Source organism: Protomyctophum parallelum, assembly GCF_964188405.1.
Source record: "Protomyctophum parallelum genome assembly, chromosome: 7".
Classification (NCBI taxonomy): Eukaryota; Metazoa; Chordata; class Actinopteri; order Myctophiformes; family Myctophidae; genus Protomyctophum; species Protomyctophum parallelum.
In genome coordinates, this window is record NC_139705.1 from 1,876,613 (window position 1) to 1,948,701 (window position 72,089).

General features: G+C 42.7%; 1 protein-coding gene across 1 annotated transcript; it reads left to right on the forward strand.

The window, feature by feature from the left end:
• Positions 1–10,401: 10,401 nt before the first annotated feature.
• On the forward strand, positions 10,402–40,509 carry LOC310862407 (NACHT, LRR and PYD domains-containing protein 3-like; the record flags this gene model as incomplete). Its single annotated transcript, XM_083770305.1, has 18 exons — positions 10,402–10,504; positions 14,058–14,137; positions 14,426–16,268; positions 17,255–17,431; positions 18,208–18,331; positions 20,625–20,729; positions 22,528–22,590; positions 23,034–23,062; positions 23,471–23,635; positions 24,117–24,362; positions 26,690–26,801; positions 27,638–27,645; positions 27,916–28,072; positions 29,428–29,487; positions 30,885–30,989; positions 32,901–33,013; positions 35,273–35,401; positions 40,272–40,509. Exons 3-18 carry the CDS (start codon positions 14,488–14,490, stop codon positions 40,507–40,509), a joined length of 3,612 nt encoding a protein of 1,203 aa, XP_083626431.1. The 5' UTR covers positions 10,402–10,504; positions 14,058–14,137; positions 14,426–14,487.
• Positions 40,510–72,089: the final 31,580 nt, after the last annotated feature.

The following is a 72,089-nucleotide window of genomic DNA, read 5'->3' on the forward strand; positions in this document are numbered from 1 at the left end:
AGCGACAAACTCCCGGACGTCAGTCCTCATGGACGGCCACCAAAATCTCCGGCTCAGGAAGGAGAGGGTGCGCTGATACCCGGGGTGGCAAGCAAACTGGCTGGAATGGCCCCACTGCAGCACTCGAGAACGCACCGAATCAGGCACGAAGAGCCGGTGACGAGGACCATCGTCTGGGCCCGGCTCAGCTTGTTGGGCCTGTTTGACCTCAGCCTCAATGTTCATGGTGACCGCTCCCACGATACAAGCAGCCGGAACAATGGGTTCAGGCTCGGCTGAGGATTTCTCCGGGGCATGTTGTCGGGACAAGGAATCAGCCTTGGTGTTACTGGAGCCAGGTCTGTAGGTGATGGTGTAGCTGAACCTATCCAGGAACTGTGCCCACCGTGCCTGGCGAGAATTGAGACGCTTGGCCTCCCGGATGAAGGTCAGGTTCTTATGGTCGGACCAGACCACCGTGGGCTCTTCAGCACCCTCCAGCCAGTGGCGCCACTCCTCAAAGGCTGCCACCACAGCTAGCAGCTCCCTATTCCCAATATCGTAGTTCTCCTCGGCTGGGTCAAAACGACGGGAGAGAAAGGCACAGGGGTGTAGCTTCTGGTCCCTTACAGACCGCTGGGATAAGACAGCCCCTAGACCGATGTCAGAAGCATCTACCTCCACTATGAATGGCCTGGAGGGGTCTGGATGGAGAAGGACAGGGGCTGTGGTGAAGTGCTCCTTGAGCGCAGCAAAAGCGGCACCGGCAGCAGGCGTCCAGACGTAAGGACGCAGAGTGGAGGTGAGTCGAGTAAGAGGGGCAGCTATGCGGCTGTAGTTCCGAATGAAACGGCGGTAGAAATTAGCAAACCCTAGGAAACCTTGGAGCTTTCTGCGGGTTGTGGGTTGCGGCCAGTCGACGACGGCTTGGACCTTGTGGGGGTCGGGACGGATACAGCCATCCTCCACAATGAGTCCAAGGAACTCCACAGAAGGCGAGTGAAAGACACATTTCTCAGCCTTAATGTACAGCCGATTCTCCAAGAGACGCTGGATGACCATACGGACATGCTGGATATGCTCCTCAATGCCCCGGGAGAATACCAGGATGTCATCAAGGTAAAGGACCACGAATACCTCTAGCATGTCCCGGAGCATGTCGTTCATGAGAGCCTGAAAGACTGAGGGGGCATTTGTGAGACCGAAGGGCATGACCAGGTATTCGTAGTGTCCACGGGGTGTCTTGAAAGCGGTCTTCCATTCATCCCCGTTACGGATACGCACAAGGTGGTATGCGTTCCTGAGATCCAACTTGGTGAAGATGGTAGCACCGACAAGGGGTTCAAAGTTGGAGCTCATGAGGGGGAGAGGATATTTGTTCTTGATGGTGATGTTGTTGAGCTGCCTGTAGTCTATGCACGGCCTCAGATCCCCACCCTTCTTCTTGACGAAGAAAAAGCCTGCTGCCACCGGGGATGTGGATGGACGTATAAGACCCTCAGCCAGACAGCCATTAATGTAACTGTCCATAGCTGCCTTCTCAGGTAGTGAGAGGTTGTAGAGGCGACTGGCTGGAAGCGGAGCGTCAGGACGGAGCTCGATGGCACAGTCGTAGGGTCGGTGAGGAGGAAGAGTGCATGCTCGCTCCTTACTGAATGCCTCACCCAGGTCGTGGTACTCAGGAGGGACCTTGGAAAGATCAGGAGGGGCAAGGCTGGGTCGTTAAGGCAGGGAAGGCGTCTGGGCAGACCGAAGGCAGCGGGCGTGGCAGGGAATGCTCCAGCTGAGAATGCGGCCCGAACTCCAACAGACGTGAGGATTGTGGAGCTCCAGCCAAGGTCTGCCTAGGATGAAAGGTGTGTCAGGAGAGTCGATGACGTAGGGGCGGATGCTCTCTACGTGATTTCCTGAGACAGTGAGGGTGAAAGCCTCGCATTGGTGTGAGACAGGACCCATGGGGTGGCCATCCAAAGCGAAAGCAGAGAGGGACTTCTCCAGAGGCACAATGGGGAGTCCTACCTCCTGGGCGTAACGTTGGTCCACAAAGCTCTCATCAGCACCAGAGTCTATCAGGGCAGGAACGGTGAGTGTGTGCCCTGACCAGGCAAGAGTGACAATGAACCTGGACTTGCTGGAGCGGGACAGGGGGTCGGACAAGCGGCTCACTCGGAACCCCCGAGCGGGTGAGCCCTGTCTTTTGGCAGTCGGCCTGAGGAGGCTCTGGAATGCAGGATGGGGCAAGAGTCCACAGAGTGTGCTGAACCTGCACAATACATGCAGAGTCCCCGTAATCTTCGGTGGTCACGTTCAGCAGAGGTTAAGCGGGCTCGGCCCAACTGCATAGGCTCCTCACCGGCAGATGTAGCGAGATCAGGAAGGAGAGCAGGCCGGCTAAGGCTGGCTGAAGGCGAGGAAGACGGCCCAGCAGCAGGGCGAGACTGGTGAGCCTTCTCACGTTTGCGTTCCCGGTGACGCTCATCAAGGGAAATAGAGAGGGAGATGAGTTGGTTCAACGTGCAGGGCTTCTCTCTCCCAGACAAGGCATCCTTCACGGGCTCTGCCAAGCCCCGCCGGAAAGCACTGAACAAAGCAGGCTCGTTCCACTGGCAACGAGCTGCAAGGATACGAAACTCTGTGGCATACTGCGCCACAGAGCTAGAACCCTGCTGGAGGGTGGAAAGGACTGAGTCTGCATCCTGGCCATGGACATCATGATCGAACACAGTTCTGAACTCATCAGAAAATGCAGCATAGTCATGCATGTAATGTGCCGAGCCCTCACGACTAGCCATAACCCACCGGCGAGCCTGACCGGTGGTGAGATTTGCTATGTAGGCTATGCGGGCGGCGGCAGTGGAATACATGCTCGGTTGAAGTGCAAAGACATACTCACACTGCATGAGGAATTCACGGCAGTGGGCGAAAGACCCGTCATAGATAGCCGGTGCCACCAGATGGGGCTCTCGAGTGGCTGGCACGAGGGCCGGGTCTGGAGCAGGCCCAGACTGGGCAGAAGCAGGCACGGGGGAGCCGTGGGTGGAAGGAGTCGAGCACTGAGTGCAGCAACCTGGTCAGCGAGATTCTGGACCACGGCAGAGAGCTGGTCCACCTGGGCTTGCTGTTGGTTGGCCTGGGACTGTTGACGAGCAGTAACCCCTTGGAGATCCTCTTTAATACTTATGACAGCATTGGAAGCCTCCTTTAATAGGCGAGAGTGTTCATTCAAAACTTGTCCCTGGGCCTGAAATGTTTTCTCCATGCTGGCTGGGTCCCGATGGCCAGAGCTTACTGTTATATTTAGTAAGTGTGACCCAAGTGCACAGCAAGAGAGGAGGCGTTGTTCAGGTTTAGTTCAGGTTTATTCACAAAGGTTTGTATGGAAGGGAGTGGGGTAGTAGTGGATCAGTGGCTCTCCAGGTTGGCCTAGCTCAGCATGGGATTCCAAACACTGAGGAGGAGAAGGAGAGGAGGCGTCAGTCTTCAAATAAATAACAAAAGCAGGAGCTGCAACCGTGTAAAGCTGCACGGCTGGGCAATAGCTATGTAAGGCTAAAACAATAGCTAGCACTATAACTCAGTTTAACAACACATAAAGGCTTGAGCTGTACTTTACCATACATGTAGACATGTGAAGCTCTGGCGTGGAATGAAGGGTAGACTGGGTTCTTGTAGAGGCAGTGCTTGATTGCAGGATGGAAGACAGGTGCAGAGGATTGGTGCAGGAGAGCAGGTGTGCTGAGTTGAGCCAAGGAGTAGTCAGTGAGGGGGGAGTGGCTAAGCCGTGCTTGCATGTGAAGGTGAGGAGGAGTGAGCCGTAACAGTTATGCTAATTACTGTCTGTTTTTTACTTAGTATTATTTCTAGTAGTATTATTCACTGTCTCTGTTGTTTATGTATTGTTATTTCTGTCTGTATGATTCCAGATGTGTCCACCACAGAGCAGAGTCTCCAACTCCCAGCCTTCTGTCTGTGAAGAGTGACTGGTCTAAACCAGGAAATCCTCCTAACTTCAGTAACGAACCTGGACCTCCTGATTCACAGTATGTCAACCCTCCTATAAATATATACAACACTATAACACTGTAACACTATACAATATACACTATAACACTATACAATATACACTATAACATATTTTATACTGACGGTGAGATGGCGGGCAGCTGTGTTCTGCACTAGCTGTAAACGCCTGAGTGATGCCTGGTCGATGCCATATACAAAGAGTTGCAATAATCTATTCTTGATGAAATCAAAGCATGGATAACCATCTCCAGCTGTTTTTAGGGGAGGTAGGATTTGACCGTGGCAATGATTGGAATTTGGAAGAAGAGAGTTTTAACGACGGAGCTGATTGTTTATTAAGTTTAAAATCTTTATCAAAAATAAAACCAAGAGGGGGGACAGTGGCACAGTCGATAGTGTTGTCGCCTCACAGCTAGAAGATCCTGGGTTCGATTCCCACTGTGGGCGCTGGGGGCGTGTTCTCTCCTCTGCGTCATCAATGCCCATACCCGAGGCGGGGTTGGCGAAAGGGCCTTTCTGTGTGGAGTTTGTATGTTCTCCCCGTTTCCCCTAGGGTATAGTACCCTCACATGTTCTCCCCGTGTCCCCTAGGGTAGGTACCCTCACATGTTCTCCCAGTGTCCCCTAGGGTAGGTACCCTCACATGTTCTCCCCGTGTCCCCTAGGGCAGGTACCCTCACATGTTCTCCCCGTTTCCCCTAGGGTAGGTACCCTCACATGTTCTCCCCGTGTCCCCTAGGGTAGGTACCCTCACATGTTCTCCCCGTGACCCCTAGGGTAGGTAGCCTCACAAAAACATGCAGTAATCCTGGTCGGAATGTGTTAAAGAGATAACTGTTACAATTGCTCAATTCAACAGACCCATTCAGGATTCTAAAAACGCCTTCTCAATCCTGACCTAAGTTTTAAGTGTTATAAATTTGTTGTCTTTATCTCCTTGGGCAAATCATTCCATTGCACCGTTTGTACTACATGGAATACAAGCTACTGTTATGCTAATTACTGTCTGTTATTTACTTAGTATTATTTCTAGTAGTATTATTCACTGTCTCTATTGTTTATGTATTGTTATTTCTGTCTGTATGATTCCAGAAGTGTCCACCACAGAGCAGAGTCTCCAACTCCCAGCCTTCTGTCTGTGAAGAGTGACTGGTCTAAACCAGGAAATCCTCCTAACTTCAGTAACGAACCTGGACCTCCTGATTCACAGTATGTCAACCCTCCTATAAATATATACAACACTATAACACTGTAATACTATACAATATACACTATAACACTATACAATATACACTATAACATATTTTATACTGACTGTGAGATGGCGGGCAGCTGTGTTCTGCACTAGCTGTAAACGCCTGAGTGATGCCTGGTCGATGCCAATAAACAAAGAGTTGCAATAATCTATTCTTGATAAAATCAAAGCATGGATAACCATCTCCAGCTGTTTTTAGGGGATGTAGGATTTCACCGTGGCAATGATTGTAATTTGGAAGAAGAGAGTTTTAACGACGGAGCTGATTTGTTTATTAAGTTTAAAATCTTTATCAAAAATAAAACCAAGAGGGGGGACAGTGGCACAGTCGGTAGTGTTCTCGCGGTGTCCCTAGGGTAGGTACCCTCACATGTTCTCCCCGTGTCCCCTAGGGTAGGTACCCTCACATGTTCTCCCCGTGTCCCCTAGGGTAGGTACCCTCACATGTTCTCCCCGTGTCCCCTAGGGTAGGTACCCTCACATGTTCTCCCGGTGTCCCTATAGGGTAGGTACCCTCACATGTTCTCCCCGTGTCCCCTAGGGCAGGTACCCTCACATGTTCTCCCCGTTTCCCCTAGGGTAGGTACCCTCACATGTTCTCCCCGTGCCCCCTAGGGTAGGTACCCTAACATGTTCTCCCCGTGACCCATAGGGTAGGTAGCCTCACAAAAACATGCAGTAATCCTGGTCGGAATGTGTTAAAGAGATAACTGTTACAATTGCTCAATTCAACAGACCCATTCAGGATTCTAAAAACGCCTTCTCAATCCTGACCTAAGTTTTAAGTGTTTTAAGTGTGTTGTCTTTATCTCCTTGGGCAAATCATTCCATTGCACCTTTTGTACTACATGGAATACAAGCTACTCTTATGCTAATTACTGTCTGTTATTTACTTAGTATTATTTCTAGTAGTATTATTCACTGTCTCTGTTGTTTATGTATTGTTATTTCTGTCTGTATGATTCCAGAAGTGTCCACCACAGAGCAGAGTCTCCAACTCCCAGCCTTCTGTCTATGAAGAGTGACTGGTCTAAACCAGGAAATCCTCCTAACTTCAGTAACGAACCTGGACCTCCTGATTCACAGTATGTCAACCCTCCTATAAATATATACAACATTATAACACTGTAACACTATACAATATACACTATAACACTATACAATATACACTATAACATATTTTATACTGACTGTGAGATGGCGGGCAGCTGTGTTCTGCACTAGCTGTAAACGCCTGAGTGATGCCTGGTCGATGCCAATATACAAAGAGTTGCAATAATCTATTCTTGATGAAATCAAAGCATGGATAACCATCTCCAGCTGTTTTTAGGGGAGGTAGGATTTGACCGTGGCGATGATTGGAATTTGGAAGAAGAGAGTTTTAACGACGGAGCTGATTTGTTTATTAACCCATTGACTGCTGCCATTTATTGAGAAATTAGGACCTAATTCATGCCAGCATTTTTTTAATTTGAGCTCTTATTTTGAAAAGCCACATTTTGCCTCAACCGGAAGTGAGCTTATCCCTGCCAGCTTTACGTTGCCAAGACAACCTTTGTTTACATGATCGAATCAATGCCGGTACATTTTAGCACTCCACAACGTCGGCTCGTGCCGTCAAAGAAACGCTGTTTTGACCAAAAATGCCATCTGGGACAAGGAATAGGAGATACAGGCGATTGAAAGAAACGGATAGAATGGATTCTTATGGCGACGGTGAATTAATATGAACGATCCAGTGCAGTGCTAACAACACTGCTAGCTAACCGGCTAACGTGAGTAGCATTATGGCTTGATCAATCATATGCACTATAAAAGCGCAATTGCCGAAGGGCTTCGGCAATGGCAGCAAGCGTTAATATCAAATTAATGCTTCAATTGCCGAAGGGCTTCGGCAATGGCAGGAAGACGGTTAAGTTTAAAATCTTTATCAAAAATAAAACCAAGAGGGGGGACAGTGGCACAGTCGGTAGTGTTGTCGCCTCACAGCTAGAAGATCCTGGGTTCGATTCCCGCTGTGGGCGCTGGGGGCGTGTTCTCTCCTCTGCGTCATCAATGCCCATACCCGAGGCAGGGTTGGCGAAAGGGCCTTTCTGTGTGGAGTTTGTATGTTCTCCCCGTTTCCCCTAGGGTATAGTACCCTCACATGTTCTCCCTGTGTCCCCTAGGGTAGGTACCCTCACATGTTCTCCCCGTGTCCCCTAGGGTAGGTACCCTCACATGTTCTCCCCGTGACCCCTAGGGTAGGTAGCCTCACAAAAACATGCAGTAATCCTGGTCGGAATGTGTTAAAGAGATAACTGTTACAATTGCTCAATTCAACAGACCCATTCAGGATTCTAAAAACGCCTTCTCAATCCTGACCTAAGTTTTAAGTGTTATAAATTTGTTGTCTTTATCTCCTTGGGCAAATCATTCCATTGCACCGTTTGTACTACATGGAATACAAGCTACTGTTATGCTAATTACTGTCTGTTATTTACTTAGTATTATTTCTAGTAGTATTATTCACTGTCTCTATTGTTTATGTATTGTTATTTCTGTCTGTATGATTCCAGAAGTGTCCACCACAGAGCAGAGTCTCCAACTCCCAGCCTTCTGTCTGTGAAGAGTGACTGGTCTAAACCAGGAAATCCTCCTAACTTCAGTAACGAACCTGGACCTCCTGATTCACAGTATGTCAACCCTCCTATAAATATATACAACACTATAACACTGTAATACTATACAATATACACTATAACACTATACAATATACACTATAACATATTTTATACTGACTGTGAGATGGCGGGCAGCTGTGTTCTGCACTAGCTGTAAACGCCTGAGTGATGCCTGGTCGATGCCAATAAACAAAGAGTTGCAATAATCTATTCTTGATTAAATCAAAGCATGGATAACCATCTCCAGCTGTTTTTAGGGGATGTAGGATTTCACCGTGGCGATGATTGGAATTTGGAAGAAGAGAGTTTTAACGACGGAGCTGATTTGTTTATTAAGTTTAAAATCTTTATCAAAAATAAAACCAAGAGGGGGGACAGTGGCACAGTCGGTAGTGTTCTCGCGGTGTCCCTAGGGTAGGTACCCTCACATGTTCTCCCCGTGTCCCCTAGGGTAGGTACCCTCACATGTTCTCCCCGTGTCCCCTAGGGTAGGTACCCTCACATGTTCTCCCCGTGTCCCCTAGGGTAGGTACCCTAACATGTTCTCCCCGTGACCCATAGGGTAGGTAGCCTCACAAAAACATGCAGTAATCCTGGTCGGAATGTGTTAAAGAGATAACTGTTACAATTGCTCAATTCAACAGACCCATTCAGGATTCTAAAAACGCCTTCTCAATCCTGACCTAAGTTTTAAGTGTTTTAAGTGTGTTGTCTTTATCTCCTTGGGCAAATCATTCCATTGCACCTTTTGTACTACATGGAATACAAGCTACTGTTATGCTAATTACTGTCTGTTATTTACTTAGTATTATTTCTAGTAGTATTATTCACTGTCTCTGTTGTTTATGTATTGTTATTTCTGTCTGTATGATTCCAGAAGTGTCCACCACAGAGCAGAGTCTCCAACTCCCAGCCTTCTGTCTATGAAGAGTGACTGGTCTAAACCAGGAAATCCTCCTAACTTCAGTAACGAACCTGGACCTCCTGATTCACAGTATGTCAACCCTCCTATAAATATATACAACATTATAACACTGTAACACTATACAATATACACTATAACACTATACAATATACACTATAACATATTTTATACTGACTGTGAGATGGCGGGCAGCTGTGTTCTGCACTAGCTGTAAACGCCTGAGTGATGCCTGGTCGATGCCAATATACAAAGAGTTGCAATAATCTATTCTTGATGAAATCAAAGCATGGATAACCATCTCCAGCTGTTTTTAGGGGAGGTAGGATTTGACCGTGGCGATGATTGGAATTTGGAAGAAGAGAGTTTTAACGACGGAGCTGATTTGTTTATTAACCCATTGACTGCTGCCATTTATTGAGAAATTAGGACCTAATTCATGCCAGCATTTTTTTAATTTGAGCTCTTATTTTGAAAAGCCACATTTTGCCTCAACCGGAAGTGAGCTTATCCCTGCCAGCTTTACGTTGCCAAGACAACCTTTGTTTACATGATCGAATCAATGCCGGTACATTTTAGCACTCCACAACGTCGGCTCGTGCCGTCAAAGAAACGCTGTTTTGACCAAAAATGCCATCTGGGACAAGGAATAGGAGATACAGGCGATTGAAAGAAACGGATAGAATGGATTCTTATGGCGACGGTGAATTAATATGAACGATCCAGTGCAGTGCTAACAACACTGCTAGCTAACCGGCTAACGTGAGTAGCATTATGGCTTGATCAATCATATGCACTATAAAAGCGCAATTGCCGAAGGGCTTCGGCAATGGCAGCAAGCGTTAATATCAAATTAATGCTTCAATTGCCGAAGGGCTTCGGCAATGGCAGGAAGACGGTTAAGTTTAAAATCTTTATCAAAAATAAAACCAAGAGGGGGGACAGTGGCACAGTCGGTAGTGTTGTCGCCTCACAGCTAGAAGATCCTGGGTTCGATTCCCGCTGTGGGCGCTGGGGGCGTGTTCTCTCCTCTGCGTCATCAATGCCCATACCCGAGGCAGGGTTGGCGAAAGGGCCTTTCTGTGTGGAGTTTGTATGTTCTCCCCGTTTCCCCTAGGGTATAGTACCCTCACATGTTCTCCCTGTGTCCCCTAGGGTAGGTACCCTCACATGTTCTCCCCGTGTCCCCTAGGGTAGGTACCCTCACATGTTCTCCCCGTGACCCCTAGGGTAGGTAGCCTCACAAAAACATGCAGTAATCCTGGTCGGAATGTGTTAAAGAGATAACTGTTACAATTGCTCAATTCAACAGACCCATTCAGGATTCTAAAAACGCCTTCTCAATCCTGACCTAAGTTTTAAGTGTTATAAATTTGTTGTCTTTATCTCCTTGGGCAAATCATTCCATTGCACCGTTTGTACTACATGGAATACAAGCTACTGTTATGCTAATTACTGTCTGTTATTTACTTAGTATTATTTCTAGTAGTATTATTCACTGTCTCTATTGTTTATGTATTGTTATTTCTGTCTGTATGATTCCAGAAGTGTCCACCACAGAGCAGAGTCTCCAACTCCCAGCCTTCTGTCTGTGAAGAGTGACTGGTCTAAACCAGGAAATCCTCCTAACTTCAGTAACGAACCTGGACCTCCTGATTCACAGTATGTCAACCCTCCTATAAATATATACAACACTATAACACTGTAATACTATACAATATACACTATAACACTATACAATATACACTATAACATATTTTATACTGACTGTGAGATGGCGGGCAGCTGTGTTCTGCACTAGCTGTAAACGCCTGAGTGATGCCTGGTCGATGCCAATAAACAAAGAGTTGCAATAATCTATTCTTGATTAAATCAAAGCATGGATAACCATCTCCAGCTGTTTTTAGGGGATGTAGGATTTCACCGTGGCGATGATTGGAATTTGGAAGAAGAGAGTTTTAACGACGGAGCTGATTTGTTTATTAAGTTTAAAATCTTTATCAAAAATAAAACCAAGAGGGGGGACAGTGGCACAGTCGGTAGTGTTCTCGCGGTGTCCCTAGGGTAGGTACCCTCACATGTTCTCCCCGTGTCCCCTAGGGTAGGTACCCTCACATGTTCTCCCCGTGTCCCCTAGGGTAGGTACCCTCACATGTTCTCCCCGTGTCCCCTAGGGTAGGTACCCTCACATGTTCTCCCGGTGTCCCTATAGGGTAGGTACCCTCACATGTTCTCCCCGTGTCCCCTAGGGTAGGTACCCTCACATGTTCTCCCCGTGTCCCCTAGCGTAGGTACTGTGGAATGTCTGCGACCAAGGTCCAGGCGGGACAGGGAATTGCAGCAGTTTCAACAGCTTTTTATTTCATCAACAAGGAAATTATATTACAGGCAGAAGGAGAAACCCCACGTAGGTTTCTGGGCAAATTATATTCCACACAAATGTCTGTTCCACAGACGTTTTCCTCAGCCTGGAGGAGGAGGATGAGAACAGAGCATTAGATTTCAATTCAGTATATACAGTCTCTGATAGCACGCTCCTCACTGGAAGGCTCTGTTTAACACGATGAGACGGGGCGGGGTTCCCTTGCTTCGGGTGATGTCATCGGTCTTTATCTTTAACTGTAGCGGGTCTTCTCTCCCAGTAGCGGTGGTTCAGCTCCGATAGAGCATAAATCTTCAGGCCGTTCTCGGCGAATCAAATGAGCGACTGCATGCCAGACAGTGCTCAATATAATATTAATAATAACAGGTATCTTTCCGACCTTATTATAGAGGTTTCCGCGTCACCGTCGCTGTGGCGAGATGTGTGGAAATGGAACTCCTGTTCCTTTATTGTTTTAATCGTACAGTCCGATACTCTCCGTCGCTCTGACGTTTCCTGGACCGTTCCTAAGAGCCTGTGGTGAGAGGAGAGTGACAGTCAACACATGCAGGAATATGCACATACATGAATGTGAGGTGGTGGAAGTGTGTGTGTCTTCTTACCCCCGACGGTATTTGCTGTGCGTGCCTCCGTGAGCGTGTGTGTGAACCAGCCGCTGTAAGACTCAGAACTGAATCTTCCTTTTATACTGCGGGTGTGGCCGATTGCTGATTTGGGTGTGGTCGTTCCATCGTCTCAAACAGGCGGAGGAGGATGTTTGGCACGTAGACATTCCCTACTACGAGGCCGAGGGCGGGCCTAGCTGCCCGAGGCGTCTTCTGTCTGACAGCGTGTCTGGTTGCCCTGGCAACGCACTTACCATCGCTGGGTGTCGCTAGCGAGAGCCCACAGTACCCTCACATGTTCTCCCCGTGTCCCCTAGGGTAGGTACCCTCGCATGTTCTCCCCGTGTCCCCTAGGGTAGGTACCCTCACATGTTCTCCCCGTGTCCCCTAGGGTAGGTACCCTCACATGTTTTTCCCATGTCCTCTAGGGTAGGTACCCTCACATGTTCTCCCCGTGTCCTCTAGGGTAGGTACCCTCACATGTTCTCCTCGTGTCCCCTAGGGTAGGTACCCTCACATGTTCTCCCCGTGTCCCCTAGGGTATAGGTACCCTCACATGGTCTCCCCGTGTCCTCTAGGGTAGGTACCCTCACATGTTCTCCCCGTGTCCCCTAGGGTAGGTACCCTCACATGTTCTCCCCGTGTCCCCTAGGGTAGGTACCCTCACATGTTCTCCCCGTGTCCCCTAGGGTAGGTACCCTCACATGTTCTCCCCGTGTCCTCTAGGGTAGGTACCCTCACATGTTCTCCCCGTGTCCCCTAGGGTAGGTACCCTCACATGTTCTCCCCGTGTCCCCTAGGGTAGGTACCCTCACATGGTCTCCCTGTGTCCCCTAGGTAGGTACCCTCACAAAAACATGCAGTAATCCTGGTCGGAATGCGTTAAAGGTCCAATGACACGCCCCAAAATTAATATGGGTGGTACAGTACATCACGTGGTCTGACTGAAAACAGTTTGAAAGCGTTCGCGATGGGCTACGGTGCTAGCAACAAGTGGCTACTACGTCAGGCTAGCGTTTTTGACGGTACATTTAGCGTCATATTGGCTATAAATGTAATTGAAAAAATACTTTTTAGTTAGAATGCAATTGAGGTTGGTGTGGTGTTTTTTAGGGGAACTGCAGCACAAGCGCAAATTCCGGACTCGAGTCCCACGTTCCCTCGGCCACCAACAACCCTGTCTGCCCACTCTGAGTAGAGCCCTGAGCCCCGCAGCGCGACTACTCTTCTCTTCCCTTTCTTTCTTCCCCTCGGGAAGTGTGCGTGTGCGTGCAAACCATTGTTTGATAGCCGTTCTTATCTCCCGAGGGGCGTGACATTGGGCCTTTAAGGAGATAACTGTTACAATCAGGGCTCCAGACTAACTTTTTCACAGGTAGCACTGGTGCCACCTACGTTTTCAGTTGGTAGTGCCACCACAAATTAGGTAGCACCAACTTTTTCTTCGTATGACCTTATCACCAAGGCTAGCAAAGGTTTTCTTTGCTGAAGCATAAATGCCTTAAATTAAGCACATATATTTCTCACTCACACACATTCTAGGAAATTATTATAATTAATTAACCTATAGTGCATTTTTCCATATCGTTATTATCATTTGGCTATATGAAACAGAAATGATGAGACACACCCCTTACCTTCTGCATGGGCATGTTCAACCTAATGGCCACTAAGGATATTTAACACGGAGGTGCCCCTGTGCCCACTCTTCTGCATGGGCAATGGGCATGTTCAACCTAATGGCCAATAAGGATATTTAACACTGAGGTGCCCACGTGCCCACTCTTCTGCATGGGCAATGGGGATGTTCAACCTAATGGCCAATAAGGATATTTAACACTGAGGTACCCATGTGCCCACTCTTCCTGCACCCTTTTGCAATGTGAAATGCCACCGAATTCATAATCCTTGCCCACTTTGCTCGTCTTTTCTTTATATGGAATGAACATGTGAAAGCTGATGTGCTTTTATTGTGAAGGGGAAAGTTTCTAAACGGCATATTTCCATGTGCTGAAACTAGCTGCTCACAACGTGTGGTGGACGTGACACGTTGTGAGCTTGTAAATATGCTATTTTCAGCATGCAACACCACGTAGTACGACGAAGAATATACCAGGTCTCACGTGGAAGATGTTGACATATGTGTGTGTGTGTGTGTGTGTGTGTGTGTGTGTGTGTGTCGTGTGTGTGTGTGTGCGTGCGTGCGTGCGTGTCTCTGACACTGCAGTCAAACCACACCTGGACTCACCACACCCAGTCAAACAACACCTGGACTGAAGACACCCAGTCAAAACACAGGTGGACAAAGTAAGAATGTGCACTCATTGAAAATTCATGCTAATAAATTGAAATCATAGACTAAATGTTCAAATAATTATTGTCTGTATCAATTATATCCAAGTGCATATAATGAAGCTGAACAACTATCAACTCAACAGCTGGACAAAAACAACCGATCTTGTGTTGTTACTTTTGCCTGTTTTTCTGAACAAATTGCATAGTTTCTGGAGGTATTTCATATTAATGTGTGCTGTATACATGTAAAGTTATAAATTAACCTCAATGTTTAAAACATAAATGTTCTTCTCATTTCAGATGTCAGTATTTTGAACGATTATAAGGACAGTCTGAACAGTTTTGATGAAGCGAAAGACGATATGACGGAAGATTCTGGAACCTCAGTCACCGGCACCTACTCAGAGCTCTACATCTCAGTGGGAGAGAGTGAAGGGGTTAATCGCCAACATGAGGTGATACAGCTTGAAACAGCTTCCAACATGAAGACCTTCCATGAACCAATCAACTGCTGTAAAATCTTTAAGATCCTCCTCCCTGGCAGAAAGACACCCAGCACAAGTGTTCTGACCGAAGGCATCGCTGGCATTGGAAAAACATTCTCTGTGCGCAAGTTTCTTCTGGACTGGGCAAGAGGTTTAGAGAATCAAGATATAGATCTCGTGGTTCCCTTTTCATTCCGGGAGCTGAACTTGGTCAGAGATAAGCAGTACAGCCTTCTCAACCTGATCCATGATTTCCACCCAACATTAAAGAAGGTCACAGCAGAGCAGCTCGCTGCCTGGAAAGTTTGCTTCATCTTCGATGGCCTCGATGAAAGCAGGTCTCCGTTGCACTTCGACAAAAATGAAATCATCTCTGATGTCACAGTGACATCATCGGTGGATGCTCTGTTGACAAACCTCATCAAGAGGAATCTGCTCCCCTCGGCCCTCCTCTGGATAACCTCCAGACCTGCAGCAGCCAATCGGATCCCTCCTGCATGTGTTGACATGGTGACAGAAGTGCGAGGGTTCACAGACCCCCAGAAGGAGAAGTACTTCAGGAAGAGATTCAGTGAAGAGAAGCTGGCCGACAGAGTTCTCTCACACTTGAAGACATCGAGGAGCCTCTACATCATGTGTTACATCCCACTCTTCTGTTGGATCATTGCTACCGTTCTGCTGGACATGTTGAGGACACACACCACCATTGGACAGCTGCCCAAGACCCTGACTGAGATGTGCTGCCACTTCCTGTTGGTTCTGACAAACAGGAAGAAGCAGAAGTATGATGAGACTCATGATGTCAAAAAGAAAGCAAAAAAAAAGGGGACTCAACAGCAGCTCACTAAGACTGACAGGAAAGTTCTTCTGGACCTGGGCATGCTGGCGTTTCAACACCTGGATAAAAGTAGCATCATGTTCTACCAAGAAGACCTGGAAGAGTGCGGTCTTGATGTGAAAGACGCCTCGCTGTACTCAGGAGTGTGCACGCAGATCTTCAAGAGAGAGGATGTGCTGTTTCAGAAAACGGTCTACAGCTTTGTTCATCTGAGCATCCAGGAGTTTATGGCTGCAGTCTACCTGTACCACTGTTTCACACAGAAGAACATGAAGGTACTGAAGACATTCCTGGAAGATGAAAAATACAGGGGTAAGAGCTCCCTCTCCGACTTCCTGAAAGCTGCTATGGAAAAATCCCTGAAGAGTAAAAATGGCCACCTGGACCTACTTGTTCGGTTCCTTCATGGCCTCTCACTGGAGTCCAACCAAAGTGTGTTAGGAGGTCTGCTGGGTCAGACAAAGAAAAGTCTGTTAGGAGGTCTGCTGGGAAAAAAGGAGGAGATCCAGAAGGAGATCCAGAAATCCATCCAGAACCTGAAGGAGATGTTAACTCGTGATGATGTCTCTCCTGACAGATGTATCAACATCTTCCACTGTCTGCTGGAGATGAACGACCAATCATTACATCAGCAGATCCAACAGTTCCTGAAGTCAGAGAACAGAACAGAGAAACTTTCTGAGTCCCAGTGTTCAGCTCTAGCCATCATGCTGCAGATGTCAGAGGAGGTTCTGGAAGAGTTGGACCTGGACAAATACAACACATCAGAGGAGGGGCGAAGGAGACTGATCCCAGCTGTGAGGAACTGCAGAAAGGCTCGGTTAGTAGTCAAGTGAATAGGGAAAGGCCATGGAGTCACTTAATCCTCCATTATCCAGGGACCGTGTGTGTGATATGATCTGTAGGGTCCATCCTCCAGGGACCATGTGTGTGATATGATCTGTAGGGTCCATCCTCCAGGGACCATGTGTGTGATATGATCTGTAGGGTCCATCCTCCAGGGACCATGTGTGTGTCATCATCTGTCTAGCATGAAGGTGCATAACACACATCCTGGCAATAATTTAAGGATAATGTTGTCCTAAGTGTATTAGCTGGCGATTGCAATTATCAATGCTGTATAATGGCTGAATATCCATGGACAACTTAAGTTATAAGCAACATAGTTTGTCTAAGCTCCAGATTCAATAATGATATTTGAACTCCCACGGTTCTTTTAATTACTCCGTTAAAGGAGCATAAGTTAACAGTTGTTGCTTGTGAAAAGGATCAATATTAATAATATAAGACACTTCTTATATCTGTGCATATGTTTGATGCAACGTTTGGAGCTGCTCATTTCCTTTTCTTGGGTTAGCAAAAAAGAAAAGAAAAAAGTACCACATTGGATAATTCTTTCATAATTCTTATACAAGCTCACAATGCTGCGATTGGCTATTTTCAGCAAAAATCTGTCATTATGACGGCATCAAGGCCCGCCACAATACATTTTAGTCAAATAAATCAACTGTAGATTTAGTCGACTAAAACTTATGACATTTAGTCGACTAAAACTAGACTAAACACTAAAACATTCCAGGTGACTAAAATGTGACTAAAACTAAATGAAAGCTATTCAAGAGACTATGACTTAAACTAAAATCAAAATGTGCTGCCAGAAACAACACTGGACTTATAACATTGTGTATGTTATGAAATGTTATAATATTGTAGGTTATGAAATGTTATAATATTGTATGTTAGTTCAATGACAGTGAACTAGGTATCATTTGTTTTTATAATCTCTTATTTAATCTGCATTCACAGACTTGTTGGCTGTGAACTCAGAAAGACAGACGTTGAAGTTGTGTCTTCAGCTCTCAGCTCTAATCCTTCCCATTTGAGAGAATTGGACCTCAGTGAAAACGACCTGCAGGACTCAGGACTAGTGGAGCTGCTCTGTGCTTCACTGAAGAGCCCACACTGTAGACTGGAAGTTCTAAAGTAAGATACATTTAAAACATTAATTTTAATCACTTCTGTTTATTAAGCACTGTATTATGTGAATATAATATGATTGCTGTGGTGAGAATATGAATAAGCTTGATATCATGCAGGTAACCCAAGCTTATGGGCCACTTTCAAAATATGTTTGAAAGTGTAGTCCTTTAAGGCAAATGTATAAGCTTCTGAGCTACTTCGTCATACAACTGGATTACACACCATAAACAGCTGATGTACAAACTCACAAGTTGAACGCGTCAAGGACGCAGCGTAGATTGTCTATTTTATACATGCGACCCGTTGTAGCTACGCCACAGTTATCAAGCTTTATCGAGGTACGCAACAGAACAACACATAATCAATATCCTGCATCTACCTACTGTGCCAATCAAATATCATTATATTAGTCTAGGCCTGTGGTTCCCAAACTGAGGGTCTGGACCCCCAAGGGGGTCCCCAGATGATTAGCTTAATGTCCAACTAGTGTGGTTTCTCACTCAACAGTAAACACACCAACATACAGTTTAAGTGTATACAGACTAGTATCTGCACATTTCTAAAGGTACAATTTAATGACTTTTAAAACATTTTTAAAACCAATTTGGTAAATTGGCAAATATTACGGAAGACGCAAACACAACATGTATCTGTGCAGCCGAGTCAAACTAAATTAAATGCCTACAATTCTTGCTTGTCAGGGTATTGGGTCTTCAGTTCAAATAATTGTTATTATTAAAGATTATTAAGATAATCTCTTATTTAATCTGCATTCACAGACTTGCTGGCTGTAAACTCAGAAAGACAGACGTTGAAGCTGTGTCTTCAGCTCTCAGCTCTAATCCTTCCCATTTGAGAGAATTGGACCTCAGTGAAAACGACCTGCAAGACTCAGGACTCTGTGCTTCACTGAAGAGCCCACACTGTAGAGTGGAAGTTCTAAAGTAAGATACATTTACCACATTTATTTTGATCACTTCTGTTTTATTATGTACTGTATTATGTGAATATAATATGAATGCTGTGGTGAGAATGTATTAATAAGATTGATATTGATCGTGTAATATCCCTTTAAGGCAAATGTATAGGCTACTTTGACATACAACGTGGTTGCGCACCGAAAATAGCTGATCTACAAGCTCACTGTCTCCAAATGTCTTAATGCTCAGGGTGGGATCTATGTTGGTTCTCTGCTCTACATGTAAAATGTCTTGAGACAACTTGTTGTGAGTCGACACTTTAATAAAATTGAACTGAATTGAATCACAGCGCGGCGAGGACACAACACTTGTGAGCTTGCAGATCGGCTATTTTCGACGTTCAACCCCTTGTAGCTACGCCAAGGTTATCGAGCTTTACAGTGGTACGCATTAATACATAATCAATAGTCTGCATCTACCTACTGTACTAATAAATTATCATTCTATTCGTCTAGGTCTGTGGTTCCCAAATGTATGTGAATATAATATGAATGCTGTGGTGAGAATGTATTAATAAGCTTGATATTGAACGCGCAATATCCGTTTAAGGCAAATGTATAGGCTACTTCGATATACAACGTGGTTGCGCACCGAAAATAGCTGATCTACAAGCTCACTGTCTCCAAATGTCTTAATGATCAGGGTGGGATCTATGTTGGTTCTCTGCTCTACATGTAAAATGTCTTGAGACAACTTGTTGTGAGTCGACACTTTAATAAAATTGAACTGAATTGAATCACAGCGCGTCGAGAACACAACACTTGTGAGCTTGCAGATCGGCTATTTTCGACGTTCAACCCCTTGTAGCTACGCCACAGTTATCGAGCTTTACCGTGGTACGCATTAATACATAATCAATAGTCTGCATCTACCTACTGCACTAATCAATTATCATTCTATTCGTCTAGGTCTGTGGTTCCCAAATGTATGTGAATATAATATGAATGCTGTGGTGAGAATGTATTAACCCATTCTGACCTGAGATCAGATTCTAAAAATGTCTTCTACATCCTGACAGTTTTCTGAAAAAGCTATGTTTCAGTCAGTCGTTCTTCGATTTTTCAAAAATAGCAGGCCTACAAGCTCATAGCACGCCACTCGGTGACGCGCTATGAGCTTGTAGATCTGCTATTTTTCAATAGCTAAAGCATAGCATAATTCTAACACCAAAAGGGGTCCCCGCCCAAAATGGGTTAATAAGCTTGATATTGAACGCGTAATATCCGTCTAAGGCAAATGTATAGGCTACTTCGACATACAACGTGGTTGCGCACCGAAAATAGCTGATCTACAAGCTCACTGTCTCCAAATGTCTTAATGCTCAGGGTGGGATCTATGTTGGTTCTCTGCTCTACATGTAAAATGTCTTGAGACAACTTGTTGTGAGTCGACACTTTAATAAAATTGAACTGAATTGAATCACAGCGCGTCGAGAACACAACACTTGTGAGCTTGCAGATCGGCTATTTTCGACGTTCAACCCCTTGTAGCTACGCCACAGTTATCGAGCTTTACCGTGGTACGCATTAATACGTAATCAATAGTCTGCATCTACCTACTGTACTAATCAATTATCATTCTATTAGTCTAGGTCTGTGGTTCCCAAACTGAGGGTCTGGACCCCAAGGGGGTCCCCAGAGGATTATCTTAATGTGCAGCATTGTTTTCTCACTGAACAGTAGACAAACCAACAGTATAAGTGTACAGTATACAGAGTATCTGTACATTTCTAAAGCCCAAACCACACCAAAGGGTTGGGTCGGGACAAAGTGTTTTTTTAAGATAAACCACACCAATGAAACTCATTGAGTTGCATTGGTGTGGTTGATGTAAAAACAAAAAGAAATAAAAGGTTTTGTCCCGACCCGACCCTTTGGTGTGGTTTAGGATTTAAGGTACAATTAAATTACTTTTAAAACATTTTTAAAACCAAATTGTCAAATATTACGGAAGAAAGTCGCAAACATTGTGAAAATAGCTGATCTACAAGCTCACTGTGAGGCATTGTGAGCTTGTAGTTTGGCTATTTTCATAATATGTATCAGTGAAACTGAAAGTAATGCCTATAATTCCAAGTACTTGTCAGGTAGGGGTCTCCCAAGTTCAGATATGATTATTTAGGTATAATTTGTTTTGATTTCTCTTATTTAATCTGCATTCACAGACTTGCTGGCTGTAAACTCAGAAAGACAGACGTTGAAGATGTGTCTTCAGCTCTCAGCTCTAATCCTTCCCATTTGAGAGAATTGGACCTCAGTGAAAACGACCTGCAGGACTCAGGACTCTGTGCTTCACTGAAGAGCCCACACTGTAGACTGGAAGTTCTAAAGTAAGATACATTTACCACATTTATTTTGATCACTTCTGTTTTATTATGTACTGTATTATGTGAATATAATATGAATGCTGTGGTGAGAATGTATTAATAAGATTGATATTGATCGTGTAATATCCCTTTAAGGCAAATGTATAGGCTACTTCGACATACAACGTGGTTGCGCACCGAAAATAGCTGATCTACAAGCTCACTGTCTATGTCTTAATGCTCAGGGTGGGATCTATGTTGGTTCTCTGCTCTACATGTAAAATGTCTTGAGACAACTTGTTGTGAGTCGACACTTTAATAAAATTGAACTGAATTGAATCACAGCGCGGCGAGGACACAACACTTGTGAGCTTGCAGATCGGCTATTTTCGACGTTCAACCCCTTGTAGCTATGCCACAGTTATCGAGCTTTACCGTGGTACGCATTAATACATAATCAATAGTCTGCATCTACCTACTGTACTAATCAATTATCATTCTATTCGTCTAGGTCTGTGGTTCCCAAATGTATGTGAATATAATATGAATGCTGTGGTGAGAATGTATTAACCCATTCTGACCTGAGATCAGATTCTAAAAATGTCTTCTACATCCTGACAGTTTTCTGAAAAAGCTATGTTTCAGTCAGTCGTTCTTCGATTTTTCAAAAATAGCAGACCTACAAGCTCATAGCACGCCACTCGGTGACGCGCTATGAGCTTGTAGATCTGCTATTTTTCAATAGCTAAAGCATAGCATAATTCTAACACCAAAAGGGGTCCCCGCCCAAAATTGGTTAATAAGCTTGATATTGAACGCGTAATATCCGTTTAAGGCAAATGTATAGGCTACTTCGACATACAACGTGGTTGCACACCGAAAATAGCTGATCTACAAGCTCACTGTCTCCAAATGTCTTAATGCTCAGGGGGGTCTATGTTGGTTCTCTGCTCTACATGTAAAATGTCTTGAGACAACTTGTTGTGAGTCGACACTTTAATAAAATTGAACTGAATTGAATCACAGCGCGTCGAGAACACAACACTTGTGAGCTTGCAGATCGGCTATTTTCGACGTTCATCCCCATGTAGCTACGCCACAGTTATCGAGCTTTACCGTGGTACGCATTAATACGTAATCAATAGTCTGCATCTACCTACTGTACTAATCAATTATCATTCTATTAGTCTAGGTCTGTGGTTCCCAAACTGAGGGTCTGGACCCCAAGGGGGTCCCCAGAGGATTATCTTAATGTGCAGCATTATTTTCTCACTGAACAGTAGACAAACCAACAGTATAAGTGTACAGTATACAGAGTATCTGTACATTTCTAAAGCCCAAACCACACCAAAGGGTTGGGTCGGGACAAAGTGTTTTTTTAAGATAAACTACACCAATGAAACTCATTGAGTTGCATTGGTGTGGTTGATGTAAAAACAAAAAGAAAGAAAAGGTTTTGTCCCGACCCGACCCTTTGGTGTGGTTTAGGATTTAAGGTACAATTAAATTACTTTTAAAACATTTTTTAAACCAAATTGTCAAATATTACGGAAGAAAGTCGCAAACATTGTGAAAATAGCTGATCTACAAGCTCACTGTGAGGCATTGTGAGCTTGTAGTTTGGCTATTTTCATAATATGTATCAGTGAAACTGAAAGTAATGCCTATAATTCCAAGTACTTGTCAGGTAGGGGTCTCCCAAGTTCAGATATGATTATTTAGGTATAATTTGTTTTGATTTCTCTTATTTAATCTGCATTCACAGACTTGCTGGCTGTAAACTCAGAAAGACAGACGTTGAAGATGTGTCTTCAGCTCTCAGCTCTAATCCTTCCCATTTGAGAGAATTGGACCTCAGTGAAAACGACCTGCAGGACTCAGGACTCTGTGCTTCACTGAAGAGCCCACACTGTAGACTGGAAGTTCTAAAGTAAGATACATTTACCACATTTATTTTGATCACTTCTGTTTTATTATGTACTGTATTATGTGAATATAATATGAATGCTGTGGTGAGAATGTATTAATAAGCTTGATATTGAACACGTAATATCCCTTTAAGGCAAATGTATAGGCTACTTCGACATACAACGGGGTTGCGCACTGAAAATAGCTGATCTACAAGCTCACTGTCTCCAAATGTCTTAATGCTCAGGGTGGGATCTATGTTGGTTCTCTGCTCTACATGTAAAATGTCTTGAGACAACTTGTTGTGAGTCGACACTTTAATAAAATGTAACTGATTTGAATCACAACGCGTCGAGGACGCAACTCTGGTGAGCTTGTAGTTTGTCTATTTTATACGTGCGACCCATTGTAGCTACGCCACAGTTATCAAGCTTTACTGAGGTACGCAACAGGTCAACACATAATCAATATCCTGCATCTACCTACTGTACCAATCAAATGCCATTATATTAGTCTAGGCCTGTGGTTCCCAAACTGAGGGTCTGGACCCCCAAGGGGGTCCCCAGATGATTAGCTTAACTAGTGTGGTTTCTCACTTAACAGTAAACACACCAACATACAGTTTAAGTGTATACAGACTAGTATCTGCACATTTCTAAAGGTACAATTTAATGACTTTTAAAACATTTTTAAAACCAATTTTGTAAATTGGCGAATATTACGGAAGACTCAAACACAACATGTATCTGTGCAGCCGAGTCAAACTAAATGAAATACCTACAATTGTTGCTTGTCAGGGTATTCGGTATAATTTGTTTTGATAATCTCTTATTTAATCTGCATTCACAGACTTGCTGCCTGTAAACTCAGAAAGACAGACGTTGAAGATGTGTCTTCAGCTCTCAGCTCTAATCCTTCCCATTTGAGAGAATTGGACCTCAGTGAAATCGACCTGCAGGACTCAGGACTCTGTGCTTCACTGAAGAGCCCACACTGTAGACTGGAAGTTCTAAAGTAAGATACATTTACCACATTTATTTTGATCACTTCTGTTTTATTATGTACTGTATTATGTGAATATAATTTGAATGCTGTGGTGAGAATGTATTAATAAGCTTGATATTGATCGTGTAATATCCCTTTAAGGCAAATGTATAGGCTACTTCGACATACAACGTGGTTGCGCACCGAAAATAGCTGATCTACAAGCTCACTGTCTCCAAATGTCTTAATGCTCAGGGTGGGATCTATGTTGGTTCTCTGCTCTACATGTAAAATGTCTTGAGACAACTTGTTGTGAGTCGACACTTTAATAAAATTGAACTGAATTGAATCACAGCGCGGCGAGGACACAAAACTTGTGAGCTTGCAGATCGGCTATTTCCGACGTTCAACCCCTTGTAGCTACGCCCCACGAGCTTTACCGTGGTACGCATTAATACGTAATCAATAGTCTTCATCTACCTACTGTACTAATCTATTATCACTCTATTAGTCTAGGTCTGTGGTTCCCAAACTGTCTGATGGAGATGAACGACCACTCACTACATCAGAAGATCCAACAGTTCCTGAAGTCAGAGAACAGAACAGAGAAACTTTCTGAGACCCAGTGTTCAGCTCTGGCCGTCATGCTGCAGATGTCAGAGGAGGTTCTGGAAGAGTTGGACCTGGACAAATACAACACATCAGAGGAGGGGCGAAGGAGACTGATCCCAGCTGTGAGGAACTGCAGAAAGGCTCGGTTAGTAGTCAAGTGAATAGAAACATCCTAGAGTCAGTCTGCCATTACAGTTAACACTATAATTATGAATGAAGGTTGGCATAAAAGTTGCCTGCATTTCAAATAGTGATTCGTGGTATTGTGTGGTATTATGGGTATTGTGTGTAATGTCTGCATTGTTCTGCATTGTTCCACGCCCCTTTGAACACCATAAAAGACAGCCAAAATACCCAACGTTAAACCCGCTTCACTGTGGTGAAAGCACTCAGTAGAACAAGTTGAAAGGTGTCACTCACAGATCTATAAGCATACAATGCTTTGCATCGCAACACATTGACAGCTTGTAGGTCTGGTTAATTATCAAAGCGAGTCCCTCGATGCGATGTAATATAAAAAAACAGCCAAAGCTTTTGAAAGTGGTACAATGTTGACCTAGAGGGAAAGGCCATGGAGTCACTTAATCTGTAGGGTCCATCCTCCAGGGACCATGTGTGTGATATGATCTGTAGGGTCCATCCTCCAGGGACCATGTGTGTGATATGATCTGTAGGGTCCATCCTCCAGGGACCATGTGTGTGATATGATCTGTAGGGTCCATCCTCCAGGGACCATGTGTGTGATATGATCTGAAGGGTCCATCCTCCAGGGACCATGTGTGTGTCATCATCTGTCTAGCATGAAGGTGCACAACACACATCCTGGCAATAATTTAAAGATGATGTTGTCCTAAGTGTAGTAGCTGGCGAATGCAATTATCAATGCTGTATAATGGCTGAATATCCATGGACAACTTAAGTTATAAGCAACATAGTTTGTCTAAGCTCCAGATTCAATAATGATATTTGAACTGCCACGGTTCTTTTAATTACTCCGTTAAAAGAGCATAAGTTAACAGTTGTTGCTTGTGAAAAGGATCAATATTAATAATATAAGACACTTCTTATATCTGTGCCAGGGGGGCAGTCAGCCAGATATTTCGTGAAGCCTCATTTGAAATCGGTAGTTCATATAATGGCCTGTTGTGGCGCTGGACCGGACCCAAAAAGCCCCATAGCTCCATAGAGGCCCATGTATTTTGGCCCAACTTCACCAGGACTGTATTACCTTAATAAACATGGTCATGAATACTTTCTTCTTCCAGTCACTAGTTTAAAGTCTCATTTCTAATGTCATAATATTCTTTTTGGAAAATTATGGTCCCATTAATTTAAAAAATGACCATAAAGAAAAAAAAACATCGCGTATGTTCTGAGGGGCGTGGCTACCATTACAGTCTATGATCGGGATTCCCCTCCCACTCGAGTCAAAATAAAAACCAACGGAGAAGAAGGGGGGAAGTCCCGCCTCGTTGTCTGGGCAGCCAATGACCAGCTGGTATACAAAACGGAGCCAGCCAATGGCCAGCTGGTACCAAAGATGGCGACTTACATCAGGAATTAGCATATTATTACAGGCTTCATTTTACGTTCATGTTAGACCCGGGGAACGCTTTGTCCATATTTTTTACAGTCTATGATCTGTGCATATGTTTGATGCAACGTTTGGAGCTGCAAATTTACTTTTCTTGGGTTAGCAAAAAAGAAAAGAAAAAAGTACCACATTCGATAATTCTTTCATAATTCTTATACAAGCTCACAATGCTGCGATTGGCTATTTTCAGCAAAAACCTGTCATTATGACGGCATCAAGGCCCGCCACAATACATTTTAGTCAAATAAATCAACTGTAGATTTAGTCGACTAAAACTTATGACATTTAGTCGACTAAAACTAGACTAAACACTAAAACATTCCAGGTGACTAAAATGTGACTAAAACTAAATGAAAGCTATTCAAGAGACTATGACTAAAACTAAAATCAAAATGTGCTGCCAAAAACAACACTGGACTTATAACATTGTGTAGGTTATGAAATGTTATAATATTGTAGGTTATGAAATGCTATAATATTGTAGGTTATGAAATGTTATAATATTGTAGGTTTTGAAATGTTATAATAGTGTATGTTATGATGCATGTTATAATATTGGGGTCAAGTCAGACTAACAGTAAAGCCTACAGCTGTGGCCCAGCCTGAGGAGACAGGGAACAGAAATAGAGACTGAATGCTGGTCTCCAGCAGCTTGTTTGTAAAGCTTTTACAACGTTTAGGCAGTAAATATGCAATGTTTTTGTTCAGTCTTCATTTCACTCCTTCAACTGCTGGTTGAAGTCTTTGATATCAAAATGTGTTGTCAAGTGGTGTCTATATCTCTGGATAACTAGATAGGAGATGTTTTAGTTAACTTCAATGACAGTGAACTAGGTATCATTTGTTTTTATAATGTCTTATTTAATCTGCATTTACAGACTTGTTGGCTGTAAACTCAGAAAGACAGACGTTGAAGTTGTGGCTTCAGCTCTCAGCTCTAATCCTTCCCATTTGAGAGAATTGGACCTCAGTGAAAACGACCTGCAGGACTCAGGACTCTGTGCTTCACTGAAGAGCCCACACTGTATACTGGAAGTTCTAAAGTAAGATACATTTACCACATTTATTTTGATCACTTCTGTTTTATTATGTACTGTATTATGTGAATATAATATGAATGCTGTGGTGAGAATGTATTAATAAGATTGATATTGATCGTGTAATATCCCTTTAAGGCAAATGTATAGGCTACTTCGACATACAACGTGGTTGCGCACCGAAAATAGCTGATCTACAAACTCACTGTCTCCAAATGTCTTAATGCTCAGGGTGGGATCTATGTTGGTTCTCTGCTCTACATGTAAAGTGTCTTGAGACAACTTGTTGTGAGTCGACACTTTAATAAAATTGAACTGAATTGAATCACAGCGCGTCGAGGACACAACACTTGTGAGCTTGCAGATCGGCTAATTTCGACGTTCAACCCCTTGTAGCTACGCCACAGTTATCGAGCTTTACCGTGGTACGCATTAATACATAATCAATAGTCTGCATCTACCTACTGTACTAATCAATTATCATTCTATTAGTCTAGGTCTGTGGTTCCCAAACTGAGGGTCTGGACCCCCAAGGGGGTCCCCAGAGGATTATCTTAATGTGCAGCATTGTTTTCTCACTGAACAGTAGACAAACCAACAGTATTAGTGTACAGTATACAGAGTATCTGTACATTTCTAAAGCCCAAACCACACCAAAGGGTTGGGTCGGGACAAAGTGTTTTTTTAAGATAAACCACACCAATGAAACTCATTGAGTTGCATTGGTGTGGTTGATGTAAAAACAAAAAGAAAGAAAAGGTTTTGTCCCGACCCTTTGGTGTGGTTTAGGATTTAAGGTACAATTAAATTACTTTTAAAACATTTTTAAAACCAAATTGTCACATATTACGGAAGAAAGTCGCAAACATTGTGAAAATAGTTGATCTACAAGCTCACTGTGAGGCATTGTGAGCTTGTAGTTTGGCTATTTTCATAATATGTATCAGTGAAACTGAAAGTAATGCCTATAATTCCAAGTACTTGTCAGGTAGGGGTCTCCCAAGTTCAGATATGATTATTTAGGTATAATTTGTTTTTATAATCTCTTATTTAATCTGCATTCACAGACTTGCTGGCTGTAAACTCAGAAAGACAGACGTTGAAGATGTGTGTTCAGCTCTCAGCTCTAATCCTTCCCATTTGAGAGAATTGGACCTCAGTGAAAACGACCTGCAGGACTCAGGACTCTGTGCTTCACTGAAGAGCCCACACTGTAGACTGGAAGTTCTAAAGTAAGATACATTTACCACATTTATTTTGATCACTTCTGTTTTATTATGTACTGTATTATGTGAATATAATATGAATGCTGTGGTGAGAACGTATTAACCCATTCTGACCTGAGATCAGATTCTAAAAATGTCTTCTACATCCTGACAGTTTTCTGAAAAAGCTATGTTTCAGTCAGTCGTTCTTCGATTTTTCAAAAATTGCAGACCTACAAGCTCATAGCGCGCCACTCGGTGGCGCGCTATGAGCTTGTAGATCTGCTATTTTTCAATAGCTAAAGCATAGCATAATTCTAACACCAAAAGGGGTCCCCGCCCAAAATGGGTTAATAAGCTTGATATTGAACGCGTAATATCCCTTTAAGGCAAATGTATAGGCTACTTCGACATACAACGTGGTTGCGCACCGAAAATAGCTGATCTACAAGCTCACTGTCTCCAAATGTCTTAATGCTCAGGGTGGGATCTATGTTGGTTCTCTGCTCTACATGTAAAATGTCTTGAGACAACTTGTTGTGAGTCGACACTTTAATAAAATTGAACTGAATTGAATCACAGTGCGTCGAGGACACAACACTTGTGAGCTTGCAGATCGGCTATTTTCGACGTTCAACCCCTTGTAGCTACACCACAGTTATCGAGCTTTACCGTGGTACGCATTAATACATAATCAATAGTCCGCATCTACCTACTGTACTAATCAATTATCATTCTATTAGTCTAGGTCTGTGGTTCCCAAACTGAGGTTCTGGACCCCCAAGGGGGTCCCAGAGGATTAGCTTAATGTGCAGCATTGTTTTCTCACTGAACAGTAGACAAACCAACAGTATAAGTGTACAGTATACAGAGTATCTGTACATTTCTAAAGCCCAAACCACACCAAAGGGTTGGGTCGGGACAAAGTGTTTTTTTAAGATAAACCACACCAATGAAACTCATTGAGTTGCATTGGTGTGGTTGATGTAAAAACAAAAAGAAAGAAAAGGTTTTGTCCCGACCCGACCCGTTGGTGTGGTTTAGGATTTAAGGTACAATTAAATTACTTTTAAAACATTTTTAAAACCAAATTGTCAAATATTACGGAAGAAAGTCGCAAATATTGTGAAAATAGCTGATTTACAAGCTCACTGTGAGGCATTGTGAGCTTGTAGTTTGGCTATTTTCATAATATGTATCAGTGAAACTGAAAGTAATGCCTATAATTCCAAGTACTTGTCATGTAGGGGTCTCCCAAGTTCAGATATGATTATTTAGGTATAATTTGTTTTTATAATCTCTTATTTAATCTGCATTCACAGACTTGCTGGCTGTAAACTCAGAAAGACAGACGTTGAAGATGTGTCTTCAGCTCTCAGCTCTAATCCTTCCCATTTGAGAGAATTGGACCTCAGTGAAAACGACCTGCAGGACTCAGGACTCTGTGCTTCACTGAAGAGCCCATACTGTAGAGTGGAAGTTCTAAAGTAAGATACATTTACCACATTTATTTTGATCACTTCTGTTTTATTATGTACTGTATTATGTGAATATAATATGAATGCTGTGGTGAGAATGTATTAACCCATTCTGACCTGAGATCAGATTCTAAAAATGTCTTCTACATCCTCACAGTTTTCTGAAAAAGCTATTTTTCAGTCAGTCGTTCTTCGATTTTTCAAAAATTGCAGACCTACAAGCTCATAGCGTGCCACTCGGTGGCGCGCTATGAGCTTGTAGATCTACTATTTTTCAATAGCTAAAGCATAGCATCATTCTAACACCAAAAGGGGTCCCCGCCCAAAATGGGTTAATAAGCTTGATATTGAACGCGTAATATCCGTTTAAGGCAAATGTATAGGCTACTTCGACATACAACGTGGTTGCGCACCGAAAATAGCTGATCTACAAGCTCACTGTCTATGTCTTAATGCTCAGGGTGGGATCTATGTTGGTTCTCTGCTCTACATGTAAAATGTCTTGAGACAACTTGTTGTGAGTCGACACTTTAATAAAATTGAACTGAATTGAATCACAGCGCGTCGAGGACACAACACTTGTGAGCTTGCAGATCGGCTATTTTCGACGTTCAACCCCTTGTAGCTACGCCACAGTTATCGAGCTTTACCGTGGTACGCATTAATACATAATCAATAGTCTGCATCTACCTACTGTACTAATCAATTATCATTCTATTAGTCTAGGTCTGTGGTTCCCAAACTGAGGGTCTGGACCCCCAAGGGGGTCCCCAGAGGATTAGCTTAATGTGCAGCATTGTTTTCTCACTGAACAGTAGACAAACCAACAGTATAAGTGTACAGTATACAGAGTATCTGTACATTTCTAAAGCCCAAACCACACCAAAGGGTTGGGTCGGGACAAAGTGTTTTTTTAAGATAAACCACACCAATGAAACTCATTGAGTTGCATTGGTGTGGTTGATGTAAAAACAAAAAGAAAGAAAAGGTTTTGTCCCGACCCGACCCTTTTTTTGTGGTTTAGGATTTAAGGTACAATTCAATTACTTTTAAAACATTTTTAAAACCAAATTGTCAAATATTACAGAAGAAAGTCGCAAACATTGTGAAAATAGCTGATCTACAAGCTCACTGTGAGGCATTGTGAGTTTGTGTTTGGCTATTTTCATAATATGTATCAGTGAAACTGAAAGTAATGCCTATAATTCCAAGTACTTGTCAGGTAGGGGTCTCCCAAGTTCAGATATGATTATTTAGGTATAATTTGTTTTTATAATCTATTATTTAATCTGCATTCACAGACTTGCTGGCTGTAAACTCAGAAAGACAGACGTTGAAGATGTGTCTTCAGCTCTCAGCTCTAATCCTTCCCATTTGAGAGAATTGGACCTCAGTGAAAACGACCTGCAGGACTCAGGACTCTGTGCTTCACTGAAGAGCCCACACTGTAGACTGGAAGTTCTAAAGTAAGATACATTTACCACATTTATTTTGATCACTTCTGTTTAATTATGTACTGTATTATGTGAATATAATATGAATGCTGTGGTGAGAATGTATTAACCCATTCTGACCTGAGATCAGATTCTAAAAATGTCTTCTACATCCTGACAGTTTTCTGAAAAAGCTATGTTTCAGTCAGTCGTTCTTCGATTTTTCAAAAATTGCAGACCTACAAGCTCATAGCGCGCCACTCGGTGGCGCGCTATGAGCTTGTAGATCTGCTATTTTTCAATAGCTAAAGCATAGCATAATTCTAACACCAAAAGGGGTCCCCGCCCAAAATGGGTTAATAAGCTTGATATTGAACGCGTAATATCCCTTTAAGGCAAATGTATAGGCTACTTCGACATACAACGTGGTTGCGCACCGAAAATAGCTGATCTACAAGCTCACTGTCTATGTCTTAATGCTCAGGGTGGGATCTATGTTGGTTATCTGCTCTACATGTAAAATGTCTTGAGACAACTTGTTGTGAGTCGACACTTTAATAAAATTTAACTGAATTGAATCACAGCGCGTCGAGGACACAACACTTGTGAGCTTGCAGATCGGCTATTTTCGACGTTCAACCCTTTGTAGCTACGCCACAGTTATCGAGCTTTACCGTGGTACACATTAATACCTAATCAATAGTCTGCATCTACCTACTGTACTAATCAATTATCATTCTATTAGTCTAGGTCTGTGGTTCCCAAACTGAGGGTCTGGACCCCCAAGGGGGTCCCCAGAGGATTATCTTAAAGGACCTATAACATAAAATTCAACTTTTTCAATTTCTTTTGTGTTTTTGGGGCTCCCATGTGTGTTTTCTATCCCCACAAATAACCAATTTTGAACAATCAGGCCTTCATGTCATATGGGTGTTTTAATTGAAATTGCTCTCAGAAACAGCTCGACTGATTTTGGCCTCATCGTGATGTCATCAATGTCACCCTACTTTGTATAGTTCCTCCTTTTCTTCAGTCTTCAGTCTTCAATTTGCATTTCCACTTTGTTTACAATGTCCACCATTGTTGATTTTCCAAGCTGGCATGGAATGGAAACAAGCCTGGTTTTATCTAGCATGAGTATTATAATGACTCAAATATTAAATAATCTGCATATCAGCACCCTCTCCACCTCAGGACAGTGTGGTACTGCAGCTAAAACTGCTTTCAAAGTCCAGAAAGAATTGACAAGGCCTGGTTATATCAGAGTGGTGATTGAGGCTCAAACCATTAGAAATAACTTTGAGGGACATAGACAATATGATTATTAAATATTAAAAGCAGTTTTAAAATGCATGTTATTTGCGCTTTAATGTGCAGCATTGCTTTCTCACTGAACAGTAGACAAACCAACAGTATAAGTGTACAGTATACAGAGTATCTGTACATTTCTAAAGCCCAAACCACACCAAAGGGTTGGGTCGGGACAAAGTGTTTTTTTAAGATAAACCACACCAATGAAACTCATTGAGTTGCATTGGTGTGGTTGATGTAAAAACAAAAAGAAAGAAAAGGTTTTGTCCCGACCCGACCCTTTGGTGTGGTTTAGGATTTAAGGTACAATTCAATTACTTTTAAAACATTTTTAAACCCAAATTGTCAAATATTACAGAAGAAAGTCGCAAACATTGTGAAAATAGCTGATCTACAAGCTCACTGTGAGGCATTGTGAGCTTGTAGTTTGGCTATTTTCATAATATGTATCAGTGAAACTGAAAGTAATGCCTATAATTCCAAGTACTTGTCAGGTAGGGGTCTCCCAAGTTCAGATATGATTATTTAGGTATAATTTGTTTTTATAATCTCTTATTTAATCTGCATTCACAGACTTGCTGGCTGTAAACTCAGAAAGACAGACGTTGAAGCTGTGTCTTCAGCTCTCAGCTCTAATCCTTCCCATTTGAGAGAATTGGACCTCAGTGAAAACGACCTGCAGGACTCAGGACTCTGTGCTTCACTGAAGAGCCCACACTGTAGAGTGGAAGTTCTAAAGTAAGATACATTTACCACATTTATTTTGATCACTTCTGTTTAATTATGTACTGAATTATGTGAATATAATATGAATGCTGTGGTGAGAATGTATTAATAAGCTTGATATTGATCGTGTAATATCCCTTTAAGGTAAATGTATAGGCTACTTCGACATACAACGTGGTTGCGCACCGAAAATAGCTGATCTACAAGCTCACTGTCTCCAAATTGCTTAATGCTCTGGGATCTATGTTGGTTCTCTGCTCTACATGTAAAGTGTAAAGTGTCTTGAGACAACTTGTTGTGAGTCGACACTTTAATAAAATTTAACTAAATTGAATCACAGCACGTCGAGGACACAACACTTGTGAGCTTGCAGATCAGCTATTTTTGACGTTCAACCTTTTGTAGTTACACCACAGTTATCGAGCTTTACCGTGGTACGCATTAATACATAATCAATAGTCTGCATCTACCTACTGTACTAATCAATTATCATTCTATTAGTCTAGGTCTGTGGTTCCCAAACTGAGGGTCTGGACCCCCAAGGGGGTCCCCAGAGGATTATCTTAATGTGCAGCATTGTTTTCTCACTGAACAGTAGACAAACCAACAGTATAAGTGTACAGTATACAGAGTATCTGTACATTTCTAAAGCCCAAACCACACCAAAGGGTTGGGTCGGGACAAAGTGTTTTTTTAAGATAAACCACACCAATGAAACTCATTGAGTTGCATTGGTGTGGTTGATGTAAAAACAAAAAGAAAGAAAAGGTTTTTTCCCGACCCGACCCTTTGGTGTGGTTTAGGATTTAAGGTACAAATAAATTACTTTTAAAACATTTTTAAAACCAAATTGTCAAATATTACGGAAGAAAGTCGCAAACATTGTGAAAATAGCTGATCTACAAGCTCACTGTGAGGCATTGTGAGCTTGTAGTTTGGCTATTTTCATAATATGTATCAGTGAAACTGAAAGTAATGCCTATAATTCCAAGTACTTGTTCAGTACCAAGTTCAGATATGATTATTTAGGTATAATTTGTTTTGATTTATCTTATTTAATCTGCATTCACAGACTTGCTGGCTGTAAACTGAGAAAGACAGACGTTGAAGTTGTGTCTTCAGCTCTCAGCTCTAATCCTTCCCATTTGAGAGAATTGGACCTCAGTGAAAACGACCTGCAGGACTCAGGACTAGTGGAGCTGCTCTGTGCTTCACTGAAGAGCCCACACTGTAGACTGGAAGTTATAAAGTAAGATACATTTACCACATTTATTTTGATCACTTCTGTTTTATTATGTACTGTATTATGTGAATAATATGAATGCTGTGGTGAGACTGTATTAATAAGCTTGATATTGAACTCATAATATCCCTTTAAGGCAAATGTATAGGCTACTTCGACATTCTCATTCTCATTTGGGTGTGTTTTTATATCAAGTCCATACAAATAAAAATGTAATTACTTCCTTAAAACTAAAACGTGCTGCGTGATGACTGATGACGTGTAGAGATACACATCAATGAAAGCCAATAAAAATGAAGCTCACCCATTTGAGTCCCATTCCTGCGCGTCCGTCCAAACACAGCTGCTACTGATTACAGAAATCATCCGTTTTTAATCTCAGTCAAGATGACATCCAGACTCGTTTTAAACTTAATCATCACGCTAACATAATGTATATGGTCATGTGTACAGGTTAGAGATAAGTGGATAACCCCCTAGCTTTGCTGCAGGTCTCTCTCTGTCACTTGTAAACAAACCACTGTGCATGTGCGTGCACGTGGTTGTGCATGAGACGGACCTACGTCCCCATAGCCTGGAGGGATGCAACGCTCTGATTGGTTCAGAAACTAAGATCCTGCCATCTGAGGCTGAAACTTCAAAATAAAATGCACACAAGGCTATGTCACTACACCTTTAATTTAATGCCTACAATTCCAAGTGCTTCTAAGGGTGGGGGGTCCCAGTTCAATATATAAGTCTTTTGGGGGCTCCCAGTTCAATATATAAGTATTTTTTGGGTTCCCAGTTCAAATATGATTATGTTGGGGGTTCAGGGTTTGTTTTAATGGAAATAAAACATCCAGGTGTGAAGGCACCCTAAATGGGACAAGAGAGTCATTTAAGCAGGTTTTAAATCCAGGAATAATGCATATTATAAATGTGTCATTCATTCATTCATTCATTCATTCATTCATTCATTCATTCATTCATTCATTCATTCATTCATTCATTCATTCATTCATGTATGATTCCATCTGGTGTTTCAGACTGGCTCACTGCTTCTTGTCAGAGAGATGCTGTGAAGCTCTGGCCTCAGCTGTAAGCTCTAATCCCTCCCTAAGAGAGTTGGACCTGAGCCTCAACGTGGTGAATGATTCAGTCCTGAAGAACTGCAAGTGAGTAGACTTGGGCTGTGTCCATGTTGGACAGTGCAGTGTTTCCCTTTACAGTGTATTCACTCTGACAACAACGCCATGCATGCAGAGAGAACAATGCAGTGCCTCAAAGAAAGGATCAACAATGAACATCTGTCACAATAGGCAATTATAGACTTTTTAATGGCAAGGACCCCCAAATTGACACTCATTAGCCCCACGGACCCCTATTTGAAAAGATATTCCAGGGACCTCCATAAGAGAAGGTTTTTACGGCTCTAGCAGTGATTCTCAACCCGTTTCATTTCAAGGACGCCCAGTTTGACTATACATTAGTCTACGGACCCCCATTTAATGGGATTTCTATCTCTGAGACCCCAATTCATATTGCAAAACCAATGTTATTTTAACCATAAGAGTGTACAAATCGAACCCATAATGGTCCAAATTTGGTTCCAAACTATCATTTAGCTGGGGACCCCTGGGGGTCCCCGGACACCACTTTGGGAACCACTGGACTACACAGTAAGCAAGAACAACACATGGTAATACATCAAATATATGGGAATAATCATCATAAGTAAGCTAAGAATCTAACAGTAGAATATCTGTACAATTAAACTATACACTATAGAGAGCTATGTCTACATAATATGCTATCTAAATTACATCATTTGGCCAATGAACATGTAAGGTCTACGGGCTAAGATAGTGGAGTGGTTTTCTCAGAGTCTGAGGAGGTGATGAGATCCAAACTGGGCAGCAGTGAGTATGTCTGGATGAGCTGCAGGGCCAAGATAATGATAGGAGAAACACTGTAGTGTCAACTGGTGGAGACGTTGTGTTAGACAGTCAGACATTGATGCATTGTTGTTCTACTTCCTACAGAGTGAAACACTGTAGTGTCAACTGGTGGAGACGTTGTGTTAGACAGTCAGACATTGATGCATTGTTGTTCTACTTCCTACAGAGTGAAACACTGTAGTGTCAGCTAGTGGAGACGTTGTGTTAGACAGTCAGACATTGATGCATTGTTGTTCTACTTCCTACAGAGTGAAACACTGTAGTGTCAGCTAGTGGAGACGTTGTGTTAGACAGTCAGACATTGATGCATTGTTGTTCTACTTCCTACAGAGTGAAACACTGTAGTGTCAGCTAGTGGAGACGTTGTGTTAGACAGTCAGACATTGATGCATTGTTGTTCTACTTCCTACAGAGTGAAACATGGAAGAGAAGATGGGTTTAATTCTACGCTCATTTCAAAACGTGAGTATCTGTCTGTCTGTGTCAACATCACACGTTAACATTTTATATACTGTTGTATACTTGGTTGATGTTGTCCTGAAAACTATTGTGCTCTCTACTCTGTGCTCTTGGCCTGGTCCTTAACACCATCAATATGAGGTCATGTGGTTTGACAGAAACAATGGGCCTCATTCACTAACCTGGTCGTAAATAACATGTATTTCGTCTATATTTGGCATGAGTTCAATTCTGACGTGCGATGCATGAAAGGTGGTGCAGAGCCGTGATGTGTGCGGATCACAGGTGTGTCTCGTATTTGTTAGAAAGTCACAAGTGTTCTCCGTGTTGATCATTTGCATTGTTCCACGCTCCATTTGACACCATACGAGACAACTGGAAATATAAATCACACTTGCGTGAACTGAGCGGTGCAACTATACATTTCTTGATATAGTTACTGCTCTGTACTGTATTGTAGTGGGATGTGCTCTATGCTGTACTTTGAAAAGGACAGAGTTACCGTGTGGGGGTCCCCGGAACATCCAGACCCCCAGGAACGTACCCAGGGGGCCTGGACGGTTCTGGCAAGCCTTTGCGCGTCCGAGATGGTTGAGAAATGACAGAGTTACCGCGTTTCAGCTTTCCGTGCTCGGACAGAGAGACAGACACGTTCACATAGAGACAGACACGTACACATAGAGACAGACACGTACACAGAGAGACAGACACGTACACATAGAGACAGACACGTACACATAGAGACAGACACGTACACAGAGAGACAGACACGTACACAGAGAGACAGACACGTACACAGAGAGACAGACACGTACACATAGAGACAGACACGTACACATAGAGACAGACACGTACACATAGAGACAGACATGTACACATATAGACAGACACGTACACAGAGAGACAGACACGTACACATAGAGACAGACACGTACACAGAGAGACAGACACGTACACAGAGAGACAGACACGTACACAGAGAGACAGACACGTACACATAGAGACAGACACGTACACATAGAGACAGACACATACACATTGAGACAGACACGTACACAGAGAGACAGACACGTACACATAGAGACAGACACGTACACAGAGAGACAGACACGTACACATAGAGACAGACACATACACATTGAGACAGACACGTACACAGAGAGACAGACACGTACACATAGAGACAGACACGTACACAGAGAGACAGACACGTACACATAGAGACAGACACATACACATAGAGACAGACACGTACACAGAGAGACAGACACGTACACATAGAGACAGACACGTACACAGAGAGACAGACACGTACACATAGAGACAGACACGTACACATAGAGACAGACACGTACACATAGAGACAGACACGTCCACAGAGAGACAGACACGTACACATAGACAGACACGTGCACATAGAGTCAGACACGTACACAGAGAGACAGACACGTACACAGAGAGACAGACACGGACACATAGAGACAGACACGGACACAGAGAGACAGACACGTACACAGAGAGACAGACACGTACACAGAGAGACAGACACGTACACAGAGAGACAGACACGTACACAGAGAGACAGACACGTACACAGAGAGACAGACACGTACACATATAGACAGACACGTACACAGAGAGACAGACACGTACACATACAGACAGACACGTACACAGAGAGACAGACACGTACACATAGAGACAGACACGTACACATAGAGACAGACACGTACACATAGAGACAGACACGTACACATAGAGACAGACACGTTCACATAGAGACAGACACATACACATAGAGACAGACACGTACACATAGAGACAGACACGTACACAGAGAGACAGAAACGTACACAGAGAGACAGACACATACACAGAGAGACAGACACGTACACATAGAGACAGACACGTACACATAGAGACAGACACGTACACATAGAGACAGACACATACACATAGAGACAGACACGTACACATAGAGACAGACACGTACACATAGAGACAGACACGTACACATAGAGACAGACACGTTCACATAGAGACAGACACGTACACAGAGAGACAGACACGTACACATAGAGACAGACACGTACACATAGAGACAGACACGTACACAGAGAGACAGACACGTACACATAGAGACAGACACGTACACAGAGAGACAGACACGTACACATAGAGACAGACACATACACATAGAGACAGACATGTACACATAGAGACAGACACGTACACATAGAGACAGACACGTTCACATAGAGACAGACACGTACACAGAGAGACAGACACGTACACATAGAGACAGACACGTACACATAGAGACAGACACGTACACATAGAGACAGACACATACACATAGAGACAGACACGTACACATAGAGACAGACACGTACACATAGAGACAGACACGTACACATAGAGACAGACACGTTCACATAGAGACAGACACGTACACAGAGAGACAGACACGTACACATAGAGACAGACACGTACACATAGAGACAGACACGTACACAGAGAGACAGACACGTACACATAGAGACAGACACGTACACAGAGAGACAGACACGTACACATAGAGACAGACACGTACACATAGAGACAGACACGTACACAGAGAGACAGACACGTACACATAGAGACAGACACGTACACATAGAGACAGACACGTACACAGAGAGACAGACACGTACACAGAGAGACAGACACGTACACATAGAGACAGTCCGCGCGTGTGTGTGTGTGTGTGTGTGTGACCGTGCGTGTGTGTGTGACTGTGAGTGTGTGTGTGACCGCGCATGTGTGTGTGACCGCGACTGCGCGCGCGTGTGTGACCGCGCATGAGTGTGTGTGACTGTGAGTGTGTGTGTGACCGTGCGTGTGTGTGACCTCGCATGTGTGTGTGTGACTGTGAGTGTGTGTGTGACCGCGCATGTGTGTGTGACTGCGACTGTGTGTGTGACTGTGAGTGTGTGTGACCGCGCATGTGTGTGTGACCGCGCATGTGTGTGACCGCGCATGTGTGTGTGTGTGTGACTGCGCACGTGTGTGTGTGTGACTGTGCGTGTGTGCAACCCTGCATGTGTGTGTGTGTGCGCAACCGTGCATGTGTGTGTGTGTGTGTGTGTGTGTGTGTGTGTGTGCGACCGTGCATGTGTGTGTGTGTGTGTGTGTGTGTGTGTGTGTGTGCGACCATGCATGTTTGTGTGTGTTTGTGTGTGTGTGCGCAAGGGTCCGACCGTGCATGTGCATTTGTGCGTGTGTGTCAGTCAGTGAATGATGTATTTAATGTCTCCTGTGTTGTTTTCTCATCAGATTTCCAGCGTCTCACACTGGACACAAACACAGCAAACAGAGACCTCTCTCTGTCTGAGGACAACAGCGAGGTCACACAGGGGTCAGGGGGTCAGTATCGTCCTGATCACCCCGACAGGTTTGATGTCCGGCGTCAGGTTCTGAGTACACAGAGTGTGACTGGACGCTGTTCCTGGGAGGTAGAGTGCAGTGGATGGGTTCATATAGGAGTAGCTGACGGAACAATCAGCAGGAAAGGAGGTGGTGATGACTGTAGGCTTGGATGGAATGACAAGTCCTGGAGTCTGAACTGTGATGGTGATGATGGTTACAGGTACTCTGTCAGACACAACGGACAGGAGACTGTCCTCCCTGTCTCTGCCTCTAAAGGCTCCAACAGAGTATCAGTGTATGTGGACCGTCCCGCTGGGACTCTGTCCTTCTACACAGTGTGCTCTGACTCACTGAGACACCTGTACACCTTCCAGACCACGCCCACTCAACGTCTCTATGCTGGGTTCAGGTTATGGTCCTACTCCTCCTCCTCAGTGCGTCTGTGTGAGCAGAGATAGAGGCTCTATGTGAGGGTGACATCATCAGGTGGCCATGGTTACTCAACATGTTTGAGTGAGTGCAGGTTGTCATGGTTACCACCGTCACCACGGGGTACTTTGACACTATAGCCGAGTCTGACATCATGGACTCCATATTTGGGCATGAGTAACTCATGACATCACGGTGACATCATCGTGGTGATGTATTGTATATAAGCATCACAGTGACATCACACATTACAGCTCCTGGACGTTGTCATGTCAACACCTCCCCATGTATTTGACCTTTGACCCAATGCATTGTGAGCTTGTAGATCTGATATTTTCAAATACTGTAGTAAAGTAATATATGGCTAATATTTGATCATTTAGCTTCTAGGACCCCCTGGAACCCCCTCAAGGACCCCAGGGGGACCCTGGACCACACTTTGAGAACCAGTTAGTGTTGATTTTGTCGACTAAAACTATGACGGAAAATGTTCGCCGACCACCTTTTTTCACTAAGGAAGACTAACATGATGACTAAAACTATAAGACAATACTGACAATTTCCTCATCAAATGAAAACTAGAGTAAAATCTTAGGGTGGAGAAGAGATCCAGTAGAACTAAAAGACAAGTCATTTTATGCTTGGTTACATGCTGAAAATAGCAGATCTACAAGCTCACAATGCGCCGCACTGCAAGCTTGTAGATCGGCTATTTTCAGCATGCACCGAGTGTAAAATCACCCATTACGACGCCACCAAGGCCCACCCAAATACATTTTAGTCGACTAAATTACCTGTATAGATTTAGTCGACTAACATCTTATATTTAGTCGACTAAAACTAGACTAACACTAAAACATTTCAGATGACTAAAATATGACTTAAACTAAATGAAGCTTCATTCAAAAGACTGACTAAAATAAAATCAAAATTTGATGTCAAAATAAAACAAAAGAAACAGTGGTCTCAAAATCAGTTCAAAAATGTTAACCCTATATGTACCCACTGGCTATTTGAAAACAGCAGATCTCACAATGTTTCGCGATGCATATTTAAAATAAGAAAGTATTTTTGTAAATATATGTAGGCTATTTGAAAATTGTAACACAAATCTTGTGTTGTGGTCCCTGGTACAAATATGTTCACATGGGGGTCCCTGGTACAAATATGTTCACATGGGGGTCCCTGGTACAAATATGTTCACATGGGGGTCCCTGGTACAAATATGTTCACATGGGGGTCCCTGGTACAAATATGTTCACATGGGGGTCCGTGGTCAGATCCATATTAATGTCAAACTCTATGGTATAAATGAGTCATCACCACAGGGAGCTTTAGATCTTACATTAGACTAGATGTCTGCATGTGTTGGTAGACGGGAGAGTCTTTGACCTTTGACCTGGTAGATGGGGAGAGTCTTTGACCTTTGACCTGGTAGATGGGGATAGTCTTTGACCTGGTAGACAGGGAGAGTTTTTTACCTTTTGAAGCATCCTTTGAGTAACTGCTGGTGCTCAGTGTGGAGCCTGCAGCAGAGTTCAGTGTGGAGGCTGCAGCAGAGCTCAGTGTGGAGGCTGCAGCAGAGCTCAGTGTGGAGGCTGCAGCAGAGCTCAGTGTGGAGGCTGCAGCAGAGCTCAGTGTGGAGGCTGCAGCAGAGCTCAGTGTGGAGGCTGCAGCAGAGCTCAGTGTGGAGGCTGCAGCAGAGCTCAGTGTGGAGGCTGCAGCAGAGCTCAGTGTGGAGGCTGCAGCAGAGCAGGTTGTTTCTGGACTTCACCTTCACTGCCGTTCCCTTTTAGGTGGTCCTTGAAGGACAGGATTCTGTCGAGGGTCACACCGAGGTGGGTTGGATTAGAGGCAGCTTTATCTTGAGTCCACTCAGATGGATGTTCAGTTCTCTGACAGCTTTATCTTGAGTCCACTCAGTTGGATGTTCAGTTCTCTGACAGCTTTATCTTGAGTCCACTCAGATGGATGTTCAGTTCTCTGACAGCTTTATCTTGAGTCCACTCAGATGGATGTTCAGTTTTCTGGCAGCTTTATCTTGAGTCCACTCAGATGGATGTTCAGTTCTCTGGCAGCTTTAGCATTGTGGAGATGGAATACACTGGAAGCTGGGCTTTTTGCAGAACTGGTCCAGTTTGTAAAGGTCTTCAGTGAGCACCTGTTCCAGTGGGTCAAGTTCTGGTGGTTTGGAATGCCAAACAGATGTCGACTGCATAGATGAATTTGCAGGATTTGGTGGACGGTGGGTCGTTTTGCGTAGAGGTTGAATAGGGTTGGACCCTGCGGGACTCCATTTGTCTGTGTTCTCTGTGTGCCTGTGTTCTGTCCGAGGTGAACTCTGAACCTCCGGTTGGTCAGCAGATTTGTGACTTTCACTGTGAGGTCTTTGTGAGTTTCACTGTGAGGTGTTTGTGCCAGACGGTATCAAAGGCAGCTGTGAGGTGGAGGAACACAGTCCCTGTCTTCAGTCATCTACCATGCAGACATCTACACCCCCCACTGCTCCACTTCCATCTAGAACAACCCTCCACCAGCTGACTTCACCGTCCAATCAGCTTGGACAAAGGAATGTCCCAAACAAACAGTAATAGTTTTCCTCTAACTGATTTATGAACGACAGTAATGACCGATGTCCTCAGCCACTTTCATTAGTGTTCAATCTTTGTATAATATTTGTATATTTGTATATTTGATATTTCTATATATTGGGCAAACGTATTGACATTGTTAATAGATACTGATATCTTGTATCTATCCCGTCTGTAATCACACCTTGGGTGTGACTGTGAGGTGATGATTAGTGATGGTGTGCACCTGCACAACGTCACCACTCCTTCAAAAGAGACTTGACTCCCACAACTCCTCCCACTGAAGAAGGCTGTTAGCCCAAACGTTTGTCCCGATGAAATAGAGAAATAAACCAGCTTGAATTTGTTTCTCGGTGTGTGCGACACACACTACTTTTTATGATGTCTATTTAAGCCGGTAACGCACCATAAGTCAAAGTGCAGTGTTCACAAGAAAGTTTTCTAAAACAAATGCTTGCAATGATTTCAATGTGTTTGTAAATGTGTCTAATAACAAACTAATGTGTAAAACAAATTCTTGCAATGATTTCAGAATCATGAGAAATGGTTGACTAGACTTAACGTCTGCTCTCCTACTGCTGTGAACATGTTGTTGACTAGACTTCATGTCAATCACTCTGGATTCACACATCTACTAAATGTGTTGTTAATTAACTCAAATCAATCAGTGTATTCATTGATTCATTATTAGATCATAATTTCCTCACTCGTTCCATTATTGTGTTTCATTGAATATTAATTTGATATCATTCTCATTCTTCACATGTTATTGTATGATCATGTGTAGAAGTCATAATTGTTTAATAAATTGATTGTTGATAGGGATGCACGATTAATCGGTAGCATGAATCGGAATCGGCCACTAGTCTAGAACAAAAGCCACATGAAATATGATGTAAAATCTTAAGTTAAAATAAACTTTACATTTTTCTACATTTAATTTGTGTACTCATCTCATTCAGTCATTCAGTTGTGAAAACAGACACTTGGAAAAGAGTATAGGCTATTTATTGATTGCTTTAATACTTTATTAACAGGCTTTGGGCCAAGCACCTATAGGGCCTAGGCTTGTTTCCATTGTGGTCCTCTGTATGATATCGGAATCGGTCACAATCGGTCTCGGCAGATATGACCCTGCAAATAATGGGATATCGGTCATAATTTCATAATCGTGCACCGCTATTTGTTGACAGACTGTCGTTGTTCCTGTGTATTAATATTCATAGTGTGACAACATGTCCACAATAAGAACTACGTTGGATCCAATCGGAACACACGTTATTATTTCATTATAAACAAACAATGTCATTTACAGCTAAACATTTCTCTCAAGAATGTTTCTGAATACATTTGAAGCGAGAAACAGACACTGAACGCACTGACCGGATATTGATTCTATTTCTCCAACACTTCCCGTTGATTTCTGAGGCGCGTTGCACTGGACTCACCTGGCATAAACTAATGGAATTATTTCATTCCTGTAAGCAATGAAATCCACCTTTGTTTTGTTTTTACTCATGGGTCAGTTCCCATTAATTGTCCTAACATCTAACATCAGTTATTATGGTGGTACTTGGAGAGCCAAACATTTTCTGAGGTCGTACTTCAGTATAAAAAGGTTGGGAACCAATGGCCTAATGGACTACTTTCAATACCGTAAGCAATGAAATCCTTTGTTTCATTTGTACTTTTGGGTCAATTTGGTAATTTATTGTATATGTAAATAGCCATATATTGGGTCGCCAACTGAATAAGGAATAAGGAACCGTCCCTTGTTTGGAAACAACAATAAGACACACTTTGTTATTTGTAAACTATAAGACATGTCCGTTATTGAACTGATAGGAGACAAACTTTGTTCCTTATTCGTAAACTAAAAGATGTCCATTAATGAACCAATTGATGGAATCAATCAATGACACATCCTTCAAAATCAGTTCAAACAGCTCATATATAAACATAGAATACAGGTTGTTAAAATACATTAATATACATGTATATAAAGTAAACATATAGTAGAAACATGTTGTTAAAATACATTCATGTACATATAAACATATAGTAGAAACAGGTTGTTAAAATACATTCATGTACAAACATATAGTAGAATACAGGTTGTTAAAATACATTCATGTACATATAAACATATAGTAGAATACAGGTTGTTAAAATACATTAATATACATATAAATATATAGTAGATATAATACAGGTTGTTAAAATTAATTCATATACACACTATATTACAGCTTGTTATTTAAACTCTTAAACCCTCTAGACTTACTAAACTGGACCTGAGTTGTCTCTGTACTAGTTGTCTCTGTACTTGGACCGCTTCTTTTCTGTCTACACCAAATGTAGCCAAACATAGTCATCCTACAGCTTGTAGATCTGCTATTTTTGGCTGAAGGTTCCCCACAGAATAGAGGGTATGCGTATGAAATCATCATCATACCCAGAAGTTATGCGGGAACGCCTACTGAGTGGCTTGTAGATCTGCTATTTTCATCTCCTTCTTTTTTATCAAACGTTCTCTTGCGTTCGTTTCAGCCTAAGCTTCTTAAACTTCTTACATTTATGTATTGTAATGCATGAAATGATGTTTTTGGAATGTGGAACTTGGAATACATGTAGGCTAATTATTTTCTTGCTTTAAAAAAGAAAAAAAAAACGTAATATAATATAACCTTACAGGTCTGTAACTCTGAGTGTAACACAATACACATGGAACCAAATGGACCCTTACACAAAACTGTAACTGAACTATGACCTTCAGGAATTAAACCATTACAAATAATCAATAGAATTCTATTGATCCTTAAAAGTCCTCAAAGTTATTTCAACAGCTTCACTGAGCTTCATCTGAATCCATGTGGAACTGTTTGAAGAGCGGATGACATTTTTAACTCTGTGTTTAGAACATTTAAATACACACAATTCATTAATTGCCAATCACACCGATAACAGTAATCACTGCCTAAAATAAAAGCCATCTAATTATTCACCAGCAAAACACAGACTGTGCACACAGAATGCAAGCAGAGGTGTAAAAGAATATTTGGCATGAGGTCAGAGGTAAAAAGATAACTTCACATTTCCAGACTAAAGTGGACGCTGGACAAAAATCCCTTCTATGTATCGACTAGTACTGTGTGACATATGCACATGTCCGGGGAGACCTCCTCTACAACACCACACCCTCCGCTAAGCGGCAGAGGTGTAAAAAAATATTTGGCACGAGGTCAGAGGTCAAAGAACTTCACATGTGTGGACTAAAGTGGACGCTGGACAAAAGTCCCTGCTATGTATCGACTAGTGTGATATACGCACATGTCCGGGGAGACCTCCTCTACAACACCACACCCTCCGCTACCCAGCGACGGCTACAGAAAATTGTGACTGGGGGTGCTATGGAGGGGCTGGCTATTTAGAGGGGGGGCTAATGAATCTTGGTTTACATAGAAGTCAGTCAATTTGGCTTGTTTAGAGGGGGGGGGGGGGGGGGTAAGCCTCCACCAGAGGGGCTCTCTACTAAAAAAAATACCCACGCTGTTTCCGTCCATCAATACGAAGTAACTACGGTAGGCCTAGATAAGAAAGTGTATAAATGGAACCAAATGGGTCCATTTCTAGCATGCACATACCCTCTAATGGAAGGACATTCTAAATTGCTAATCAAATGTCTGTTTTGGTTACTTATTTAATTTAGGTTTTACTTGTTTAATGTTTAGTTGAAAGTGAAATATCCCTTTTTCCCTTCATGACTTATGGTTTCGTTTCACACAGCAGCCCTCACCCGCTGTGTGATAGCTGTGATCTGGCTGTGATAATACATGCAGAGACATCTATACATCTTTTTGACAGCTAATAGACCTGTACCTGTACTGCAGATGGTGTGGTTGAAGCAGAGCCATCTAATATATATATATATATATATATATAATTTATATATATATATATCTCTAAGGCACACACACACACACACACACACACACACACACACAGTCATCTGTCTGTTGTACATGTATTACACCACTAGATGGTGCAAGTATACTTCTGTATGATTAGATTTTGACCCACTCAGGCATCCAGTAAAACAACACATGGAACTCATTCATTGTTTTATATTACTATACCTTACGGTTTTTAACCTAATTGTTTTCACAAGAAGCCCCTCTAGGGAATTATTATTATTATTATTATTATTATTATTATTATTATTATTATTATTATTATGTATCAAATAAAACATTAAAGGTAGGGTAAGTGCTATTTTTTTTGTGCAAGTTTAAGCTTCACTCACACCTTTCGATCTAGCATACAACATTGATGCATGCTAGATGTCTGAAAGGGTTTGTTTACATCTTGCCCCAATGCATTTCCAATGGAAGTCACATGGTTTGACACAACATTTTTGTTGTACGGCTTTCGGCTGTGTGAGCCAGGCCTCACACCTTCACAACAGATTGATGTATAGCTGATGCTTGAGACTTATTGACTGATGCAAGCTCCCAATGCATTTCCAATGGAAGTCACATGGTTTGACACAACATTTTTGTTGTATAAATGGTAAATGGTGTATTTATATAGCGCCTTTATTCAAGGCGCTTTACATAGATTGTGCATTACATTCACCCATTCACACACACATTCATACACCGATTGCGGGCGGAAGCCATGAAAGGTACCAACCAGCACATCGGGAGCAATTTGGGGTTCAGTGTCTTGCCCAAGGACACTTCGACATGTAGACAGGAGGAGCCGGGATTCGAACCGCCGACCCATGGATCATTGGACGACCTGCTCTAACTCCTGAGCCACAGTCGCCCTGGGTATGAGGGGGAGGTGGGCAGTCGAAACACAGCCGAAAGCCGTACAACAGAAATGTCGTGTCAAACCATGTGACTTCCATTGGAAATGCATTGGGAAGCTTGCGTCAGGCCTTAGAGTGTTCAGTAACAGCTAGTCTCCATGTCTCTTCAGCTCTTTAACATGACAGTCTGTCTCTTCTTCTCCAGGACCGTTCAGAAATGGCTCCAACAATCTGGAGGGATAAAAAATAATAACAAAATAAGTTGTTTACTTGGGAAAAAGAACCCCCCGCCACCACCACCACCACCCCCCCTACCTTGGGGCAGTGGGGGCTGCCCTTAAGGTTCGACCTCCCGTTAGTTCGACCAGATTAAGGTTGGTGAGGGATGCGTTGCTCCCGTGCTTGCGGTTATGTTTAGGTTAGAGTTAGAGATAGGGTTAGTAATGGTCGATCTAACGGGAGGTCGAACCAATGACATGTACCGGGGCAGTAGGCTACTTGGAGGAAATTACACTTCAAAACATGACACACACGCACACACACATGCACACACCATAGACTGTAAAAAATATGGACAAAGCGTTCTCCGGGTCTGATATGGACGTAAAATGAAGCCTGTCAGTCCTTGAATTGTACATCGCCATCTTTCTAGATCCGTTTGGGCCCAGCTGGCCCATTGGCTGGCCCAGACAACGAGGCGGGACTCCCCCCCCTTCTTCTTCGTTGGTTTTTATTTTGACTCGAGTGGGTGGGGGATCCCGTTCATAGACTGTAACGGTAGCCACGCCCCTCAGAACATACGCGACTTTATGGTAATGTTTTTAATAAATGGGACCATAATTTTCCAAAAAGAATATTATGACATTAGAAATGAGACTTTAAACTAGTGACTGGAAGCAGAAAGTATTCATGACCATGTTTATTAAGGTAATACAGTCTAGGTGAAGTTGGGCCCAAATACATGGATCTCTATGGAGCTATGGGGTTTTTTGAGCCCAATGACAGCGCCACAACAGGCCATTATATGAATTTTCAGGAAATCCTGATTTCCTTAGTGGCTTCACAAAATATCTGTCTGACTGCCCCCCTGACACACACACACACCAGAGGTAGTCGGCTAGTGTTTAGGTTTCAGTTTTCAGTTGTATATATAGGATATAAATAGCCTAGCTTTTGTTTTAACTTTAGGAGCTGACTAGTTTTAGTTACCATTGAGCTAATAGAGCCTGTTCGCTCATTTTCACGATATTTATCTGTGAAAATGAGTCACTATAAATGCAATCTCTCAAGGACAGATTCCCAGCTGCGCAACTGACATCTGTCATTCAGACCATGTATTAGTGGAATGAAAACAAACTGTAAGCGCCCCGGAAGAGGAAGGCTGAGGGTGGACCAAGTGGGTCAACATCCTGCTATCCACGTTCTATTGGACGGCTCCTCCAGAGGAAACAAACAGCAGAGGGCGCTGTTTTCTCCCTTTGAGCTATAGGGGTCCTTGGCCTGAAAAGGCTGAAGACACCTGATGCAAACAGATGAAACTAGAAAAAGTGCCCCTCAGGGCACAGTTCTGGTTGTGGCCTCCTGGTGGCGCCAATGAGAAAATTGCCTTGGATGGCAATTGGATGATTTGAGGCATTTTGTTCCAAAAATGTTTTTTGCAAAAATCCACCTGTTGGTGGCGCTATAACAGGCCAATGTGGAAAGGGTGGGATATATTCCTCAGCCTAGTAGAAAAGTCTGTGAAAGATTTCACGTAAATTACACACTGTGTTCATGATTTGAGGCTTTTTGTTCAAAACGGGCAAATCCTGCAAACTTTGAAAGCCAATGTTAGCCAATTAGGATGGAATATAAAATATCGGACAGATCAGTCTTGAACACATGACCATAGAGATAGTGTATAACGATTTGCGGGATTTTTGGCCTCCTGGTGGCGCTATAACAGGCCGTTCTGGAAAATGTGGCGCAGAGGTTCATCGTTGGCATCCACAGAGTGTGTGCGCAAAATTTGGCATCGACCGGGTTAACGGTGCCGGAGATTAGCTGTACACAGACGGACACAGTGACACACACACACACACTCACACACGGACGGAGTGCAAAACATACTTTCTCCCCATGCCTTCGGCCTGGTGGAGACCAAGATAAATGGTTTACCGCCAGGGTGGCGACGGATGAGATGACCTTGGTGAGCGGTAGAGCTACGCAACCCACGACCCACCACATGACAGGAACCCCCTCGTCTTCATCGCCCTTCATCAGTGGCTCGTCTTGTCTGGAGGCTGCGGGGTGCACTGTAGTGACGTTGACCATGACGCCTGTCACCTCCGTGACCACTGTTGTCATGGGGGCCGGGGTCACACACACTGCAACGCATTCACAAGGCAGAAAAAACTACTAAGTGCACATTTGAAGGAATTTCCAAATTAAATGGCCAGTGGTGTAAAGTAACTGAGTGTATTTCCTTAAGTACTTGGAGGTATTTGTACTTGAGTATTTCCAATATCAAATACTTTTACTGGTACTTCACTACATCTCAGAGGCAAATAATGTAGGCCTACTTTTACTCAACTACATTTATTTGAAAATCTTACTACTTTGTATAGATTTTGGATTCACACATTAACCCTTCCGCTATATAGGCTATTTAGACCATTTGAAAATAGCCGATCTACAAGCTCACACATTTTGTATTTATTAAATACTTTAGAGAAATGCTGTAATTGTTTTTAATTCATGAAAAGTTGGGATGTATTTTCATGTTTTTATATAGTATAGGCCTAAAGTGAACAGAGAAAAAAAAGGGACCCATAAAAATGGGTCCACGACCCAAACATGGGGCGTCCCGAGTCTCCCTGTTTGGGAAACGATGCCACCCCCGCAGTGGGACCTTTTGGGGTATATCCTTTTAGTCCCAGTGTATTTTTGTCTTATAAAGTATTCAATCAATCAATCAATCAATCAAAAATGGTAGTAAAATGCCATACTGTGTCTAGGTATTACCTAGAACAGTCAGGTTGGTGTAGCTCTCGTGGTTCTGTCGTCCTATCTTTACAACTTTGCACTTATAGAAGCCCGAGTCCTCCCGGGTCACAGCAGGCAGGACCAGTACACCGTCGTCTCTGATGTCCATCACCCGCGAAGAGTTCGGAAACGTCTGGAGGTCATCGCCCGTTTTCTTTATTCCACTGGGACATTTTGACAAGTCCTCCTTATCGCACTGCCGTGGAGAATAAGAACAGAACAAATGCATTCATATAGCCTACTGTAGATTGGTCGGGGTCGCGGGGCAACCCGTGCCCTATATACAAACACACATCAAACTGCTTTCTATATTCTTTTCAGTGAAACTACTGACCAGAAAGACTTGTAACCAACGCCTCCACCTACTACGCAAGCTCAACTCCTTTAGAGTGAGCAAGCATAATAGGGAAATGTGACAGGTGTCAGGAGGATGTCTTTTTTTTTTCATTCCTTTTGTTTCTTGTACTGTATATAATTGTCCTTATTTACCTTTGACAAATATATTACATTTTTCACGACTGTCGGATGATGGAAATATGTTGTGTGCTAATTTAGTTCTATATCTCCAAAAGAAAATAAAGTGGCATAGTCTTTATAAGCAGAGAACAACTTTCTGTGGGTTCACAATAATTATTGCAAAACAACATAGGGGAGGATGGGGGAAGATGAACCGTCGGGTAAGTTGAACCACCCCCTGTATCTTTAAAACTACACACATGAGTTGTCATGTGACCTCAAAATCAGGACACACCCACCATTTCAACCTGACTGTGAAGATGAGAGACACATGGACAAAGTGGAAAGTACATTTATACACAAAAAAGTGTTTTTTGCTGGTCAAAGTAAAATAATAAACTTTTCTGGAATAATCATTTTTATATTAAAGCAAAAGCACCCAGGTCTAAACTTATATATCATGCATGTTGGTGATATACCAATGTATAAAACCCATGTGAATCATTTAGCTAAACATTAGCCTGGAGCATTAAGCTAGCCATGTTTTGTCAAAAAGTGGCCATGGGGCAAGTTGAACCAATTCCTTGGGGTAAATTGAGCCAATTTTCTTAATGTGAATCACCATTCATATTTTTGTATTAAGTATTAGCTACTCAAATTATACTGAATGACCTTTAATTTGGATGTTTGCAAATGTTTGCAAATTTGCTATATTGTATTAACAATATTGCAAATATTATAAGGTTCTGAATAACAAACTTTATTTAATTGTCTTTATATTGTTTAAATAATAAATAAACAGATAAATAAGACTATTTGCAAAAGGGAAAACTGTTATTAAATTATTTTCAATACGTGAATACATTATCTGTTCAAGTTTAAGCTCTTGACATTAAAATATCATGTGGTTCAATTTTGGATCAACTTACCCCTTACCTGGGGCAAATTGAGCCACTTTTTTTATTTTTTTTAAAGGTCATATTTCCATGGCCCTTTGTCATAGCTGCTTACTCATCATTTCAATTGATAGAGGACATCCTGAAATATGTGTAGATCATTAGATTTGACTGCCATCTCATTTTGCCTTGCTTCCAGGACAACTTAAGTAAAAAGTGGTTCATCTTCCCCCATCCTCCCCTACTGTATATGGCTTTTGTGTTGCTCATGGAGTAGTAATTAATAAATGGTGTAAAAGTTTAATGCAACTCTTTTGGCCAGAAACAGCTAACCATAACATCATTAAAGGACCACTTCACCACTTTTAAACCCATCTTCATATAATAGGTCCTCACTAATAATCATGATAAAATGGCATGGTTTTTTTCTACTCAGTCTGTGTCTCATAGGAGGGCTTTGGGCAGTTTAGAAAACGTCTTCCAGTGACATCATCATTAGGCAGATTTTTTAAAACAATATTTTTTTTACAAAAATGTTTAGATTTTCATTATCGTGAGAACGATGGCTTCCATTTTCGCATTGCAACTTTTCAGGACTAGAAAGCCTGCAGTTTCTATTAGCTTGGATTCCCCATCGATGATGTCACTGGACGACGGTTTCTGAACTGCCCACAGCCCTCCTATGAGACACAGACCAAGTAGAAAAAAGTTGCGCCATTTTTTTCATGATTATTAGTGAGGACCTATTATATGAAGATAGGTTGAAAAGTGGTGAAGTGGTCCTTTATAGAATCCTTCATTCCTGATGCCATTAGGCACTAAATGATACCATGTCTCGTTAGATTTGTTTTTAATGTACTTGTCACTGTTGTCCTGCATTAAATTTGCCATGAAGATAATTGTGTGTAACTAAGTGTTGTTGCTGTTTTGTTGTTGACATATTTCCACATTGTGGACAATAAATTAAACTTATTATCTAACTAACTAACATGCAATGACTAATGTTTTAAACGTTTATATTGAAATTCCCTTGATTAGGAAGGGGCCAAGTGCTGTGCACGAGAGGGGTCTTTCCTACACGTGTCAGAGTATTGTGTTGATTTAAATTGTCATTGAGTTTGCACCCAAAGCTATTGTTTAATTGTAACGCATCTTTGAAGAATGTTTAGGTTTTTATGTTTATATTTATGAAAGTATTTAGGCCTTTGTTAGGCATTTGGTAACATCAGCGAGGGAGAGCTACAGGGCCTCGAGGTCAGAGGTCAAATATGATTACTTTTGTGCTGTGACCCCCCCAAAAAAGATTTTTTTATTAATGTCATTATTAATTTATTTATTTTTTACTCAAATATTTGCTTCTGCATGGGGGTCCCTGGCACCAAATACCTTTGAGATGGGGTCCACAGCCAAATAAATATCATTTTGAGGGTGGCCCAGGGCAACACAGCTCTATGCCCAGTGGGGGGGATTCTGAGTCACCACAGAGTCACAACAAGCTGTGCAACATTTACAATGTGATGAAAACTATGGTTCATGATTTGGGGGTTTTCCAGGATATGTGTCACTTCGTGAATGCTAAAATAATGGCGATTATCTCAAACAATGGTGAATGTGATTAGACAATATGTGACAGGTCTATATGTAGCCTATACTATATGTTGGTGGTTCATTTAGGGAACAAACTTAATTGGCTTCTTATCTATATATCAAAAATGCACGGATATACAGTATGGTCCTTTAATGAAAAAGATAATAAAACAGTGGGAGAACACCGTATTTCTTTCTAAACGAACACATTTCTAACCTTATACCAGGTGACAGAGCGGTAGCTGGTGTATGGGTTTCCTTCACACTGCAGAGCGACATCCTGTTTGCACTCCGCTTGGATCGGTGAAACACTTGCTGTGACTGAACACACCAGCAACTGAAAACAAACACATCAAAAGGACTTGAGCTTTAATCAGTACATTGATTGATTGATTGATTGAAATATTTATTAACAGTTAACAATTACAGTACATTTCAAGCACAACTCAATACAAAGACTGTTAACTGTGAGTGGACGACCCAATAAAGAAAGCATTACAAGTGTTTACAAGAGGGTCCACCTTGTTCAAATCATCAAAACATTTAGAGACGTACAAATAAACACTTAAATATAGCCAACAACAAAAAGACGAAGGTAAAAATGGAAAAGAAACATACAGTGAGGGGAAAAAGGTTCAGATTTCACGGGGGCCAGTTACATTGTTGCTGTCGGGCAAAAACCTCATAAGGCTTGTTTTCTATTTTTGAATTTGAGTCCTGAAACGTAACAGTGTTGGACATATGAGGTTTCCACCCGACAGACGATCATAAAAAAGAATACGATAAATACGATTATATTATGATTACTTCATCAACTTGCTTCACGTTCCGGTCAAAATGAACAAATGCAACGTTATTTAAATGCTTTCCAGCGCCTATCTATGAAGTCTATAGTTCAGTCAGACAACTCACGAATAGATTAAACAATATTTATTGAAGAATGAGTAATGAGTGTGCATATGATATTTGACTTGGCGTTCGGCTCTGCTGGATTTCTCCCTGCTCGGCATGATTAAGCAACATCATAAAACATAAGAGCAGGGAGATAGATATACAATAACCCCCCCATGGGGAGCATAGATAGCAGAGCCCACCGGTGGTGCTGGGGTGGTGGTGGGAGAAAACATCACATACAACCGGGGAACCATGAGCAGAGGAAGGCAGGAAGAGCATGGAGTCTAGTGAGCTTAAGTAGCCTGCCCACTTAGTCAGCTGACTGCCGCATCAGCGAATGACGTGAGAGACTTGCACACACGTATACTCCCACATAGTAATGCAGCATGTTAACCCCTTGAGCATAGTATGGGCCTTTGAGCAAGCAAGAACCTCCCTTGAGGTTGACTGACTGAACTGACTCCGCCGCTCCGCGTGCTGCGTTTGATTTCAGTCAGACAACTCACGAATAGATTAAACAATATTTATTGAAGAATGAGTAATGAGTGTGCATATGATATTTGACTTGGCGTTCGGCTCTGCTGGATTTCTCCCTGCTCGGCATGATTAAGCAACATCATAAAACATAAGAGCAGGGAGATAGATATACAATAACCCCCCAACACACATACCTTTCGGTGAACTCTCACCGTTGATCCGGGCAGGTGACCCACTATGAATGCACAGTGACGAAATGCAAATATGCATTTCTGGAGCCTGCACGGATTGCTAACCCCCCCCAACAAAGCAGAACCGAGAACGCCCTACGGGCACACCCGGGCAGATGTCCCACGCATCCGGGCAGATATCCCACACGATAGTGACGAAATGCAACGCTATGCATTTCTGGATCTTGCGCGGATATTTTAACTTTACGTGAGCTATGTGTAGCCATGACTGCGAGCCGTGAGGCTTATCTGTGAGAAAGTAATGTGTGGGGTGAAAGCCGGACTCAAAACCCATTGGTTTGGAGTACAAGCATATACTAACCTTAAGCTTAAGCTGAAAAAGGCCTGCATGGCTGCGCTCGCCGATAGGCCATTCCTCTATGCCACTATAGAGGAATATTCTACGCTGCTTTCGCAGGGCTTACGTGTAGTGCAACGCCAATGTTCCTCTACTGCCAGTATGAGGACACACCATTGGCCCAATTACGCCGACGTTCCTTATGAGGAAACGCCATCACAGATCTTACATGTAGTGCAACCATTTATGTTACCCCAACGTTCCTCTAACGCCAGAGTGAGGAAACCACAATTACCCCGATGTTCCTTTAATGCCACTGTAGAGGAACATCAACGAACCATTATTAACATTAGCTTGTGACATGCCACCAATTGAACTACCCCCAGCGACCACCGTATATGAAGGTAATAAGATTACCATCCCTGATCGAATACAGCACTTGCACTCATTACATCCTGAATAAACAACTGAAAGCTCTTCCGATTAGATGCACATGATGATTCATGGGCAGATGAGGACCATGGCCTGAGTTTCAGGTGGCGACTGGTGCATCAGCGTGGCAGTAGAATCGGGAGTAGCCAGGGAATGTGCTGAGGAGACCGATAGCCGATTAAGCAGGGCTTACGCCACCTTACGGAATCCGGAACGCAGCCGGAGCAGGTTGCCCAATGTAGAACTAAAAGACACGAGCAGAGACAGAGTTACTTATACTTCATCCTGACTGAATGAATTAAAGAGTGAATAGGGGATCCTAAGCACGGAGAGACTTCCCACACCCACGAGCCGAGATACCAATACTTAAAGAGAAGCCTTAGATCTTAATCCTAAACTATTTAAACACCCAAGTGATAATAATAATAAACTTTATTTGTATAGCACCTTTCATCCATAAATGCAGCTCAAAGTGCTTCGCAGGGCAGGACACAAAAATATAATACAATAAAACACAAGTAGTTAAAATGATAGAACAATGGCAAAGAACAAAATTTAATATAAGAACATAAAATAAATAGAAACAAATAAAAACACCACATGCAGCAAAACAGTCAGGGCAGGGTAGGAACGTGCATAGTAAAACTCAAGTAAAAGCAAGAGTGAAGAGGTGAGACTTGAGTTGAGATTTAAAAAAGTCTACAGAGGGTGCGTGTCTGAGCTCGAATGGAAGTTTATTCCAGGCTGTTGGGCCGTAAAAGCAAAAAGCTGCCTCTTTTTGTGCACATTCTTTTAGGCACTTCAAGTAGGCCAGCATTGGAGGACCTGATAGAGACCCTTTATGAATTAACTTACATGAGCGGCATATGCTCTCAAGCGGCCTTTGAGCAATTGATCTGAGCTTTAAAGAAGTTAAGCTTCATGTCATGCAGACCCGAGAACTGTTCGATACCACTCTCGTCCAGAACTAAGATGAGATGACCCATGCAAGCAATCTATAATGCTGGAGGATCGACGGCGCTGCAGCCTGCACATGGGTGATGGTGATGGACTTACTTCTTCGCTAGATACTAGAACCATCACTTCCGAAGAAACCCCAACCGGCCCACGCCGGCTGAAGAAGCATTGGTGAATCTCCTGACTGAGCGACCCGGGACATCTGTGATTGTGCTGAAAGAAAGCTTAGGACCAAAAGATCATCTGGGGGTCATGACCTGATGAACGAATGAGCCACAAATAACAGATAAACATGATATGCTTTGAGAGAAAGCATGCCTTTATATGTGCCTGTCCTGAATAGCCACTTTTTTGTATTAAATATTAGTTATTATGAATAATTAATTAATATTATTAATTAATTTAACACAACGTTAACAGCTTCTATGAAGAAGCAATGACAAAGGCTACAGTTGATTGACAACATCTATGCAATTAACTATGAATTGATTACTGTCATCCAATGCCATTAGTTGCAATAACTAAGATGGGCAGAAAACAGCCTTGCCGAGTCATGAGGCCCGAGGGCAGAAGCCCAACTCTTGTTTCAGTAGAGTGAGCAGATGATGTACACGTACAGCCCCTGGACGTGACGCTAGTATGACGCAGGGACTTACTCCATTCCGACCATTGGTGCCGAGTGCAGAGGATCGAAGGAGGCACTGGTTCCCATTTTTTGAGTCTTTGGAATGACCCAGCCGGTGATCGAGCCGCAACCTCCCAGTCCGGGGGCGGACACGTCTAACCACGAGGCCGCTGAGCTAGTGCCATAAAAGTAGGCTTACAGTAGGATTCCACCTGATAAAGTAGCTACCAAGCAGCCCCAAGAAAATCTGCCCCATCCCTACTAACTGCGACGTTGAATAGGTTAACAAGATATACTGGCCATCTTGCACGACTATAGACTACTTAACATGGACGTTTAATGAGCACCATGAGCCAAACATTTGGATCCGTCGTCCTGATGACGCACTGCATGAGGTCACACAACTAACCAGGGGTGGCCTTAGGAATCTGGAGGCTCGTTTTGAGACCAGATATGAGGCCTCCATGTATACCTATGACATAATTATCCTGTTGGGTTAAGGTTAGGGTTAGGGTTACACTTGGATACATTTTGGTTACATTTTCCTAATGCTGTTACTCAAGTGGCACTGAGCGACATCAAATCAATTACTGATCTGAATACAACTGGCAGAGTACATTCCCCAGACTGCACCGGGGAAACCACAACCGATAGGTCGCACAAGCACTGCGACACGGAAGCCAAGCTTGCTGCGAACATAGACATAGTCTATGGCTGCCTTCCTTCAACCCGGATCCTCTCACGGATAAGTGATGAATTATTGCTTAGGAGTTTCAATTTAGAGCTCCTGGCAGTGGATGTTAGCTGTGCAGAAATGAAGCAACACGGCGAGCTGCTAACCTACCACCTTCTGAAACATCTTCAGTCCCACGAAGCAACTGCCATTACCTAATCCCACTCAAGGACTGATCAACAGAACATACAATATGAATCTGAGACATTAAAGTGACAAATGGGCAATGGGACGCACGGTGACAAGACGCTATATACGTATACGTATATATTGATCTGAACTTCTGACCTCAAAGAGAGTGAGGAGGGTATACACTAGAGTGACTAGACCGACAGCTAGATAGGCTTGAGGGGCGGACGGAGGCAGCAGTTTGTTAAGGCTTTCAACTCTTCTCCAAGACAGCTCGACCCGTATAGAGAAGCTGAGACATGATACCACGACAAAGGAAGCACTAATTAAATGCCCATTAAGAAATACATCCACAATAAACAGCTAGAAACTAATCTTACAGAAGTAAATAAACTAGACAGAAGGCTATGACACTTGACATGAGATTACTGCAAATGCAATTTGCAATCTTAACCTACTTTAATATGACACATAACTGAATCGATTGAGATGAATTAACAATAACTTATGATACTGTCCTGAATGGAAACATGGAAAACTTAAGAATAATAACTATGCCACATATAAATTCAAAACTGAAACATAATAAATCACAGGGAGAAAGGGTGCTAGCTTTAGCATTAGTTTAGCATGAACGAACCCTCATGGCAATGAGGAAACCTCAACAACCACATGGCTACAAAGCAGTAAAGCACCAATCTATATAGATATTGCCATTAAGGTAGTTAACTCACAACAATACTTTCCAAAGCACATAATATAGAAGGTGTTAGGTAATAAGTAAGCAGAGTGTGACTGAAGCCTTGCTTCAAAATGAATGAAACTGATAGGAGACACAACCAGGCAGCTGCAGTTGCCAGATCCTGAGAAAGAAAGCAACTAGGTGTAGAACCATCCCAACCCTACTCGGACTTACCACATGAGAACTTAACTTACAATATAATACACCCTAATGACTATTATGACTTGAAACAATACATTTCATTGGACAAAGTCATTTGGACCCATGACAGAACACCAGAACAAACTATTGACTACAGAAACCAAGCCCAATGTTGCTTATAAAAGCGCACGTGGCAACCGCTGCACATGAGTTGAGGACCCATAGCTGGAGGGGACAAACACTGCACATGAGCTGACTTGGCAAAACATCAGCAAAATTAAAACGTGGCTTTGACTGACGACACATACCACATTACAATAGAAGCTGCAGCACTGTCTGCGCATCCGGCTTAATTACCAGAACAGGCTATTATGAAGCTTGTTGAAGCCACATGATAGAACTCAGCAGCATTAGCAGAAACATATCAAACTCAATATTTTGCATACAACCTGCAGGCCCTTATCACGGCATGGACAGTAGCTGAGAAGCATAATTTAAGCAGCAGTAGCTGCACACGCGGACAGCAAAAGCAGCAACAACCACGAGGAACAGAAAACATCACATACAACCGGGGAACCATGAGCAGAGGAAGGCAGGAAGAGCATGGAGTCTAGTGAGCTTAAGTAGCCTGCCCACTTAGTCAGCTGACTGCCGCATCAGCGAATGACGTGAGAGACTTGCACACACGTATACTCCCACATAGTAATGCAGCATGTTAACCCCTTGAGCATAGTATGGGCCTTTGAGCAAGCAAGAACCTCCCTTGAGGTTGACTGACTGAACTGACTCCGCCGCTCCGCGTGCTGCGTTTGATTTCTATACTCACCTCAAGAAGCATTAAGAGCAGAAACATCTTCTTCACAATCTCTGTTGCTTTTACTGCTTTCCCTTTCACTGTTTCACTGTTCATATAACCAGAGAACTTCCTGTCAAAACCGTCTATAGAGGTTAATATTCCAGGCCACAATATACTTCCGCTCTGAGGTCTTTTCTCAGCGTGTCGTAGTGATTCTCATTGTACTTTAAAGGAGCATTCAGTGATTTGGGTGATTTGGAAAACCCCCCCGGTCCGCCCCGGTAACAAGATGTGCATAGGCTTTTCAAAAAGTATTTATTTAAAGACGTTTACGCTGCGGACAAAGCCAACTCGAGTTGTGACAAATCATGACAACAAACACAACATTTTGGGCTGAACAAATAATTACAAAGAAGGAAAACAACAAAAATGATTTGTCCGGCCCGAATAATTGTGTCTGTTGTCATGATTTGTCACAACTCGAGTTGACTTTGTACGAGGCTTTAAAAGGCCTTTAAATAAATACTTTTTGAAATGTCTATGAGGAAAATGAACGGGGAATCATTCCCTGGGCCTGGGTAGGGGGCGGGACTGTGACGCTCTATTGAGACATTTAGATGGTGTCAAAGGTCATGTCTCACCTATAGACAGGATCTGACATGGATTTGTAAAAATGTCAGCACTGCCACTTTAAAACACGACAAATACATATTAACCAAGGATCACAACAGGATTGGCTAATAAGACTATCTATCAATCATAGTTTTAGTCGACACAATCAACACTGAGTTCGTCAGCATGGCTGACATCAAAAAGGTTCAACTGTTTTGTCTCATCCTGTTATTTTCTTGTGAGGGAACCAGGTCTCTTTGTTGACAGGAGGTCCAGACATACTGTAGGTTATTGTAGGTTATTCATAGCGGATCCTACTGTAGATTATTAATAGGTGTTTGGCTTTCCAGCCAGCTGGATGATAAAACAATGAGAGCTTTATCAGTGGTGGAAAAAGTACTCACATTTTGCACTTAAGTAAAAGTATCAATATTGTAAGTAAAAGCCTGGAATTCAAAATGTGAAAGTACAAAAGTACAAAAGTATTGGTATCAAAATGTACTAAAAGTACAAAAATAAATGTACTCATTATGCAGAATATCCCGTTTGACAAGTTTTCAAATGTATACAAATCTTTTGAAAATAGCAGATTTACAACCTCACGATGCGGCACATGGCGATGCATTGTGAGCTTGTAGATCGGCTATTTTCAAATGGCCGAAATGTATAGGGCTGAAGTGGTTTCGTTTTGGAATAATGGAATAATAATCTGTCCCTGTACAAAAATTAAATAAATATTGGTGTGTGGCAGCGACCCACTACCGTTATTTATTTGGAATAATAATTAAAATCTACAAAGTAACTACTAAGGTTTTCAAATAAACGTAGTGGAGTAAAAGTACAAAATTTGGATCTGAGATGTAGTGGCGTAGACGTAAAAGTATTGGAAATTGGAAATACTTGACTAAAGTACTTAAATGTACTTACTTTCCACCAGTTGCAGACAGGTGGTCTTTTATGGCGGTTTTGAAGGAGGGTACTGTAGGTGGCGGGTGCCATATATTACAGTAGTAGAATTAATTCACATACTGTATGTTTGATAAGCTCTAAATCAGTTTCATTTCGTCACTTCACATTCACAGGGGGATGAAATTATTATTTGTTTTTGTACACCCCGTTTCCTTTTGTTGTGTGGGGAAAGCTATCGCAGAAAATAGCCTATATGGACAACGATTGTTGATCTGCTAGTTTCTGCCAAAGCTTTTCCCCACTATACAGATACTGGGTTGTGTGGTTCAGAGACTATAAACCTTCACTAAGTCCTTGTAGAAATATGATGGTTGCTGTTTAGTTGCGACAACTATGGAATCTTGCATTTCCCATCAGTGTGCGCATGTGTTTGTTCGTTGGTCACCCCAGGCAAGCCCCCATAGGCCTATATGGTGCCCAGGTCACCGTGACATCATCAGGGATGGACTGATGTCATAGTAAATTTGACCCGCTGTCGCAGTTAAGCCCATATATGGAGATCCCTGATGTCATCAATATTGGCCAGCAACTCTACATCTGACATCAAACCCTTAGATCTCCATATATGGATATATGTCAGAACCTGTTCTGACATTCCATTATGTTGATCCTTCCCCATCCACCCTTCCTCTTCGATGTCTCCCTTTTGACTGATCCCCGTCCATTCAAACTCTAGACGGGACCGCCCCAAAGTTATTAGTGCAGCCGCACCCGGCAGCCGGCGAAAACTAGAGTTCTCAATAGAGCGTCATGTCCCGCCCCCTACCATGGCCCAGGAAATGATTCTCCGTTCATTTTCCTCATAGACATTTCAGAAAGTATTTATTTAAACGTTTACGCTGCGGACAAAGCCAACTCTTGTCGTGACAAATCATGACAACAAACGCAATTTCTCGGGCCAAACAAAGAATTAGAAAGTAGAAAATAACGGCAGGTTTTTCTTCTATGTAATTATTTGTTTCGTCCAAAATATTGTGTTGTCATGATTTGTCACGACTCGAGTTGGCTTCGTACGACGCTTAAAAGGTCTTTGAATAAATACTTTTTGAAATGTCTATGGGAAAAATGCATTGGGATAATTTCATGGGCCAGGCGTCGTCATGAAAGGGGACTGCGACTGTAACGCTCTATAGGCCTGAAAATGAAGGCCCGTCCCTACCTGGGCCCTCGTCAAACCCTGTACACTCAAGAGAATGTCCCCCGCTGCCACCCTTAGATCTCCATATACTGTATGGAGCTGTTCTGACATTCCATATGTTGAGCTGGCCTTCAAACCCTGTACACTCAAGACACGCTCCTTAATAAAAGGTCCTTATATGGCCAGTACAGAATTCATTCCATGTTGGTCTGACCCCCCCCCCCCCCCCCCCCCCATGCCAAAGCGCCAGCGCTCGCCCAGCAGTCTGCTGTCAATGAGGCGGATGCGTGCACGCGACCTCGCCCTTTGCGGGCCCTTTAGGGCGTGGTCACTTCTCGTGTGTGTGTGTGTGTGTGTGTGTGTGTGTGTGTGTGTGTGTATGTGTGTATGTGTGTGTGTGTGTGTGTGTGTGTGTGTGTGTGTGTGTGTGTGTGTGTGTGTGTGTGTGTGTGTGTGTGTGTGTGTGTGTGTGTGTGTGTGTGTATGTGTGTGTGTGTGTGTGTGTGTGACTGTGTGCATTCATGCGTGCATGCGTGCGTTTCATGGGAAAGTCTCCCACACAGGGCCTATGGGAGACATTGAGGAACTATTGAGCTCTGTCATTGGGTTAGCAGAGCACACACACACACACACACACACACACACACACACACACACACACACACACACACACACAAACACACACAAACACACACAGTAGGAGGATATCCTCAATCACAATGAACAAGCTGGTTGAAAGACAGACAGACAGACACGCACGCTCGCGCACACACAGACACACACACACACACACACACACACACACACACACACACACACACACACACACACACACACACACACACACACACACACACACACACACACACAGACAGAGAGAAGAGTTCAGCTAGGTCTCTCTTTTTATTCTGTAATGTTTTGTTATGATGCACCGGTAATTGAGTAAGTAGTAAAGTACCAGTCCTACCTATACTTATACTTTGTTGTCTTATCGACTTTGTTGTATTGTTTTTAACCACATGTTGTTAATACACAGCTTGGCTGCATGGCCACAATCATCTCCTAAGAGAAGCCCAGAACTTGCATGTGGGCGTGCACGTGTTGGGCCCATATATCACATTGTTCAATTGTTTGGTTTCCAGGAAGCAAAGGCCGCAGAGTCACTCGCTAAGAGCCATTTATACTGTACTTTGTCGTATGATTAAGTCAAACATGAAGCGAAAATAGCTGATCTACTACAAGTGCCAGTGAGCAAAGACAGGCAGGCCTTCTGATTTGCATGTGTGTACGTGTAATGTACGTGTACATAGGGCTGCGAATCTTTAGGTGTCCCACGATTCGATTCCGATTCTTGGGGTGACGATTCGATTCAAAAACGATCTTTTCGATTTTTCCGATTCTCAATTCAAAAAAGATTTTTTTTAGATTCTAAAGCAGTTTTTAAATTTTTATTAAAAACAATTAAATATAATTTTAGCATGATCTACTCCAGTCTTCTGGCATGAAAGCAGAGTACATTTAGTAAAAAGCTTGTATAATTGTAAAGGTTTTATCAACTGAATGATTTAAACACACAAAGGTTAAATCCAAGAGTAAGAACATGTCTCATTTATTTAGCTTGCACGAATTTGAACCAGTACAAAAGTTACAAAATCTCTTCTCACTCAATACCAGAACAATACATTAGTATTAAAACAGGTGTAAAATAAATACAATTGTCAGGCTTAGCTTAGCTGGTAGTAAATGCACTATGCAGAAACCCAGGCCATAATGCATTGCATGCACAGGTACATTAAATGTACCTGTGCATGCAATGCATTATGGCCTTTTCTTTTTTTTTTTTTCTTGCACAAATTTTGTGCAAGGAAAAAAAAAAAAAAAAAAAACGATTTTAAAAACTTTATTATGTGTGTGTGTGTGTGTGTGTGTGTGTGTGTGTGTGTGTGGTTTTTTTTTGTGTTTGTGTATATCTGTGCCCATTGTTCCGCAACGTGTCTGAGCTGAGCTGTCTGTCTTTTTCTGTTTTGTTTTTGTCATAAAATTTAAAAAAAATCTATAAAAATATGATTGAGAAAAAAAAGTGTCAGATCTGTCAGAAGCTCGAGCAATGCGTTTCGAGCATGCAGATCTGCTGCTTTTTGCGGCATTATACTTTTTAAATTTGAAACCTGAATTTTGGAGGTACAGTATATGGGGTTTCCACCCGACCACCCCGATAGAGACCATTCGTTTTTCGTCGTGTTCAGAGCAGAACCGAACCGATCCGGCACTGCTTTGCTTTGGGACGGTTGGTTTGTGTGTTGATCCATATATAGTTCCTTCTCTGGGACTTCCTCTGTTCTCTGTTCTCTGAACCAATGTCTGTTCACCAGCCCTCCATCATGTTCTGCTGTCTGCACTGGCCTCCATCTGCCGGAGCATAATGGTACGCATGGCACGCACGCACACGCACACACACGCACACACACACACACACACACACACACACACACACACACACACACACACACACACACACACACACACACACACACACACACACACACACACACACACACACACACACACACACCACACAAAGTGGTAGAAAGTACTTGTACATTTACTCAAGTACTATACTGTAGGACCTATACTTATACAATGTTGAGAAGTATACAAAACATAGATTATCCATGCACTTAATTCTGTCCTTTGTAAATATGTGGCCATTTGAAAATAGCCGACCTACACAAGCTGTGACACCTGGACTTTTTACTTTTAACAGATTATTTCCACATTGTATTGTAGTATTGCTACCTTTACTTAACCCATTTTGGTGTTCATCACGTTGTGCTTTAGCTATTGAAAAATAGCAGATCTACAAGCTCGTAGCGCGCCACCGAGTGGCGCGCTACGAGCTTGTAGGTCTGCGATTTTTTGAAAAGTCGAAGAGCGACTGACATATAGAAGACATTTTTAGAATCTGATCTCAGGTCAGAATGGAAGACTGTCAGGATGCAGAAGACATTTTTAGAATCTGATCTCAGGTCAGAATGGAAAACTGTCAGGATGTAGAAGACATTTTTAGAATCTGATCTCAGGTCAGAAGAGTATACTTCTTCCAGCACTGCACAGCACACACAGCTATAGGCTGAGGACCAGACCAGCTAGCGTCCTCCGTCTGTCTCTGGAAAATATGTCATGGAGGATGGGGAGGCGAACCTCCAGACAGTCCGGTTGTGTCCCAGTGCTGCTGTTAATGTGATATATATGACCGCTGTCGGGGCAGAAAACTCTTATCTCCATATTCTAACTATTCATGTATTTTCGTGAACGAACGAACGAACGGCCTACTGGATCATACTACAGCGTCACACAAAAGCATACAACAAATAGCAGATCTGCAAGTGTGTATATAGGCCCTATAGTGTATTTCATTTTTATTTGAATTCTGAAAAGTAACAGTTTGAGTTTTCCACCCGACAGAGACGATATTGTGACTGTCGTTGTGGAACTGTATACTGTTTTCATGAAATGGGACAAAACGGAACCAATGTAGCTTTTATCATAACTTCGTCTTCGACCCCAGAATGATCCAATAATCCAAAATGTGATGACACCGCAGCAGTGGGAGGCCACAAAAAATACGTTGTAAATATGGTCTTGTAAAGACCACTTTTTTAATTAATTTCAATGCTTCATGGGGTGAGTAATTTACAGGAGATTGATAGGAAATAACACTATTTGGGGGGGTCCCTTAGAGTATATATGAATAGAGAAGGCACCCAGCTGAAACCCTGAGGCGAAATGGACATAGTGGCCGAATGAAGGTATTGCAGCCTGGCCCCAAACACATGAACGCGCTGGTCCGTTGACTGTCATTGTACACGTTCACGACGGACGACGCTCGTGCGCGTTCAACGGCAGCGCGTTCATGTGTTTTGGGCCACTCACCATTGCAATCCGTCCCAGAATGCACTCTGTTCCTACCAGGAAGGAGGAGTGAAATCGCCTCATGCGCTTTTGAGCAACTTAATGCAAGTGGATGGAAGGAGAACTCGGGTGTCTTCTCTATTCACATATACTCTAAGGGGGGTCCTTTAAGCTCTTGTTTATACGTGCCATTGGTTCAATATGTATTAAACCTATAGACACACTGAACAACTTTACATTTTAGTTTCAAGATTAAAAATACATAAATGAAACGTCACCGTGAACTAAAGTTGTTATAGATCTGCTATAGTCAGTACAGGCGATGTCTTTTTTGTTTGACACTCGAACAACTCGAGTCCGGCGAACTGATCCTAAAAAAGTTGAAATTTGGAGATACAAGGTTTCTGCCTGACAGCAGCAACAACGTTAAAGACAGCGAGACATGCCCCCCCCCCCCCCCCCCTCCTCCCCCCTCCCTCAGTCAATGAGCTTTTGAGATGTGGTGTGATAGTGTTTGAGTCGCGACAGCAGAGGATGCTGGTTGAAATCCCAAGCGGAACTCAGGGCTCATGGGACGAGAGACGCCAACCGCGAGGAGTAGAAGTTATCCTGCGTGATGGTGAAAAAACATGCTACTTCCTTCCCTCTCCTGGAACATCTGTCTGATGGAGGGGGGGGCATGATTGAGCAGAGCCATGAGGTTGACCCGTATGTTTTAGGGCAGTGGTTCCCAAACATTCTCATGTCAAGGACCCCCAAATTGACACCAATGAGCCCGCGGACCCCCATTTGGTAAAGATATGCCTGAACCCCCATGAGAGAAGGTTTTTACAGCTCTAGCAGTGATTCTGAACCCGTTTTAATTTCCAGGACCTCCAGTTTGACATGCATTAGTCTACGGACCCCCATTTAATGTTATTTCTCTCTCTGGGACCCCCGATTTATAATGTAAAATGGACCCATATTTGGGTCCATTTGGTTCCAAACTATCATTAAAGGTATATTCAGTGATTTCACTCAAAAAACCTTAGGTTTCGTTTTTGGCTGTGGGACCCAGCCTTTCGTCCAATCAGGATAGAGAGTCAAAAACGAAACCTAAGGTTTTTTGACCCCCAGGGGTTAACTGGGGACAGGGAGGAACTCCTTATATGGTCAGCACACTCTATAGTAGAGAGGATTATCACAACAAAACAAAAAAATAAGTGATATTTGAATTAAGTGAAATCACTGAATATACCTTTAACTGGGTAACCCCTGGAACTCCCTCAAGGACCCCTGGGGGTCCCCGGACCCCACTTTGGGAACCAGTGTTTTGGGGAATGGCAAAGGGTCTGGGACGTGTGGAGCATCGTCCAGGGTGTTTTAGGGGAGTCAGAAGAGAAGGGAAATCTATGCTAATCAGTCGGGCCGGGCAGAGCATCAGTTTCCATGAAAAAAAACAAATATATTATGTTGCAATTTATTTCTTTTTTTGGTGGGGGTGTATATCTTTCTTGTATATCTTTAAAAATATTAGTGTGAGATCTAATAGTGCATACTCATGGTTTAATTAATCATAGATATTTCACTGTTGTGTGTGGTTGATTCTTGACGACTTCTCTTTTTTCTTGATTTCTTGATTGCTATTTATTTGATGTATTACCATGTGTTGTTCTTGCTTACTGTAAATCGCTCTGGATTAGCCATATTGGCTGCCTTTGGCGGAATATTCCATCATTTAAAATCCAACTGTTGTTGCTTTTGACAGAATTCTCTGTCAATTAAAGTACTTTATCGAAAATGAACTTTTAAAAACTCATCGATTGCGCAAAACGCTCTAAAGCGTTTTATTAATCTCGAGCGCCGTCTGCGCATCACGCTCTAAAGCGTTTTATTGGTGTTTTTACTGTATACTGTACATCAACTTCTCTGACGCCCGGACAACACATAATGTAACACTGATCATCTCCAGAAAGATCCGCTGTGAGATCCGGGAGTTTAAAGCCCCCCACCTCCTGAAAAGAGGCCTGGTCTAACCACATTCCAGGCATGCCGTATCCATTACGACGTACTGGGGAGGCGGCATCGCCGTCCTGCACACGGCATAGACCAACGCAGATCAGGGGATCTAAAATGGAGCTACCCATTTTCTAGTGTGTGTGAAATTTGTGAATACACTCGATTACCCTTCCCCTCCTGTTTCTACATGGTTTCTCCCGAGGCATCTCTCCATCGCATTACAGTTTCTTCCCCCCCCCCCCCCACTCATTCACACAGATCCACTCGACACAGCCCTCTCTAATTCTTTCCAACGACAACTCACCGGTCTGCCGCCTCATTCTCGGAAATATAAACCCGTATATAAACCAAGAATAATCTCCAACGGTCGATCGCCATTTCACGCACAGGTATACGCGAAACGAATGACGTATTCTCGAAGGACCGCCATAGGAGAAGCAGTATACATCTGACCAACTGTCTTTTTTTCGCCGTCGCGTCAGCCATGTTTGGACAAAGAAGCAGTATACTAGGCTAGCAGATATCACACCGTGGAACCCCCCCCCACACTGCGAGTTGCGATCGATCGTTTTGCAGTTTGCAATGCTACTCTCATTCTCGGAAAAAAGATTCTCGGCAGTTGATCACCATAATCGCCATAGCGCCTTCGCCAGCCAATTGCAGTGATAAGGCGTCTGGGACGTAATCGACCCGTTTGTAATGGATAACTAATACAATCCTAAGCTGCGGAAGCCATCGTGTTGTCTGTCATTTTGTCGAAATCACAGCCAGCCGGGCTACGCTTATCGCTCCTGTGGTTCATGTCCAGACATGTCGTGGAACCCCCCCCCCCCACTGCGAGTTGAGTCGCTCCTGTGGTTCATGTCCAGACATGTCAACCTCTCAAGTCACTGTTATGCTATCAAACGATCTGTTGATTTTGTTTACTGAGACAATGATCACATATGTGCATAGAATCATCATCATCATGACGTTATCATGACAGGCAGATATAAACATAAATAAATTATCATATACATACTACACACTGAATGAAAGCCCTAAATGTCTAATTTTAGGAGGAAAACAAATAAAATACACATATCCCATATACTGTTTGTCAATACTAGACTATTGAATCCATTTCATTTATAAAATTCTCTTTTTCAGAGAGAACTTTAGCCCATTCTGACCTGAGATCAGATTCATACGAGGTTTCCACTGGACACACACTGGTCTGATTAGAGAAAGCATGGACCTATAGAACTATTATTCACAAAATAAGGCATATAGCGACATGTACATACTATATACCGTATGAAACAGAAGACTCTCTGCTTTCATAAGAAAAAAAACTAATACTGTAATAATAATAAAAATCACACCCATGTGAAGTGAGCAGTGCAATGTTGTGAAGTGAGCAGTGCAACATTGCACTGCTCACTTCACAGGGGTGTGATTTTCATTATTATTACAGTAGAAGTATTTTTCTTATGAAAGCAGAGAGTCTTCTGTTTCATACGGTATATAGTATGTATAGGCCTTATTTTGTGAATATTTAGTTGTCAGTTCCTTGTCTTGTCTAAAATACTCTGAGGATTTCAGAAAATGCATGGACCTGAAGAACCATTATTCACAAAATAAGGCCTATAGCGACATGTACATACTATATACCGTATGAAACAGAAGACTCTCTGCTTTCATAAGAAAAATACTTCTACTGTAATAATAATAAAAATCACACCCATGTGAAGTGAGCAGTGCAATGTTGTGCAACATTGCACTGCTCACTTCACAGGGGTGTGATTTGTATTATTATTACAGTAGAAGTATTTTTCTTATGAAAGCAGAGAGTCTTCTGTTTCATACGGTATATAGTATGTACATGTCGCTATAGGCCTTATTTTGTGAATAATGGTTCTTCAGGTCCATGCATTTTCTGAAATCCTCTCTGGTGGGCGCAAGCTGCATTCAACAGCCAATTACTGACAAACTATACATGGGACCATGTGTATTTGTTTTCCTCCTAAAAGTAGACATTCAGGGCTTTCATTCAGTGTGTAGTATGTATATGATATTATTTGTGTTCATTTTTATATCTGTCTGTCAATGTCTGTCAACTTCAACCTTCCATATCTCTGCTGTTTTTTCAAAAGAGCAGCGTGCAGTGAAAAGCAGGTTTTAGAAAAAGGTCAATATCTCCAGAATGGAAGATGGTAGAATCATATATTTTTTTTTAAATTGAAGTGGACTAGTTTGGCTTCCTTTTGATTTATGCAATGTGCGATGTGCTATAAGAGGCCCCTCGCTGTGGGCCCCTAAAAAGTTAAAAAGTCCAATGTTAATCGCTTAGCAGAAGCAATCCTGAGTAGAATTTCAAAAGTTAGCAATCAATGTGTTAACACTGACGCGGTTGCTAGGCAACGCCATTGTCACCCCCAGCACCAGGAGACGTGCGCGCGCATTTCCTAGAGTCGCATTAAAAGTAGAATCTTCTTTGCCTGTTTTCTCTGAAACTACGAGCGCTGTCCGTGGTGATCATCATACATCCGATGTTCGGATGTGATTTGTGATTTTACATCAAATCGCTCTGGCGAAAGATAAACATCGTGAGCTATTGTTAACATAAGCCAACACAACCCATTTTTCGGGTTTTCGGGCCTAACATACATGGTTGGGGCCAGCCCACTTATAGGGCCTTAATTGTCAGGCCCATTGTGAACTCTATATCTAAGACACATGGAGCATTTTCCAGGGTGTTCGGGAAGGGATGTGGGATATAATTATTTTGGCTAATGTCTCATTTGTAGGGTTGATTATTTTATTCAAACACACACACACACACACACACACACACACACACACACACACACACACACACACACACACACACACACACACACACACACACACACACACACACACACACACACACACACAAAATCAACCTTGTTTCTAAAATAATTATACTCAAAGCCTATAACCTGCTGTTTAGATTGATGGGAATTTATAGAACAGATCTCCAGTGAGCTGATTTGCTATACCTTAAGTCTCTCCATTCCTCTCTGTGGATGTACTATTACTTTTAGTACATTAAGTATATTTCGAAGCCCATTTTGGGCGGGAGCCCCTTTTGGTGTTGTAAGCATTATGTTATACTTTAGCAGCGCTATTGAAAAA